The sequence below is a fragment of the Pogoniulus pusillus genome, unplaced genomic scaffold (assembly GCF_015220805.1).
Source record: "Pogoniulus pusillus isolate bPogPus1 unplaced genomic scaffold, bPogPus1.pri scaffold_70_arrow_ctg1, whole genome shotgun sequence".
Taxonomy (NCBI): domain Eukaryota; kingdom Metazoa; phylum Chordata; class Aves; order Piciformes; family Lybiidae; genus Pogoniulus; species Pogoniulus pusillus.
Genome location: NW_026974717.1, coordinates 308,359 through 380,076, shown reverse-complemented (window position 1 = coordinate 380,076; position 71,718 = coordinate 308,359). Strand labels below are relative to the sequence as shown.

General features: G+C 47.1%; 1 protein-coding gene across 1 annotated transcript; it reads left to right on the top strand.

Annotated features, from left to right (window-relative positions):
* Positions 1-41,989: 41,989 nt before the first annotated feature.
* LOC135174505 (uncharacterized) lies at positions 41,990-46,153 on the top strand. Its single transcript, XM_064141753.1, has one exon. It carries the CDS (start codon positions 42,461-42,463, stop codon positions 43,919-43,921), a length of 1,461 nt encoding a protein of 486 aa, XP_063997823.1. The 5' UTR covers positions 41,990-42,460; the 3' UTR covers positions 43,922-46,153.
* The last annotated feature ends 25,565 nt before the right edge of the window (positions 46,154-71,718 follow it).

The window sequence follows — 71,718 nt, the reverse complement described above, 5'->3', positions numbered from 1 at the left end:
CAGCCAGGAATGGCCTAGCCTGGAATCCCCTGCACCATTCTGCAGCTTTCCAGCTCCCTCACACACTGGCAAAAGAAACTTTCTCCTAGCTGCTTTCCTTTGAAGCAGAAACACGTTTACATCCTAGCCCCATTGAAGAACCATAGAAATCGTTTAAAAAAGCACCTTCTGCTTATAGACCCAGAAGGAATGGCCTAGCCTGGAATCCCCTGCACCATTCTGCAGCTTTCCAGCTCCCTCACACACTGGCAAAAGAAACTTTCTCCTAGCTGCTTTCCTTTGAAGCAGAAACACGTTTACATCCTAGCCCCATTGAATAACCATAGAAATTCCGGTTTACAAAAGCACTCATTCTGCTTATAGACCCAGCCAGGAATGGCCTAGCCTGGAATCCCCTGCACCATTCTGTAGCTTTCCAGCTCCCTCACACACTGGCAAAAGAAACTTTCTCCTAGCTGCTTTCCTTTGAAGCAGAAACACGTTTACATCCTAGCCCCATTGAAGAACCATAGAAATGCCGTTTAGAAAAAGCACTCCTTCTGCTTTTAGACCCAGCCAGGAATGGCCTAGCCTGGAATCCCCCTGCACCACTCTGCAGCTTTCCCAGCTCCGTCACACACTGGCAAAAGAAACTTTCTCCTAGATGCTTTCCTTTGAAGCAGAAACACGTTTACATCCTAGCCCCATTGAAGAACCATAGAAATGCCCTTTAGAAAAAAGCATTCCTTTGCTTATAGACCCAGCCAGGAATGGCCTAGCCGTGAATCCCCTACACCATTCTGTAGCTTTCCAGCTCCCTCACACACTGGCAAAAGAAACTTTCTCCTAGCTGCTTTCCTTTGAAGCAGAAACACGTTTACATCCTAGCCCCATTGAAGAACCATAGAAATGCGCTTTAGAAAAAGCACTCCTTCTGCTTATAGACCCAGCCAGGAATGGCCTAGCCTGGAATCCCCTGCACCATTCTGCAGCTTTCCAGCTCCCTCACACACTGGCAAAAGAAACTTTCTCCTAGCTGCTTTCCTTTGAAGCAGAAACACGTTTACATCCTAGCCCCATTGAAGACCATAGAAATTCCGGCTTTACAAAAAGCACTCCTTCTGCTTATAGACCCAGCCAGGAATGCCTAGCCTGGAATCCCCTACACCATTCTGCAGCTTTCCAGCTGCCCTCACACACTGGCAAAAGAAACTTTCTCCTAGCTGCTTTCCTTTGAAGCAGAAACACTGTTACATCCTAGCCCCATTGAAGAACCATAGAAATGCCGTTTAGAAAAAGCACTCCTTCTGCTTGTAGACCCAGCCAGGAATGGCCTAGCCTGGAATCCCCTGCACCATTCTGCAGCTTTCCAGCTCCCTCACACACTGGCAAAAGAAACTTTCTCCTAGCTGCTTTCCTTTGAAGCAGAAACACGTTTACATCCTAGCCCCATTGAAGAACCATAGAAATGGCCTTTAGAAAAAGCACTCCTTCTGCTTATAGACCCAGCCAGGAATGGCCTAGCCTGGAATCCCCTGCACCATTCTGTAGCTTTCCAGCTCCCTCACACACTGGCAAAAGAAACTTTCTCCTAGCTGCTTTCCTTTGAAGCAGAAACACGTTTACATCCTAGCCCCATTGAAGAACCATAGAAATGCCGTTTAGAAAAAGCACTCCTTCTGCGTGTAGACCCAGCCAGGAATGGCCTAGCCTGGAATCCCCTGCACCATTCTGCAGCTTTCCAGCTCCCTCACACACTGGCAAAAGAAACTTTCTCCTAGCTGCTTTCCTTTGAAGCAGAAACACGTTTACATCCTAGCCCCATTGAAGAACCATAGAAATGCCGTTTAGAAAAAGCACTCCTTCTGCTTATAGACCCAGCCAGGAATGGCCTAGCCTGGAATCCCCTGCACCATTCTGCTAGCTTTCCAGCTCCCTCACACACTGGCAAAAGAAACTTTCTCCTAGCTGCTTTCCTTTGAAGCAGAAACACGTTTACATCCTAGCCCCTTTGAAGAACCATAGAAATGCCGTTTAGAAAAAGCACTCCTTCTGCTTATAGACCCAGCCAGGAATGGCCTAGCCTGGAATCCCCTGCACCATTCTGTAGCTTTCCAGCTGCGTCACACACTGGCAAAAGAAACTTTCTCCTAGCTGCTTTCCTTTGAAGCAGAAACACGTTTACATCCTAGCCCCATTGAAGAACCATAGAAATTCCCTTTAGAAAAAGCACTCCTTCTGCTTATAGACCCAGCAGGAATGGCCTAGCCTGGAATCCCCTGCACCATTCTGTAGCTTTCCAGCTCCCTCACACACTGGCAAAAGAAACTTTCTCCTAGCTGCTTTCCTTTGAAGCAGAAACACGTTTACATCCTAGCCCCATTGAAGACCATAGAAATGCCGTTTAGAAAAAGCAATCCTTCTGCTTATAGACCCAGTCCAGGAATGGCCTAGCGTGGAATCCCCTGCACCATTCTGCAGCTTTCCAGCTCCCTCACACACTGGCAAAGAAACTTTCTCCTAGCTGCTTTCCTTTGAAGCAGAAACACGTTTACATCCTATCCCCATTGAAGAACCATAGAAATGCCGTTAGAAAAAGCACTCATTCTGCTTATAGACCCATCCAGGAATGGCCTAGCCTGGAATCCCCTACACCATTCTGCAGCTTTCCAGCTCCCTCACACACTGGCAAAAGAAACTTTCTCCTAGCTGCTTTCCTTTGAAGCAGAAACACGTTTACATCCTAGCCCCATTGAAGAACCATAGAAATTCGCTTTAGAAAAAGCACTCCTTCTGCTTATAGACCCAGCCAGGAATGGCCTAGCCTGGAATCCCCTGCACCATTCTGCAGCTTTCCAGCTGCCCTCACACACTGGCAAAAGAAACTTTCTCCTAGCTGCTTTCCTTTGAAGCAGAAACACGTTTACATCCTAGCCCCATTGAAGAACCATAGAAATGCCGTTTAGAAAAAGCACTCCTTCTGCGTATAGACCCAGCCAGGAATGGCCTAGCCTGGAATCCCCTGCACCATTCTGTAGCTTTCCAGCTCCCTCACACACTGGCAAAAGAAACTTTCTCCTAGCTGCTTTCCTTTGAAGCAGAAACACGTTTACATCCTAGCCCCATTGAAGAACCATAGAAATGCCGTTTAGAAAAAGCACTCCTTCTGCTTATAGACCCAGTCAGGAATGACCTAGCCTGGAATCCCCCTACACCATTCTGCAGCTTTCCAGCTGCGTCACACACTGGCAAAAGAAACTTTCTCCTAGCTGCTTTCCTTTGAAGCAGAAACACGTTTACATCCTAGCCCCATTGAAGAACCATAGAAATGCGCTTTAGAAAAAGCACTCATTCTGCTTATAGACCCGAGCCAGGAATGGCCTAGCCTGGAATCCCCTGCATCATTCTGCAGCTTTCCAGCTCCCTCACACACTGGCAAAAGAAACTTTCTCCTAGCTGCTTTCCTTTGAAGCAGAAACACGTTTACATCCTAGCCCCATTGAAGAACCATAGAAATTCGCTTTACAAAAAGCACTCCTTCTGCGTGTAGACCCAGCCAGGAATGGCCTAGCCTGGAATCCCTCTGCACCATTCTGCAGCTTTCCAGCTCCCTCACACACTGGCAAAAGAAACTTTCTCCTAGCTGCTTTCCTTTGAAGCAGAAACACGTTTACATCCTAGCCCCATTGAAGAACCATAGAAATTCCGGTTTACAAAAAGCACTCCTTCTGCTTATAGACCCAGGCCAGGAATGGCCTAGCCTGGAATCCCCTGCACCATTCTCTAGCTTTCCAGCTCCCTCACACACTGGCAAAAGAAACTTTCTCCTAGCTGCTTTCCTTTGAAGCAGAAACACGTTTACATCCTAGCCCCATTGAAGAACCATAGAAATGCCTTTAGAAAAAGCACTCCTTCTGCTTATAGACCCAGCCAGGAATGGCCTAGCCTGGAATTCCCCTGCACCATTCTGCAGCTTTCCAGCTGCCCGTAACACACTGGCAAAAGAAACTTTCTCCTAGCTGCTTTCCTTTGAAGGCAGAACACGTTTACATCCTAGCCCCATTGAAGAACCATAGAAATGCCGATTAGATAAAGCACTCCTTCTGCTTATAGACCCAGCCAGGAATGGCCTAGCCTGGAATCCCCTGCACCATCTGCAGCTATTCCAGCTCCCTCACACACTGGCAAAAGAAACTTTCTCCTAGCTGCTTTCCTTTGAAGGCAGAAAGCACGTTACATCCTAGGCCCCATTGAAAGAACCATAGAAATGCCGGTTTAGAAAAAGCACTTCCTTCTGCGTGATAGACCCAGCCCAGGATGGCCTAGCCTGGAATTCCCCTGCTCCATTCTGGAGCTTTCCAGCTGCGTCACACACTGGCAAAAGAAAACTTTCTCCTAGCTGCTTTCCTTTGAAGCAGAAACACGTTTACATCCTAGCCCCATTGAAGAACCATAGAAATCGCCTTTAGAAAAAGCACTCCTTCTGCGTAGTAGGCCCAGCCAGGAATGGCCTAGCCTGGAATCCCCTGCACACATTCTGCAGCTTTCCAGCTCCCTCACACACTGGCAAAAGAAACTTTCTCCTAGCTGCTTTCCTTTGAAGCAGAAACACGTTTACATCCTATCCCCATTGAAGAACCATAGAAATTCGCTTTACAAAAGCACTCCTTCTGCTTATAGACCCATCTAGGAATGGCCTAGCCTGGAATCCCCTGCACCATTCTTCAGCTTTCCAGCTCCCTCACACACTGGCAAAGAAACTTTCTCCTAGCTGCTTTCCTTTGAAGCAGAAAACCGTTTACATCCTAGCCCCACTGAAGAACCATAGAAATTCCGGTTTAGCAAAAAGCACTCTTCTGCTTATAGACCCAGCCAGGAATGGCCTAGCCTGGAATCCCCTGCACCATTCTGCTAGCTTTCCAGCTGCCTCACACACTGGCAAAAGAAACTTTCTCCTAGCTGCCTTTCCTTTGAAGCAGAAACACTTTACATCCTAGCCCCATTGAAGAACCATAGAAATGCCCGTTTAGAAAAAGCACTCCTTCTGCTTATAGACCCAGCCAGGAATGGCCTAGCCTGGAATCCCCAAGCGCCATTCTGTAGCTTTCCAGCTCCCTCACACACTGGCAAAAGAAACTTTCTCCTAGCTGCTTTCCTTTGAAGCAGAAACACGTTTACATCCTAGCCCCATTGAAGAACCATAGAAATGCCCTTTAGAAAAAGCACTCCTTCTGCTTATAGACCCAGCCAGGAATGGCCTAGCCTGGAATCCCCTGCACCATTCTGCAGATTTCCAGCTCCCTCACACACTGGCAAAAGAAACTTTCTCCTAGCTGCTTTCCTTTGAAGCAGAACAACGTTTACATCCTAGCCCCATTGAAGAACCATAGAAATGCGCTTTACAAAAAGCACTCCTTCTGCTTATAGACCCATCAGGAATGGCCTAGCCTGGAATCCCCTGCACCATTCTGCAGCTTTCCAGCTGCGTCACACACTGGCAAAAGAAACTTTCTCCTAGCTGCTTTCCTTTGAAGCAGAAACACGTTTACATCCTAGCCCCATTGAAGAACCATAGAAATGCCGTTTAGAAAAAGCACTCCTTCTGCTTATAGACCCAGTCAGGAATGACCTAGCCTGGAATCCCCTGCACCATTCTGCAGCTTTCCAGCTGCCGTCACACACTGGCAAAAGAAACTTTCTCCTAGCTGCTTTCCTTTGAAGCAGAAACACGTTTACATCCTAGCCCCATTGAAGAACCATAGAAATTCGCGTTTAGAAAAAGCACTCCTTCTGCGTTTAGACCCAGCAGGAATGACCTAGCCTGGAATCCCCTGCACCATTCTGCAGCTTTCCAGCTGCCGTCACACACTGGCAAGAAGAAACTTTCTCCTAGCTGCTTTCCTTTGAAGCAGAAACACGTTTACATCCTAGCCCCATTGAAGAACCATAGAAATGCCGTTTACGAAAAAGCACTCCTTCTGCGTGTAGACCCAGCCAGGAATGGCCTAGCCTGGAATCCCCTGCACCATTCTGCAGCTTTCCAGCTGCCTCACACACTGGCAAAAGAAACTTTCTCCTAGCTGCTTTCCTTTGAAGCAGAAACACGTTTACATCCTAGCCCCATTGAAGAACCATAGAAATGCCCGGTTTACAAAAAGCACTCCTTCTGCTTATAGACCCAGCCAGGAATGGCCTAGCCTGGAATCCCCTGCACCATTCTGTAGCTTTCCAGCTCCCTCACACACTGGCAAAAGAAACTTTCTCCTAGCTGCTTTCCTTTGAAGCAGAAACACGTTTACATCCTAGCCCCATTGAAGAACCATAGAAATGCCGGTTAGAAAAAGCACTCCTTCTGCTTATAGACCCAGCAGGAATGACCTAGCCTGGAATCCCCTAGCACCATTCTGCAGCTTTCCAGCTGCCGTCACACACTGGCAAAAGAAAACTTTCTCCTAGCTGCTTTCCTTTGAAGCAGAAACACGTTTACATCCTAGCCCCATTGAAGAACATAGAAATTGCCGTTTAGAAAAAGCACTCCTTCTGCGTGTAGACCCAGCCAGGAATGGCCTAGCCTGGAATCCCCTGCACCATTCTGCTGGCTTCCAGCTGCGTCATACACTGGCAAAAGAAACTTTCTCCTAGCTGCTTTCCTTTGAAGCAGAAACACGTTTACATCCTAGCCCCATTGAAGAACCATAGAAATGCCGTTTAGAAAAAGCACTCCTTCTGCTTATAGACCCAGCCAGGAATGGCCTAGCCTGGAATCCCCTGCACCATTCTGCAGCTTTCCAGCTCCCTCACACACTGGCAAAAGAAACTTTCTCCTAGCTGCTTTCCTTTGAAGCAGAAACACGTTTACATCCTAGCCCCATTGAAGAACCATAGAAATGCCGTTTAGAAAAAGCACTCCCTTCTGCTTTAGACCCAGTCAGGAATGGCCTAGCCTGGAATCCCCTACACCATTCTGCAGCTTTCCAGCTCCCTCACACACTGGCAAAAGAAACTTTCTCCTAGCTGCTTTCCTTTGAAGCAGAAACACGTTTACATCCTAGCCCCATTGAAGAACCATAGAAATGCCCCTTTAGAAAAAGCACTCCTTCTGCTTATAGACCCAGCAGGAATGGCCTAGCCTGGAATCCCCTGCACCATTCTGTAGCTTTCCAGCTCCCTCACACACTGGCAAAAGAAACTTTCTCCTAGCTGCTTTCCTTTGAAGCAGAAACACGTTTTACATCCTAGCCCCATTGAAGAACCATAGAAATTCGCTTTACAAAAAGCACTCCTTCTGCTTATAGACCAGTCAGGAATGACCTAGCCTGGATCCCCTACACCATTCTGCAGCTTTCCAGCTGCGTCACACACTGGCAAAAGAAACTTTCTCCTAGCTGCTTTCCTTTGAAGCAGAAACACGTTTACATCCTAGCCCCATTGAAGAACCATAGAAATTCCGCTTTAGAAAAAGCACTCATTCTGCTTATAGACCCAGCCAGGAATGGCCTAGCCTGGAATCCCCTGCACCATTCTGCAGCTTTCCAGCTCCCTCACACACTGGCAAAAGAAACTTTCTCCTAGCTGCTTTCCTTTGAAGCAGAAGCACGTTTACATCCTAGCCCCATTGAAGAACCATAGAAATGCCGTTAGAAAAAGCACTCCTTCTGCGTGTAGACCCAGCCAGGAATGGCCTAGCCTGGAATCCCCTGCACCAATCTGCAGCTTTCCAGCTCGCTCACACACTGGCAAAAGAAACTTTCTCCTAGCTGCTTTCCTTTGAAGCAGAAACACGTTTACATCCTAGCCCCATTGAAGAACCATAGAAATGCCGTTTAGAAAAAGCACTCCTTCTGCTTATAGACCCAGCCAGGAATGGCCTAGCCTGGAATCCCCTGCACCATTCTGCTAGCTTTCCAGCTCCCTCACACACTGGCAAAAGAAACTTTCTCCTAGCTGCTTTCCTTTGAAGCAGAAACACGTTTACATCCTAGCCCCATTGAAGAACCATAGAAATTCTGTTTAGAAAAAGCACTCCTTCTGCTATAGACCCAGTCAGGAATGGCCTAGCCTGGAATCCCCTGCACCATTCTGCAGCTTTCCAGCTGCGTCACACACTGTCAAAAGAAACTTTCTCCTAGCTGCTTTCCTTTGAAGCAGAAACACGTTTACATCCTAGCCCCATTGAAGAACCATAGAAATGCCGTTTAGAAAAAAGCACTCCTTCTGCGTGTATACCCAGCCAGGAATGGCCTAGCCTGGAATCCCCTGCACCATTCTGTAGCTTTCCAGCTGCCTCACACACTGGCAAAAGAAACTTTCTCCTAGCTGCTTTCCTTTGAAGCAGAAACACGTTTACATCCTAGCCCCATTGAAGAACCATAGAAATGCCGTTAGAAAAAGCACTCCTTCTGCTTATAGACCCAGTCAGGAATGACCTAGCCTGGAATCCCCTGCACCATTCTGCAGCTTTCCAGCTGCGTCACACACTGGCAAAAGAAACTTTCTCCTAGCTGCTTTCCTTTGAAGCAGAAACACGTTTACATCCTAGCCCCATTGAAGAACCATAGAAATGCCCTTTAGAAAAAGCACTCCTTCTGCTTATAGACCCAGCCAGGAATGGCCTAGCCTGGAATCCCCTGCACCATTCTGCTACCTTTCCAGCTCCCTCACACACTGGCAAAAGAAACTTTCTCCTAGCTGCTTTCCTTTGAAGCAGAAACACGTTTACATCCTAGCCCCATTGAAGAACCATAGAAATTCGCTTTACAAAAAGCACTCCTTCTGCTTATAGACCCATCAGGAATGGCCTAGCCTGGAATCCCCTGCACCATTCTGCAGCTTTCCAGCTCCCTCACACACTGGCAAAAGAAACTTTCTCCTAGCTGCTTTCCTTTGAAGCAGAAACACGTTTACATCCTAGCCCCATTGAAGAACCATAGAAATGCCGTTTAGAAAAAGCACTCCTTCTGCTTATAGACCCAGACAGGAATGGCCTAGCCTGGAATCCCCTGCACCATTCTGTAGCTTTCCAGCTCCCTCACACACTGGCAAAAGAAACTTTCTCCTAGCTGCTTTCCTTTGAAGCAGAAACACGTTTACATCCTAGCCCCATTGAAGAACCATAGAAATGCCGCTTTAGAAAAAGCACTCCTTCTGCTTATAGACCCAGCCAGGAATGGCCTAGCCTGGAATCCCCTGCACCATTCTGCAGCTTTCCAGCTCCCTCACACACTGGCAAAAGAAACTTTCTCCTAGCTGCTTTCCTTTGAAGCAGAAACACGTTTACATCCTAGCCCCATTGAAGAACCATAGAAATGCCGTTTACAAAAAGCACTCCTTCTGCGTGTAGACCCAGCCAGGAATGGCCTAGCCTGGAATCCCCTGCACCATTCTGCAGCTTTCCAGCTCCCTCACACACTGGCAAAAGAAACTTTCTCCTAGCTGCTTTCCTTTGAAGCAGAAACACGTTTACATCCTAGCCCCATTGAAGAACCATAGAAATTCGGCTTACAAAAAGCACTCCTTCTGCTTATAGACCCAGACAGGAATGGCCTAGCCTGGAATCCCCTGCACCATTCTGCTAGCTTTCCAGCTCCCTCACACACTGGCAAAAGAAACTTTCTCCTAGCTGCTTTCCTTTGAAGCAGAAACACGTTTACATCCTAGCCCCATTGAAGAACCATAGAAATGCCGTTTAGAAAAAGCACTCCTTCTGCGTGTAGACCCAGCCAGGAATGGCCTAGCCTGGAATCCCCTGCACCATTCTGCAGCTTTCCAGCTGCGTCACACACTGGCAAAAGAAACTTTCTCCTAGCTGCTTTCCTTTGAAGCAGAAACACGTTTACATCCTAGCCCCATTGAAGAACCATAGAAATGCCGTTAGAAAAAGCACTCCTTCTGCTTATAGACCCAGCCAGGAATGGCCTAGCCTGGAATCCCCTGCACCATTCTGCTAGCTTTCCAGCTCCCTCACACACTGGCAAAAGAAACTTTCTCCTAGCTGCTTTCCTTTGAAGCAGAAACACGTTTACATCCTAGCCCCATTGAAGAACCATAGAAATTCGCTTTAGAAAAAGCACTCCTTCTGCTTGTAGACCCAGCCAGGAATGGCCTAGCCTGGAATCCCCTGCACCATTCTGCAGCTTTCCAGCTCCCTCACACACTGGCAAAAGAAACTTTCTCCTAGCTGCTTTCCTTTGAAGCAGAAACACGTTTACATCCTAGCCCCATTGAAGAACCATAGAAATGCCGTTTAGAAAAAGCACTCCTTCTGCTTATAGACCCAGCCAGGAATGGCCTAGCCTGGAATCCCCTGCACCATTCTGTAGCTTTCCAGCTCCCTCACACACTGGCAAAAGAAACTTTCTCCTAGCTGCTTTCCTTTGAAGCAGAAACACGTTTACATCCTAGCCCCATTGAAGAACCATAGAAATGCCCTTTAGAAAAAGCACTCCTTCTGCTTATAGACCCAGCCAGGAATGGCCTAGCCTGGAATCCCCTGCACCATTCTGCAGCTTTCCAGCTCCCTCACACACTGGCAAAAGAAACTTTCTCCTAGCTGCTTTCCTTTGAAGCAGAAACACGTTTACATCCTAGCCCCATTGAAGAACCATAGAAATGCCGTTTAGAAAAAGCACTCCTTCTGCTTATAGACCCAGCCAGGAATGACCTAGCCTGGAATCCCCTACACCATTCTGCAGCTTTCCAGCTCCCTCACACACTGGCAAAAGAAACTTTCTCCTAGCTGCTTTCCTTTGAAGCAGAAACACGTTTACATCCTAGCCCCATTGAAGAACCATAGAAATGCCGTTTAGAAAAAGCACTCCTTCTGCTTATAGACCCAGTCAGGAATGGCCTAGCCTGGAATCCCCTGCACCATTCTGCAGCTTTCCAGCTCCCTCACACACTGGCAAAAGAAACTTTCTCCTAGCTGCTTTCCTTTGAAGCAGAAACACGTTTACATCCTAGCCCCATTGAAGAACCATAGAAATGCCGTTTAGAAAAAGCACTCCTTCTGCTTATAGACCCAGCCAGGAATGGCCTAGCCTGGAATCCCCTGCACCATTCTGCAGCTTTCCAGCTCCCTCACACACTGGCAAAAGAAACTTTCTCCTAGCTGCTTTCCTTTGAAGCAGAAACACGTTTACATCCTAGCCCCATTGAAGAACCATAGAAATGCCGTTTAGAAAAAGCACTCCTTCTGCTTATAGACCCAGCCAGGAATGGCCTAGCCTGGAATCCCCTGCACCATTCTGCAGCTTTCCAGCTCCCTCACACACTGGCAAAAGAAACTTTCTCCTAGCTGCTTTCCTTTGAAGCAGAAACACGTTTACATCCTAGCCCCATTGAAGAACCATAGAAATGCGCTTTAGAAAAAGCACTCCTTCTGCTTATAGACCCAGCCAGGAATGGCCTAGCCTGGAATCCCCTGCACCATTCTGCAGCTTTCCAGCTCCCTCACACACTGGCAAAAGAAACTTTCTCCTAGCTGCTTTCCTTTGAAGCAGAAACACGTTTACATCCTAGCCCCATTGAAGAACCATAGAAATTCGCTTTACAAAAAGCACTCCTTCTGCGTGTAGACCCAGCCAGGAATGGCCTAGCCTGGAATCCCCTGCACCATTCTGCAGCTTTCCAGCTCCCTCACACACTGGCAAAAGAAACTTTCTCCTAGCTGCTTTCCTTTGAAGCAGAAACACGTTTACATCCTAGCCCCATTGAAGAACCATAGAAATTCCGGTTTAGAAAAAGCACTCCTTCTGCTTATAGACCCAGCCAGGAATGGCCTAGCCTGGAATCCCCTGCACCATTCTGCAGCTTTCCAGCTCCCTCACACACTGGCAAAAGAAACTTTCTCCTAGCTGCTTTCCTTTGAAGCAGAAACACGTTTACATCCTAGCCCCATTGAAGAACCATAGAAATTCGCTTTACAAAAAGCACTCCATGTAATGTGTAGACCCAGTCAGGAATGGCCTAGCCTGGAATCCCCTGCACCATTCTGCAGCTTTCCAGCTGCGTCACACACTGGCAAAAGAAACTTTCTCCTAGCTGCTTTCCTTTGAAGCAGAAACACGTTTACATCCTAGCCCCATTGAAGAACCATAGAAATGCCCTTTAGAAAAAGCACTCCTTCTGCTTATAGACCCAGTCAGGAATGCCTAGCCTGGAATCCCCTGCACCATTCTGCAGCTTTCCAGCTGCCTCACACACTGGCAAAAGAAACTTTCTCCTAGCTGCTTTCCTTTGAAGCAGAAACACGTTTACATCCTAGCCCCATTGAAGAACCATAGAAATGCCGTTTAGAAAAAAGCACTCCTTCTGCTTATAGACCCAGCCAGGAATGGCCTAGCCTGGAATCCCCTGCACCATTCTGCAGCTTTCCAGCTCCTCACACACTGGCAAAAGAAACTTTCTCCTAGCTGCTTTCCTTTGAAGCAGAAACACGTTTACATCCTAGCCCCATTGAAGAACCATAGAAATTCCGTTTAGAAAAAGCACTCCTTCTGCTTATAGACCCAGCCAGGAATGGCCTAGCCTGGAATCCCCTGCACCATTCTGTAGCTTTCCAGCTCCCTCACACACTGGCAAAAGAAACTTTCTCCTAGCTGCTTTCCTTTGAAGCAGAAACACGTTTACATCCTAGCCCCATTGAAGAACCATAGAAATGCCGTTTAGAAAAAGCACTCCTTCTGCTTATAGACCCAGTCAGGAATGGCCTAGCCTGGAATCCCCTGCACCATTCTGCAGCTTTCCAGCTCCCTCACACACTGGCAAAAGAAACTTTCTCCTAGCTGCTTTCCTTTGAAGCAGAAACACGTTTACATCCTAGCCCCATTGAAGAACCATAGAAATGCCTTTAGAAAAAGCACTCCTTCTGCTTATAGACCCAGCCAGGAATGGCCTAGCCTGGAATCCCCTGCACCATTCTGCAACTTTCCAGCTGTGCCCTCACACACTGGCAAAAGAAACTTTCTCCTAGCTGTCTTTCCTTGGAAGCAGAAACACGTTTACATCCTATCCCTATTGAAGAACCATAGAAATTCGCTTTACAAAAAGCACTCCTTCTGCTTATAGACGCAGTGAGGAATGACCTAGCCTGGAATCCCCTACACCATTCCGCAGCTTTCCAGCTGCGTCACACACTGGCAAAAGAAACTTTCTCCTACCTGCTTTCCTTTGAAGCAGAAACACGTTTACATCCTAGCCCCATTGAAGAACCATAGAAATGCCGCTTTGAAAAAGCGCTCCTTCTGCGCGTAGACCCAGCCAGGAATGGCCTAGCCTGGAATCCCCTGCACCATTATGTAGCTTTCCAGCTGCGTCATACACTGTCAAAAGAAACTTTCTCCTACCTGCTTTCCTTTGAAGCAGAAACACGTTTACATCCTAGCCCCTTTGAAGAACCATAGAAATTCGGTTTAGAAAAAGCACTCCTTCTGCTTATAGACCCAGCCAGGAATGGCCTAGCCTGGAATCCCCTGCACCATTCTGTAGCTTTCCAGCTCCCTCACACACTGGTAAAAGAAACTTTCTCCTAGCTGCTTTCCTTTGAAGAAGAAACACGTTTACATCCTAGCCCCCATTGGAGAACCATAGAAATACGGTTTAGAAAAAGCACTCCTTCTGCTTATAGACCCAGTCAGGAATGACCTAGCCTGGAATCCTCTGCACCATTCTGCAGCTTTCCAGCTCCCTCACACACTGTCAAAAAAAACTTTCTCCTGGCTCCTTTCCTTTGAAGCAGAAACACGTTTACATCCTAGCCCCATTGAAGAACCATAGAAATACGCTTTACAAAAAGCACTCCTTCTGCGTGTAGACCCAGCCAGGAATGGCCTAGCCTGGAATCCTCTGCACCATTCTGCATCTTTCCAGCTCCCTCACACACTGGCAAAAGAAACTTTCGCCTAGCTGCTTTCCTTTGAAGCAGAAACACGTTTACATCCTAGCCCCATTGAAGAACTATAGAAATGCCGTTTACAAAAAGCAATTATTCTGCTTATAGACCCAGCCAGGAAAGGCCTAGCCTGGAATTCTCTGCACCATTCTGCAGCTTTCCAGCTCCCTCACACACTGGCAAAAGAAACTCTCTCCTAGCTCCTTTCCTTTGAAGCAGAAACACGTTTACATCCTATCCCTATTGAAGAACCATAGAAATTCGCTTTACAAAAAGCACTCATTCTGCTTATAGACCCAGTCAGGAATGACCTAGCCTGGAATCCCCTACACCATTCTGCAGCTTTCCAGCTGCGTCACACACTGTCAAAAGAAACTTTCTCCTAGCTGCTTTCCTTTGAAGTAGAAGCACGTTTACATCCTAGCCCCATTGAAGAACCATAGAAATGCCGTTTAGAAAAAGCACTCCTTCTGCGTGTAGACCCAGCCAGGAATGGCCTAGCCTGGAATCCCCTGCACCATTCTGTAGCTTTCCAGCTCCCTCACACACTGGCAAAAGAAACTTTCTCCTAGCTGCTTTCCTTTGAAGCAGAAACACGTTTACATCCCAGCCCCATTGAAGAACCATAGAAATGCCGTTTAGAAAAAGCACTCCTTCTGCTTATAGACCCAGCCAGGAATGGCCTAGCCTGGAATCCCTTCCATCATTCTGTAACTTTCCAGCTCCCTCACACACTGGCAAAAGAAACTTTCTCCTAGCTGCTTTCCTTGGAAGCAGAAACACGTTTACATCCTATCCCTATTGAAGAACCATAGAAATTCGCTTTACAAAAAGCACTCCTTCTGCTTATAGACCCAGTGAGGAATGACCTAGCCTGGAATCCCCTACACCATTCTGCAGCTTTCCAGCGGTGTCACACACTGGTAAAAGAAACTTTCTCCTAGCTGCTTTCCTTTCAAGCAGAAACACGTTTACATCCTAGCCCCATTGAAGAAACATAGAAATGCCGTTTAGAAAAAGCACTCCTTCTGCTTATAGACCCAGTCAGGAATGACCTAGCCTGGAATCCCCTGCACCATTCTGCAGCTTTCCAGCTCCCTCACACACTGGCAAAAGAAACTTTCTCCTAGGTGCTTTCCTTTGAAGCAGAAACACCTTTACATCCTAGCCCCATTGAAGAACCATAGAAATTCGCTTTACAAAAAGCACTCCTTCTGCTTATAGACCCAGTCAGGAATGACCTAGCCTGGAATCCCCTACACCATTCTGCAGCTTTCCAGCTGCGTCACACACTGTCAAAAGAAACTTTCTCCTAGCTGCTTTCCTTTGAAGCAGAAGCACGTTTACATCCTAGCCCCATTGAAGAACCATAGAAATGCCGTTTAGAAAAAGCACTCCTTCTGCGTGTAGACCCAGCCAGGAATGGCCTAGCCTGGAATCCCCTGCACCATTCTGTAGCTTTCCAGCTTCCTCACACACTGGAAAAAGAAACTTTCTCCTAGCTGCTTTCCTTTGAAGCAGAAACACGTTTACATCCTAGCCCCATTGAAGAACCATAGAAATGCCGTTTAGAAAAAGCACTCCTTCTGCTTATAGACCCAGTCAGGAATGACCTAGCCTGGAATCCCCTACACCATTCTGCAGCTTTCCAGCTGCGTCACACACTGGCAAAAGAAACTTTATCCTAGCTGCTTTCCTTTGAAGCAGAAACACGTTTACATCCTAGCCCCTTTCAAGAACCATAGAAATGCCCTTTAGAAAAAGCACTCATTCTGCTTATAGACCGAGCCAGGAATGGCCTAGCCTGGAATCCCCTGCATCATTCTGTAGCTTTCCAGCTCCCTCACACACTGGCAAAAGAAACTTTCTCCTAGCTGCTTTCCTTTGAAGCAGAAACACGTTTACATCCTAGCCCCATTGAAGAACCATAGAATTTCGCTTTACAAAAAGCACTCCTTCTGCATGTAGACCCAGCCAGGAATGGCCTAGACTGGAATCCTCTGCACCATTCTGCAGCTTTCCAGCTCCCTCACACACTGGCAAAAGAAACTTTCTCCTAGCTGCTTTCCTTTGAAGCAGAAACACGTTTACATCCAAGCCCCATTGAAGAACCATAGAAATTCGGTTTAAAAAAAGCACTCATTCTGCTTATAGACCCAGCCAGGAATGGCCTAGCCTGGAATCCCCTGCACCATTCTGTAGCTTTCCAGCTCCCTCACACACTGGCAAAAGAAACTTTCTCCTAGCTGCTTTCCTTTGAAGCAGAAACACGTTTACATCCTAGCCCCATTGGAGAACCATAGAAATACGGTTTAGAAAAAGCACTCCTTCTGCTTATAGACCCAGTCAGGAATGACCTAGCCTGGAATCCTCTGCACCATTCTGCAGCTTTCCAGCTCCCTCACACACTGGCAAAAAAACTTTCTCCTGGCTCCTTTCCTTTGAAGCAGAAACACATTTACATCCTAGCCCCATTGAAGAACCATAGAAATTCGCTTTACAAAAAGCACTCCTTCTGCGTGTAGACCCAGCCAGGAATGGCCTAGCCTGGAATCCTCTGCACCATTCTGCAGCTTTCCAGCTCCCTCACACACTGGCAAAAGAAACTTTCTCCTAGCTGCTTTCCTTTGAAGCAGAAACACGTTTACATCCTAGTCCCATTGAAGAACTATAGAAATGCCGTTTACAAAAAGCAATTATTCTGCTTATAGACCCAGCCAGGAATGGCCTAGCCTGGAATCCTCTGCACCATTCTGCAGCTTTCCAGCTCCCTCACACACTGGCAAAAGAAACTTTCTCCTAGCTGCTTTCCTTTGAAGCAGAAACACGTTTACATCCTAGCCCCATTGAATAACCATAGAAATTCGGTTTACAAAAAGCACTCATTCTGCTTATAGACCCAGCCAGGAATGGCCTAGCCTGGAATCCCCTGCACCATTCTGTAGCTTTCCAGCTCCCTCATACACTGGCAAAAGAAACTTTCTCCTACCTGCTTTCCTTTGAAGCAGAAGCATGTTTACATCCTAGCCCCATTGAAGAACCATAGAAATGCCGTTTAGAAAAAGCACTCCTTCTGCTTATAGACCCAGTCAGGAATGACCTAGCCTGGAATCCCCTGCACCATTCTGCAGCTTTCCAGCTCCCTCACACACTGGCAAAAGAAACTTTCTCCTAGGTTCTTTCCTTTGAAGCAGAAACACGTTTACATCCTAGCCCCATTGAAGAACCATAGAAATTCGCTTTACAAAAAGCACTCCTTCTGCTTATAGACCCAGTCAGGAATGACCTAGCCTGAAATCCCCTACACCATTCTGCAGCTTTCCAGCTGCGTCACACAGTGGCAAAAGAAACTTTCTCCTAGCTGCTTTCCTTTGAAGCAGAAACACGTTTACATCCTAGCCCCATTGAAGAAACATAGAAATGCCCTTTAGAAAAAGCACTCCTTCTGCTTATAGACCCAGCCAGGAATGGCCTAGCCTGGAATCCCCTGCATCATTCTGTAGCTTTCCAGCTTCCTCACACACTGGCAAAAGAAACTTTCTCCTAGCTGCTTTCTTTTGAAACAGAAACACTTTTACATCCTAGACCCATTGAAGAACCATAGAAATTCGGTTTACAAAAAGCACTCCTTCTGCTTATAGACCGAGCCAGGAATGGCCTAGCCTGGAATCCCCTGCATCATTCTGTAGCTTTCCAGCTCCCTCACACACTGGCAAAAGAAACTTTCTCCTAGCTGCTTTCCTTTGAAGCAGAAACACGTTTACATCCTAGCCCCATTGAAGAACCATAGAAATGCCGTTTAGAAAAAGCACTCCTTCTGCTTAGAGGCCCAGCCAGGAATGGCCTAGCCTGGAATCCCCTACACCATTCTGCAGCTTTCCAGACGCATAACACACTGGCAAAAGAAACTTTCTCCTAGCAGCTTTCCTTTGAAGCAGAAACACGTTTACATCCCAGCCCCATTGAAGAACCATAGAAATTCGCTTTACAAAAAGCAGTCCTTCTGCTTATAGACCCAGCCAGGAATGGCCTAGCCTGGAATCCCCTGCATCATTCTGTAGCTTTCCAGCTCCCTCACACACTGGTAAAAGAAACTTTCTCCTAGCTGCTTTCCTTTGAAGCAGAAACACGTTTACATCCTAGCCCCATTGGAGAACCATAGAAATACGGTTTAGAAAAAGCACTCCTTCTGCTTATAGACCCAGTCAGGAATGACCTAGCCTGGAATCCTCTGCACCATTCTGCAGCTTTCCAGCTCCCTCACACACTGGCAAAAAAAACTTTCCCCTGGCTCCTTTCCTTTGAAGCAGAAACACATTTACATCCTAGCCCCATTGAAGAACCATAGAAATTCGCTTTACAAAAAGCACTCCTTCTGCGTGTAGACCCAGGCAGGAATGGCCTAGCCTGGAATCCTCTGCACCATTCTGCAGCTTTCCAGCTGTGTCACACACTGGCAAAAGAAACTTTCTCCTATCTGCTTTCCTTTGAAGCAGAAACACGTTTACATCCTAGCCCCATTGAAGAACCATAGAAATGCCCTTTACAAAAAGCACTTCTTCTGCTTATAGACCCAGCCAGGAATGGCCTAGCCTGGAATCCTCTGCACCATTCTGCAGCTTTCCAGCTCCCTCACACACTGGCAAAAGAAACTTTCTCCTAGCTGCTTCTCCTAGCTGCTTTCCTATGAAGCAGAAACACGTTTACATCCTAGCCCCAATGAAGAACCATAGAAATTCGCTTTACAAAAAGCACTCATTCTGCTTATAGACCCAGCCAGGAATGACCTAGCCTGGAATCCCCTACACCATTCTGCAGCTTTCCAGCTCCATCACACACTGTCAAAAGAAACTTTCTCCTAGCTGCTTTCCTTTGAAGCAGAAACACGTTTACATCCTAGCCCCATTGAAGAACCATAGAAATGCCGTTTAGAAAAAGCACTCCTTCTGCGTGTAGACCCAGCCAGGAATGGCCTAGCCTGGAATCCCTGCACCATTCTGTAGCTTTCCAGCTTCCTCACACACTGGCAAAAGAAACGTTCTCCTAGCTGCTTTCCTTTGAAGCAGAAACACGTTTACATCCTAGCCCCATTGAAGAACCATAGAAATGCCGTTTAGAAAAAGCACTCCTTCTGCTTATAGACCCAGTCAGGAATGACCTAGCCTGGAATCCCCTACACCATTCTGCAGCTTTCCAGCTGCGTCACACACTGGCAAAAGAAACTTTCTCCTAGCTGCTTTCCTTTGAAGCAGAAACACAATACATCCTAGCCCCATTGAATAACCATAGAAATTCGGTTTACAAAAAGCACTCATTCTGCTTATAGACCCAGCCAGGAATGGCCTAGCCTGGAATCCCCTGCACCATTCTGTAGCTTTCCAGCTCCCTCACACTCTGGCAAAAGAAACTTTCTCCTACCTGCTTTCCTTTGAAGCAGAAGCATGTTTACATCCTAGCCCCATTGAAGAACCATAGAAATGCCGTTTAGAAAAAGCACTCCTTCTGCGTGTATGCCCAGCCAGGAATGGCCTAGCCTGGAATCCCCTGCACCACTCTGCAGCTTTCCAGCTCCCTCACACACTGGCAAAAGAAACTTTCTCCTAGCTGCTTTCCTTTGAAGCAGAAACACGTTTACATCCTAGCCCCATTGAAGAACCATAGAAATGCCGTTTAGAAAAAGCACTCCTTCTGCTTATAGACCCAGCCAGGAATGGCCTAGCCTGGAATCCCCTACACCATTCTGTAGCTTTCCAGCTCCCTCACACATTGGCAAAAGAAACTTTCTCCTAGCTGCTTTCCTTTGAAGCAGAAACACGTTTACATCCTAGCCCCATTGAAGAACCATAGAAATGCCCTTTAGAAAAAGCACTCCTTCTGCTTATAGACCCAGCCAGGAATGGCCTAGCCTGGAATCCCCTGCACCATTCTGTAGCTTTCCAGCTCCCTCACACACTGGCAAAAGAAACTTTCTCCTAGCTGCTTTCCTTTTGAAGCAGAAACACGTTTACATCCTAGCCCCATTGAAGAACCATAGAAATGCCGTTTAGAAAAAGCACTCCTTCTGCTTATAGACCCAGTCAGGAATGACCTAGCCTGGAATCCCCTACACCATTCTGCAGCTTTCCAGCTGCGTCACACACTGGCAAAAGAAACTCTCTCCTAGCTGCTTTCCTTTGAAGCAGAAACACGTTTACATCCAAGCCCCATTGAATAACCATAGAAATTCGGTTTACAAAAAGCACTCATTCTGCTTATAGACCGAGCCAGGAATGGCCTAGCCTGGAATCCCCTGCACCATTCTGTAGCTTTCCAGCTCCCTCACACACTGGCAAAAGAAACTTTCTCCTACCTGCTTTCCTTTGAAGCAGAAGCATGTTTACATCCTAGCCCCATTGAAGAACCATAGAAATGTCGTTTAGAAAAAGCACTCCTTCTGCTTATAGACCCAGTCAGGAATGACCTAGCCTGGAATCCCCTACACCATTCTGTAGCTTTCCAGCTCCCTCACACACTGGCAAAAGAAACGCTCTCCTAGCTCCTTTCCTTTGAAGCAGAAACACGTTTACATCCTATCCCTATTGAAGAACCATAGAAATTCGCTTTACAAAAAGCACTCATTCTGCTTATAGACCCAGTCAGGAATGACCTAGCCTGGAATCCCCTACACCATTCTGCAGCTTTCCAGCTGCGTTACACTGTCAAAAGAAACTTTCTCCTAGCTGCTTTCCTTTGAAGCAGAAGCACGTTTACATCCTAGCCCCATTGAAGAACCATAGAAATGCCGTTTAGAAAAAGCACTCCTTCTGCGTGTAGACCCAGCCAGGAATGGCCTAGCCTGGAATCCCCTGCACCATTCTGTAGCTTTCCAGCTTCCTCACACACTGGAAAAAGAAACTTTCTCCTAGCTGCTTTCCTTTGAAGCAGAAACACGTTTACATCCTAGCCCCATTGAAGAACCATAGAAATGCCGTTTAGAAAAAGCACTCCTTCTGCTTATAGACCCAGTCAGGAATGACCTAGCCTGGAATCCCCTGCACCATTCTGCAGCTTTCCAGCTGCGTCACACACTGGCAAAAGAAACTTTCTCCTAGCTGCTTTCCTTTGAAGCAGAAACACGTTTACATCCTAGCCCCATTGAAGAACCATAGAAATGCCGTTTAGAAAAAGCACTCATTCTGCTTATAGACCCGAGCCAGGAATGACCTAGCCTGGAATCCCCTGCACCATTCTGTAGCTTTCCAGCTCCCTCACACACTGGCAAAAAGAAACTTTCTCCTAGCTGCTTTCCTTTGAAGCAGAAACACATTTACATCCTAGCCCCATTGAAGAACCATAGAATTTCGCTTTACAAAAAGCACTCCTTCTGCGTGTAGACCCAGCCAGGAATGGCCTAGCCTGGAATCCTCTGCACCATTCTGCAGCTTTCCAGCTCCTCACACACTGGCAAAAGAAACTTTCTCCTAGCTGCTTTCCTTTGAAGCAGAAACACGTTTACATCCTAGCCCCATTGAAGAACCATAGAAATTCGGTTTACAAAAAGCACTCATTCTGCTTATAGACCCAGCCAGGAATGGCCTAGCCTGGAATCCCCTGCACCATTCTGTAGCTTTCCAGCTCCCTCACACACTGGCAAAAGAAACTTTCTCCTAGCTGCTTTCCTTTGAAGCAGAAACACGTTTACATCCTAGCCCCATTGAAGAACCATAGAAATGCGCTTTAGAAAAAGCACTCCTTCTGCTTATAGACCCAGCCAGGAAGGACCTAGCCTGGAATCCCCTGCACCATTCTGCAGCTTTCCAGCTGCGTCACACACTGGCAAAAGAAACTTTCTCCTAGCTGCTTTCCTTTGAAGCAGAAACACGTTTACATCCTAGCCCCATTGAAGAACCATAGAAATGCCGTTTAGAAAAAGCACTCCTTCTGCTTATAGACCCAGCCAGGAATGGCCTAGCCTGGAATCCCCTGCACCATTCTGTAGCTTTCCAGCTCCCTCACACACTGGCAAAAGAAACTTTCTCCTAGCTGCTTTCCTTTGAAGCAGAAACACGTTTACATCCTAGCCCCATTGAAGAACCATAGAAATGCCGTTTAGAAAAAGCACTCCTTCTGCTTATAGACCCAGCCAGGAATGGCCTAGCCTGGAATCCCCTGCACCATTCTGCAGCTTTCCAGCTCCCTCACACACTGGCAAAAGAAACTTTCTCCTAGCTGCTTTCCTTTGAAGCAGAAACACATTTACATCCTAGCCCCATTGAAGAACCATAGAAATTCGGTTTACAAAAAGCACTCCTTCTGCTTATAGACCCAGCCAGGAATGGCCTAGCCTGGAATCCCCTGCACCATTCTGCAGCTTTCCAGCTCCCTCACACACTGGCAAAAGAAACTTTCTCCTAGCTGCTTTCCTTTGAAGCAGAAGCACGTTTACATCCTAGCCCCATTGAAGAACCATAGAAATGCCGTTTAGAAAAAGCACTCCTTCTGCTTATAGACCCAGCCAGGAATGGCCTAGCCTGGAATCCCCTGCACCATTCTGCAGCTTTCCAGCTCCCTCACACACTGGCAAAAGAAACTTTCTCCTAGCTGCTTTCCTTTGAAGCAGAAACACGTTTACATCCTAGCCCCATTGAAGAACCATAGAAATGCCCTTTAGAAAAAGCACTCCTTCTGCTTATAGACCCAGCCAGGAATGGCCTAGCCTGGAATCCCCTACACCATTCTGTAGCTTTCCAGCTCCCTCACACACTGGCAAAAGAAACTTTCTCCTAGCTGCTTTCCTTTGAAGCAGAAACACGTTTACATCCTAGCCCCATTGAAGAACCATAGAAATGCCCTTTAGAAAAAGCACTCCTTCTGCTTATAGACCCAGCCAGGAATGGCCTAGCCTGGAATCCCCTGCATCATTCTGTAGCTTTCCAGCTCCCTCACACACTGGCAAAAGAAACTTTCTCCTAGCTGCTTTCCTTTGAAGCAGAAACACGTTTACATCCTAGCCCCATTGAAGAACCATAGAAATGCCGTTTAGAAAAAGCACTCCTTCTGCTTATAGACCCAGTCAGGAATGGCCTAGCCTGGAATCCCCTACACCATTCTGCAGCTTTCCAGCTGCGTCACACACTGGCAAAAGAAACTTTCTCCTAGCTGCTTTCCTTTGAAGCAGAAACACGTTTACATCCTAGCCCCATTGAAGAACCATAGAAATTCGCTTTACAAAAAGCACTCCTTCTGCTTAGAGGCCCAGCCAGGAATGGCCTAGCCTGGAATCCCCTACACCATTCTGCAGCTTTCCAGCCGCATAACACACTGGCAAAAGAAACTTTCTCCTAGCAGCTTTCCTTTGAAGCAGAAACACGTTTACATCCCAGCCCCATTGAAGAACCATAGAAATTCGCTTTACAAAAAGCACTCCTTCTGCTTATAGACCCAGCCAGGAATGGCCTAGCCTGGAATCCCCTGCATCATTCTGTAGATTTCCAGCTCCCTCACACACTGGTAAAAGAAACTTTCTCCTAGCTGCTTTCCTTTGAAGCAGAAACACGTTTACATCCTAGCCCCATTGGAGAACCATAGAAATACGGTTTAGAAAAAGCACTCCTTCTGCTTATAGACCCAGTCAGGAATGACCTAGCCTGGAATCCCCTGCACCATTCTGCAGCTTTCCAGCTCCCTCACACACTGGCAAAAAAAACTTTCCCCTGGCTCCTTTCCTTTGAAGCAGAAACACGTTTACATCCTAGCCCCATTGAAGAACCATAGAAATTCGCTTTACAAAAAGCACTCCTTCTGCGTGTAGACCCAGCCAGGAATGTCCTAGCCTGGAATCCTCTGCACCATTCTGCAGCTTTCCAGCTGCGTCACACACTGGCAAAAGAAACTTTCTCCTATCTGCTTTCCTTTGAAGCAGAAACAAGTTTACATCCTAGCCCCATTGAAGAACTATAGAAATGCCCTTTACAAAATGCAATTATTCTGCTTATAGACCCAGCCAGGAATGGCCTAGCCTGGAATCCTCTGCACCATTCTGCAGCTTTCCAGCTCCCTCACACACTGGCAAAAGAAACGCTCTCCTAGCTCCTTTCCTTTGAAGCACAAACACGTTTACATCCTATCCCTATTGAAGAACCATAGAAATTCGCTTTACAAAAAGCACTCATTCTGCTTATAGACCCAGTCAGGAATGACCTAGCCTGGAATCCCCTACACCATTCTGCAGTTTCCAGCTGCGTCACACACTGTCAAAAGAAACTTTCTCCTAGCTGCTTTCCTTTGAAGCAGAAGCACGTTTACATCCTAGCCCCATTGAAGAACCATAGAAATGCCGTTTAGAAAAAGCACTCCTTCTGCGTGTAGACCCAGCCAGGAATGGCCTAGCCTGGAATCCCCTGCACCATTCTGTAGCTTTCCAGCTTCCTCACACACTGGAAAAAGAAACTTTCTCCTAGCTGCTTTCCTTTGAAGCAGAAACACGTTTACATCCTAGCCCCATTGAAGAACCATAGAAATGCCGTTTAGAAAAAGCATTCCTTCTGCTTATAAACCCAGTCAGGAATGACCTAGCCTGGAATCCCCTACACCATTCCGCAGCTTTCCAGCTGCGTCACACACTGTCAAAAGAAACTTTCTCCTAGCTGCTTTCCTTTGAAGCAGAAACACAATACATCCTAGCCCCATTGAAGAACCATAGAATTTCGCTTTACAAAAAGCACTCCTTCTGCTTATAGACCCAGCCAGGAATGGCCTAGCCTGGAATCCTCTGCACCATTCTGTAGCTTTCCAGCTCCCTCACACACTGGCAAAAGAAACTTTCTCCTAGCTGCTTTCCTTTGAAGCAGAAACACGTTTACATCCTAGCCCCATTGAATAACCATAGAAATTCGGTTTACAAAAAGCACTCATTCTGCTTATAGACCCAGCCAGGAATGGCCTAGCCTGGAATCCCCTGCACCATCCTGTAGCTTTCCAGCTCCCTCACACTCTGGCAAAAGAAACTTTCTCCTACCTGCTTTCCTTTGAAGCAGAAGCATGTTTACATCCTAGCCCCATTGAAGAACCATAGAAATGCCGTTTAGAAAAAGCACTCCTTCTGCGTGTATACCCAGCCAGGAATGGCCTAGCCTGGAATCCCCTGCACCACTCTGCAGCTTTCCAGCTGCGTCACACACTGGCAAAAGAAACTTTCTCCTAGCTGCTTTCCTTTGAAGCAGAAACACGTTTACATCCTAGCCCCATTGAAGGACCATAGAAATGCCCTTTAGAAAAAGCACTCCTTCTGCTTATAGACCCAGCCAGGAATGGCCTAGCCTGGAATCCCCTACACCATTCTGTAGCTTTCCAGCTCCCTCACACACTGGCAAAAGAAACTTTCTCCTAGCTGCTTTCCTTTGAAGCAGAAAACGTTTACATCCTAGCCCCATTGAAGAACCATAGAAATGCCCTTTAGAAAAAGCACTCCTTCTGCTTATAGACCCAGCCAGGAATGGCCTAGCCTGGAATCCCCTACACCATTCTGTAGCTTTCCAGCTCCCTCACACACTGGCAAAAGAAACTTTCTCCTAGCTGCTTTCCTTTGAAGCAGAAAACGTTTACATCCTAGCCCCATTGAAGAACCATAGAAATGCCGTTTAGAAAAAGCACTCCTTCTGCTTTAGACCCAGTCAGGAATGACCTAGCCTGGAATCCCCTACACCATTCTGCAGCTTTCCAGCTGCGTCACACACTGGCAAAAGAAACTCTCTCCTAGCTGCTTTCCTTTCAAGCAGAAACACGTTTACATCCAAGCCCCATTGAATAACCATAGAAATTCGGTTTACAAAAAGCACTCATTCTGCTTATAGACCGAGCCAGGAATGGCCTAGCCTGGAATCCCCTGCACCATTCTGTAGCTTTCCAGCTCCCTCACACACTGGCAAAAGAAACTTTCTCCTACCTGCTTTCCTTTGAAGCAGAAGCATGTTTACATCCTAGCCCCATTGAAGAACCATAGAAATGTCGTTTAGAAAAAGCACTCCTTCTGCTTATAGACCCAGTCAGGAATGACCTAGCCTGGAATCCCCTACACCATTCTGTAGCTTTCCAGCTCCCTCACACACTGGCAAAAGAAACGCTCTCCTAGCTCCTTTCCTTTGAAGCAGAAACACGTTTACATCCTATCCCTATTGAAGAACCATAGAAATTCGCTTTACAAAAAGCACTCATTCTGCTTATAGACCCAGTCAGGAATGACCTAGCCTGGAATCCCCTACACCATTCTGCAGTTTCCAGCTGCGTTACACTGTCAAAAGAAACTTTCTCCTAGCTGCTTTCCTTTGAAGCAGAAGCACGTTTACATCCTAGCCCCATTGAAGAACCATAGAAATGCCGTTTAGAAAAAGCACTCCTTCTGCGTGTAGACCCAGCCAGGAATGGCCTAGCCTGGAATCCCCTGCACCATTCTGTAGCTTTCCAGCTTCCTCACACACTGGAAAAAGAAACTTTCTCCTAGCTGCTTTCCTTTGAAGCAGAAACACGTTTACATCCTAGCCCCATTGAAGAACCATAGAAATGCCGTTTAGAAAAAGCACTCCTTCTGCTTATAGACCCAGTCAGGAATGACCTAGCCGGGAATCCCCTACACCATTCTGCAGCTTTCCAGCTGCGTCACACACTGGCAAAAGAAACTTTATCCTAGCTGCTTTCCTTTGAAGCAGAAACACGTTTACATCCTAGCCCCATTGAAGAACCATAGAAATGCCCTTTAGAAAAAGCACTCATTCTGCTTATAGACCGAGCCAGGAATGGCCTAGCCTGGAATCCCCTGCATCATTCTGTAGCTTTCCAGCTCCCTCACACACTGGCAAAAGAAACTTTCTCCTAGCTGCTTTCCTTTGAAGCAGAAACACATTTACATTCTAGCCCCATTGAAGAACCATAGAATTTCGCTTTACAAAAAGCACTCCTTCTGCGTGTAGACCCAGCCAGGAATGGCCTAGCCTGGAATCCTCTGCACCATTCTGCAGCTTTCCAGCTCCCTCACACACTGGCAAAAGAAACTTTCTCCTAGCTGCTTTCCTTTGAAGCAGAAACACGTTTACATCCTAGCCCCATTGAATAACCATAGAAATTCGCTTTACAAAAAGCACTCATTCTGCTTATAGACCCAGCCAGGAATGGCCTAGCCAGGAATCCCCTGCACCATTCTGTAGCTTTCCAGCTCCCTCACACACTGGCAAAAGAAACTTTCTCCTACCTGCTTTCCTTTGAAGCAGAAGCATGTTTACATCCTAGCCCCATTGAAGAACCATAGAAATGCCGTTTAGAAAAAGCACTCCTTCTGCGTGTATACCCAGCCAGGAATGGCCTAGCCTGGAATCCCCTGCACCACTCTGCAGCTTTCCAGCTGCGTCACACACTGGCAAAAGAAACTTTCTCCTAGCTGCTTTCCTTTGAAGCAGAAACACGTTTACATCCTAGCCCCATTGAAGAACCATAGAAATGCCCTTTAGAAAAAGCACTCCTTCTGCTTATAGACCCAGCCAGGAATGGCCTAGCCTGGAATCCCCTACACCATTCTGTAGCTTTCCAGCTCCCTCACACACTGGCAAAAGAAACTTTCTCCTAGCTGCTTTCCTTTGAAGCAGAAACACGTTTACATCCTAGCCCCATTGAAGAACCATAGAAATGCCCTTTAGAAAAAGCACTCCTTCTGCTTATAGACCCAGTCAGGAATGACCTAGCCTGGAATCCCCTACACCATTCTGTAGCTTTCCAGCTCCCTCACACACTGGCAAAAGAAACGCTCTCCTAGCTCCTTTCCTTTGAAGCAGAAACACGTTTACATCCTATCCCTATTGAAGAACCATAGAAATTCGCTTTACAAAAAGCACTCATTCTGCTTATAGACCCAGTCAGGAATGACCTAGCCTGGAATCCCCTACACCATTCTGCAGTTTCCAGCTGCGTTACACTGTCAAAAGAAACTTTCTCCTAGCTGCTTTCCTTTGAAGCAGAAGCACGTTTACATCCTAGCCCCATTGAAGAACCATAGAAATGCCGTTTAGAAAAAGCACTCCTTCTGCGTGTAGACCCAGCCAGGAATGGCCTAGCCTGGAATCCCCTGCACCATTCTGTAGCTTTCCAGCTTCCTCACACACTGGAAAAAGAAACTTTCTCCTAGCTGCTTTCCTTTGAAGCAGAAACACGTTTACATCCTAGCCCCATTGAAGAACCATAGAAATGCCGTTTAGAAAAAGCACTCCTTCTGCTTATAGACCCAGTCAGGAATGACCTAGCCGGGAATCCCCTACACCATTCTGCAGCTTTCCAGCTGCGTCACACACTGGCAAAAGAAACTTTCTCCTAGCTGCTTTCCTTTGAAGCAGAAACACGTTTACATCCTAGCCCCATTGAAGAACCATAGAAATGCCCTTTAGAAAAAGCACTCATTCTGCTTATAGACCGAGCCAGGAATGGCCTAGCCTGGAATCCCCTGCATCATTCTGTAGCTTTCCAGCTCCCTCACACACTGGCAAAAGAAACTTTCTCCTAGCTGCTTTCCTTTGAAGCAGAAACACATTTACATTCTAGCCCCATTGAAGAACCATAGAAATTCGCTTTACAAAAAGCACTCCTTCTGCGTGTAGACCCAGCCAGGAATGGCCTAGCCTGGAATCCTCTGCACCATTCTGCAGCTTTCCAGCTCCCTCACACACTGGCAAAAGAAACTTTCTCCTAGCTGCTTTCCTTTGAAGCAGAAACACGTTTACATCCTAGCCCCATTGAATAACCATAGAAATTCGGTTTACAAAAAGCACTCATTCTGCTTATAGACCCAGCCAGGAATGGCCTAGCCAGGAATCCCCTGCACCATTCTGTAGCTTTCCAGCTCCCTCACACACTGGCAAAAGAAACTTTCTCCTACCTGCTTTCCTTTGAAGCAGAAGCATGTTTACATCCTAGCCCCATTGAAGAACCATAGAAATGCCGTTTAGAAAAAGCACTCCTTCTGCGTGTATACCCAGCCAGGAATGGCCTAGCCTGGAATCCCCTGCACCACTCTGCAGCTTTCCAGCTGCGTCACACACTGGCAAAAGAAACTTTCTCCTAGCTGCTTTCCTTTGAAGCAGAAACACGTTTACATCCTAGCCCCATTGAAGAACCATAGAAATGCCCTTTAGAAAAAGCACTCCTTCTGCTTATAGACCCAGCCAGGAATGGCCTAGCCTGGAATCCCCTACACCATTCTGTAGCTTTCCAGCTCCCTCACACACTGGCAAAAGAAACTTTCTCCTAGCTGCTTTCCTTTGAAGCAGAAACACGTTTACATCCTAGCCCCATTGAAGAACCATAGAAATGCCCTTTAGAAAAAGCACTCCTTCTGCTTATAGACCCAGCCAGGAATGGCCTAGCCTGGAATCCCCTGCACCATTCTGTAGCTTTCCAGCTCCCTCACACACTGGCAAAAGAAACTTTCTCCTAGCTGCTTTCCTTTGAAGCAGAAACACATTTACATCCTAGCCCCATTGAAGAACCATAGAATTTCGCTTTACAAAAAGCACTCCTTCTGCGTGTAGACCCAGCCAGGAATGGCCTAGCCTGGAATCCTCTGCACCATTCTGCAGCTTTCCAGCTGCGTCACACACTGGCAAAAGAAACTTTCTCCTAGCTGCTTTCCTTTGAAGCAGAAACACGTTTACATCCTAGCCCCATTGAATAACCATAGAAATTCGGTTTACAAAAAGCACTCATTCTGCTTATAGACCCAGCCAGGAATGGCCTACCCAGGAATCCCCTGCACCATTCTGTAGCTTTCCAGCTCCCTCACACACTGGCAAAAGAAACTTTCTCCTAGCTGCTTTCCTTTGAAGCAGAAACACGTTTACATCCTAGCCCCATTGAAGAACCATAGAAATGCCCTTTAGAAAAAGCACTCCTTCTGCTTATAGACCCAGCCAGGAATGGCCTAGCCTGGAATCCCCTGCATCATTCTGTAGCTTTCCAGCTTCCTCACACACTGGCAAAAGAAACTTTCTCCTAGCTGCTTTCTTTTGAAACAGAAACACTTTTACATCCTAGCCCCATTGAAGAACCATAGAAATTCGGTTTACAAAAAGCACTCATTCTGCTTATAGACCGATCCAGGAATGGCCTAGCCTGGAATCCCCTGCATCATTCTGTAGCTTTCCAGCTCCCTCACACACTGGCAAAAGAAACTTTCTCCTAGCTGCTTTCCTTTGAAGCAGAAACACGTTTACATCCTAGCCCCATTGAAGAACCATAGAAATGCCGGTTAGAAAAAGCACTCCTTCTGCTTAGAGGCCCAGCCAGGAATGGCCTAGCCTGGAATCCCCTACACCATTCTGCAGCTTTCCAGCCGCATAACACACTGGCAAAAGAAACTTTCTCCTAGCAGCTTTCCTTTGAAGCAGAAACACGTTTACATCCCAGCCCCATTGAAGAACCATAGAAATTCGCTTTACAAAAAGCACTCCTTCTGCTTATAGACCCAGCCAGGAATGGCCTAGCCTGGAATCCCCTGCATCATTCTGTAGCTTTCCAGCTCCCTCACACACTGGTAAAAGAAACTTTCTCCTAGCTGCTTTCCTTTGAAGCAGAAACACGTTTACATCCTAGCCCCATTGGAGAACCATAGAAATACGGTTTAGAAAAAGCACTCCTTCTGCTTATAGACCCAGTCAGGAATGACCTAGCCTGGAATCCTCTGCACCATTCTGCAGCTTTCCAGCTCCCTCACACACTGGCAAAAAAAACTCTCTCCTAGCTCCTTTCCTTTGAAGCAGAAACACGTTTACATCCTAGCCCCATTGAAGAACCATAGAAATTCGCTTTACAAAAAGCACTCCTTCTGCGTGTAGACCCAGCCAGGAATGGCCTAGCCTGGAATGCCCTGCACCATTCTGTAGCTTTCCAGCTCCCTCACACACTGGCAAAAGAAACTTTCTCCTAGCTGCTTTCCTTTGAAGCAGAAACACAATACATCCTAGCCCCATTGAAGAACCATAGAATTTCGCTTTACAAAAAGCACTCCTTCTGCGTGTAGACCCAGCCAGGAATGGCCTAGCCTGGAATCCTCTGCACCATTCTGTAGCTTTCCAGCTCCCTCACACACTGGCAAAAGAAACTTTCTCCTAGCTGCTTTCCTTTGAAGCAGAAACACGTTTACATCCTAGCCCCATTGAATAACCATAGAAATTCGGTTTACAAAAAGCACTCATTCTGCTTATAGACCCAGCCAGGAATGGCCTAGCCTGGAATCCCCTGCACCATCCTGTAGCTTTCCAGCTCCCTCACACTCTGGCAAAAGAAACTTTCTCCTACCTGCTTTCCTTTGAAGCAGAAGCATGTTTACATCCTAGCCCCATTGAAGAACCATAGAAATGCCGTTTAGAAAAAGCACTCCTTCTGCGTGTATACCCAGCCAGGAATGGCCTAGCCTGGAATCCCCTGCACCACTCTGCAGCTTTCCAGCTGCGTCACACACTGGCAAAAGAAACTTTCTCCTAGCTGCTTTCCTTTGAAGCAGAAACACGTTTACATCCTAGCCCCATTGAAGGACCATAGAAATTCGGTTTACAAAAAGCACTCATTCTGCTTATAGACCCAGCCAGGAATGGCCTAGCCTGGAATCCCCTACACCATTCTGTAGCTTTCCAGCTCCCTCACACACTGGCAAAAGAAACTTTCTCCTAGCTGCTTTCCTTTGAAGCAGAAAACGTTTACATCCTAGCCCCATTGAAGAACCATAGAATTTCGCTTTACAAAAAGCACTCCTTCTGCGTGTAGACCCAGCCAGGAATGGCCTAGCCTGGAATCCTCTGCACCATTCTGCAGCTTTCCAGCTCCCTCACACACTGGCAAAAGAAACTTTCTCCTAGCTGCTTTCCTTTGAAGCAGAAACACGTTTACATCCTAGCCCCATTGAATAACCATAGAAATTCGGTTTACAAAAAGCACTCATTCTGCTTATAGACCCAGCCAGGAATGGCCTACCCAGGAATCCCCTGCACCATTCTGTAGCTTTCCAGCTCCCTCACACACTGGCAAAAGAAACTTTCTCCTAGCTGCTTTCCTTTGAAGCAGAAACACGTTTACATCCTAGCCCCATTGAAGAACCATAGAAATGCCCTTTAGAAAAAGCACTCCTTCTGCTTATAGACCCAGCCAGGAATGGCCTAGCCTGGAATCCCCTGCATCATTCTGTAGCTTTCCAGCTTCCTCACACACTGGCAAAAGAAACTTTCTCCTAGCTGCTTTCTTTTGAAACAGAAACACTTTTACATCCTAGCCCCATTGAAGAACCATAGAAATTCGGTTTACAAAAAGCACTCATTCTGCTTATAGACCGATCCAGGAATGGCCTAGCCTGGAATCCCCTGCATCATTCTGTAGCTTTCCAGCTCCCTCACACACTGGCAAAAGAAACTTTCTCCTAGCTGCTTTCCTTTGAAGCAGAAACACGTTTACATCCTAGCCCCATTGAAGAACCATAGAAATGCCGTTTAGAAAAAGCACTCCTTCTGCTTAGAGGCCCAGCCAGGAATGGCCTAGCCTGGAATCCCCTACACCATTCTGCAGCTTTCCAGCCGCATAACACACTGGCAAAAGAAACTTTCTCCTAGCAGCTTTCCTTTGAAGCAGAAACACGTTTACATCCCAGCCCCATTGAAGAACCATAGAAATTCGCTTTACAAAAAGCACTCCTTCTGCTTATAGACCCAGCCAGGAATGGCCTAGCCTGGAATCCCCTGCATCATTCTGTAGATTTCCAGCTCCCTCACACACTGGTAAAAGAAACTTTCTCCTAGCTGCTTTCCTTTGAAGCAGAAACACGTTTACATCCTAGCCCCATTGGAGAACCATAGAAATACGGTTTAGAAAAAGCACTCCTTCTGCTTATAGACCCAGTCAGGAATGACCTAGCCTGGAATCCTCTGCACCATTCTGCAGCTTTCCAGCTCCCTCACACACTGGCAAAAAAAACTTTCTCCTGGCTCCTTTCCTTTGAAGCAGAAACACGTTTACATCCTAGCCCCATTGAAGAACCATAGAAATTCGCTTTACAAAAAGCACTCCTTCTGCGTGTAGACCCAGCCAGGAATGGCCTAGCCTGGAATGCCCTGCACCATTCTGTAGCTTTCCAGCTCCCTCACACACTGGCAAAAGAAACTTTCTCCTAGCTGCTTTCCTTTGAAGCAGAAACACAATACATCCTAGCCCCATTGAAGAACCATAGAAATTCGCTTTACAAAAAGCACTCCTTCTGCGTGTAGACCCAGCCAGGAATGGCCTAGCCTGGAATCCTCTGCACCATTCTGTAGCTTTCCAGCTCCCTCACACACTGGCAAAAGAAACTTTCTCCTAGCTGCTTTCCTTTGAAGCAGAAACACGTTTACATCCTAGCCCCATTGAATAACCATAGAAATTCGGTTTACAAAAAGCACTCATTCTGCTTATAGACCCAGCCAGGAATGGCCTAGCCTGGAATCCCCTGCACCATCCTGTAGCTTTCCAGCTCCCTCACACACTGGCAAAAGAAACTTTCTCCTACCTGCTTTCCTTTGAAGCAGAAGCATGTTTACATCCTAGCCCCATTGAAGAACCATAGAAATGCCGTTTAGAAAAAGCACTCCTTCTGCGTGTATACCCAGCCAGGAATGGCCTAGCCTGGAATCCCCTGCACCACTCTGCAGCTTTCCAGCTGCGTCACACACTGGCAAAAGAAACTTTCTCCTAGCTGCTTTCCTTTCAAGCAGAAACACGTTTACATCCAAGCCCCATTGAATAACCATAGAAATTCGGTTTACAAAAAGCACTCATTCTGCTTATAGACCGAGCCAGGAATGGCCTAGCCTGGAATCCCCTGCACCATTCTGTAGCTTTCCAGCTCCCTCACACACTGGCAAAAGAAACTTTCTCCTACCTGCTTTCCTTTGAAGCAGAAGCATGTTTACATCCTATCCCTATTGAAGAACCATAGAAATTCGCTTTACAAAAAGCACTCATTCTGCTTATAGACCCAGTCAGGAATGACCTAGCCTGGAATCCCCTACACCATTCTGCAGTTTCCAGCTGCGTTACACTGTCAAAAGAAACTTTCTCCTAGCTGCTTTCCTTTGAAGCAGAAGCACGTTTACATCCTAGCCCCATTGAAGAACCATAGAAATGCCGTTTAGAAAAAGCACTCCTTCTGCTTATAGACCCAGTCAGGAATGACCTAGCCGGGAATCCCCTACACCATTCTGCAGCTTTCCAGCTGCATCACACACTGGCAAAAGAAACTTTATCCTAGCTGCTTTCCTTTGAAGCAGAAACACGTTTACATCCTAGCCCCATTGAAGAACCATAGAAATGCCGTTTAGAAAAAGCACTCCTTCTGCGTGTATACCCAGCCAGGAATGGCCTAGCCTGGAATCCCCTGCACCACTCTGCAGCTTTCCAGCTGCGTCACACACTGGCAAAAGAAACTTTCTCCTAGCTGCTTTCCTTTGAAGCAGAAACACGTTTACATCCTAGCCCCATTGAAGAACCATAGAAATGCCCTTTAGAAAAAGCACTCCTTCTGCTTATAGACCCAGCCAGGAATGGCCTAGCCTGGAATCCCCTACACCATTCTGTAGCTTTCCAGCTCCCTCACACACTGGCAAAAGAAACTTTCTCCTAGCTGCTTTCCTTTGAAGCAGAAACACGTTTACATCCTAGCCCCATTGAAGAACCATAGAAATGCCCTTTAGAAAAAGCACTCCTTCTGCTTATAGACCCAGCCAGGAATGGCCTAGCCTGGAATCCCCTGCACCATTCTGTAGCTTTCCAGCTCCCTCACACACTGGCAAAAGAAACTTTCTCCTAGCTGCTTTCCTTTGAAGCAGAAACACATTTACATCCTAGCCCCATTGAAGAACCATAGAATTTCGCTTTACAAAAAGCACTCCTTCTGCGTGTAGACCCAGCCAGGAATGGCCTAGCCTGGAATCCTCTGCACCATTCTGCAGCTTTCCAGCTCCCTCACACACTGGCAAAAGAAACTTTCTCCTAGCTGCTTTCCTTTGAAGCAGAAACACGTTTACATCCTAGCCCCATTGAATAACCATAGAAATTCGGTTTACAAAAAGCACTCATTCTGCTTATAGACCCAGCCAGGAATGGCCTACCCAGGAATCCCCTGCACCATTCTGTAGCTTTCCAGCTCCCTCACACACTGGCAAACGAAACTTTCTCCTAGCTGCTTTCCTTTGAAGCAGAAGCATGTTTACATCCTAGCCCCATTGAAGAACCATAGAAATGCCGTTTAGAAAAAGCACTCCTTCTGCGTGTATACCCAGCCAGGAATGGCCTAGCCTGGAATCCCCTGCACCACTCTGCAGCTTTCCAGCTCCGTCACACACTGGCAAAAGAAACTTTCTCCTAGCTGCTTTCCTTTGAAGCAGAAACACGTTTACATCCTAGCCCCATTGAAGAACCATAGAAATGCCCTTTAGAAAAAGCACTCCTTCTGCTTATAGACCCAGCCAGGAATGGCCTAGCCTGGAATCCCCTACACCATTCTGTAGCTTTCCAGCTCCCTCACACACTGGCAAAAGAAACTTTCTCCTAGCTGCTTTCCTTTGAAGCCGAAAACGTTTACATCCTAGCCCCATTGAAGAACCATAGAAATGCCCTTTAGAAAAAGCACTCCTTCTGCTTATAGACCCAGCCAGGAATGGCCTAGCCTGGAATCCCCTGCACCATTCTGTAGCTTTCCAGCTCCCTCACACACTGGCAAAAGAAACTTTCTCCTAGCTGCTTTCCTTTGAAGCAGAAACACGTTTACATCCTAGCCCCATTGAAGAACCATAGAAATGCCGTTTAGAAAAAGCACTCCTTCTGCTTTAGACCCAGTCAGGAATGACCTAGCCTGGAATCCCCTACACCATTCTGCAGCTTTCCAGCTGCGTCACACACTGGCAAAAGAAACTTTCTCCTAGCTGCTTTCCTTTGAAGCAGAAACACGTTTACATCCTATCCCTATTGAAGAACCATAGAAATTCGCTTTACAAAAAGCACTCCTTCTGCTTATAGACCCAGTCAGGAATGACCTAGACGGGAATCCCCTACACCATTCTGCAGCTTTCCAGCTGCGTCACACACTGGCAAAAGAAACTTTATCCTAGCTGCTTTCCTTTGAAGCAGAAACACGTTTACATCCTAGCCCCATTGAAGAACCATAGAAATGCCCTTTAGAAAAAGCACTCATTCTGCTTATAGACCGAGCCAGGAATGGCCTAGCCTGGAATCCCCTGCATCATTCTGTAGCTTTCCAGCTCCCTCACACACTGGCAAAAGAAACTTTCTCCTAGCTGCTTTCCTTTGAAGCAGAAACACATTTACATTCTAGCCCCATTGAAGAACCATAGAATTTCGCTTTACAAAAAGCACTCCTTCTGCGTGTAGACCCAGCCAGGAATGGCCTAGCCTGGAATCCCCTGCACCACTCTGCAGCTTTCCAGCTGCGTCACACACTGGCAAAAGAAACTTTCTCCTAGCTGCTTTCCTTTGAAGCAGAAACACGTTTACATCCTAGCCCCATTGAAGAACCATAGAAAGGCCCTTTAGAAAAAGCACTCCTTCTGCTTATAGACCAAGCCAGGAATGGCCTAGCCTGGAATCCCCTACACCATTCTGTAGCTTTCCAGCTCCCTCACACACTGGCAAAAGAAACTTTCTCCTAGCTGCTTTCCTTTGAAGCAGAAACACGTTTACATCCTAGCCCCATTGAAGAACCATAGAAATGCCCTTTAGAAAAAGCACTCCTTCTGCTTATAGACCCAGCCAGGAATGGCCTAGCCTGGAATCCCCTGCACCATTCTGTAGCTTTCCAGCTCCCTCACACACTGGCAAAAGAAACTTTCTCCTAGCTGCTTTCCTTTGAAGCAGAAACACATTTACATCCTAGCCCCATTGAAGAACCATAGAATTTCGCTTTACAAAAAGCACTCCTTCTGCGTGTAGACCCAGCCAGGAATGGCCTAGCCTGGAATCCTCTGCACCATTCTGCAGCTTTCCAGCTCCCTCACACACTGGCAAAAGAAACTTTCTCCTAGCTGCTTTCCTTTGAAGCAGAAACACGTTTACATCCTAGCCCCATTGAAGAACCACAGAAATTCGGTTTACAAAAAGCACTCATTCTGCTTATAGACCCAGCCAGGAATGGCCTACCCAGGAATCCCCTGCACCATTCTGTAGCTTTCCAGCTCCCTCACACACTGGCAAAAGAAACTTTCTCCTAGCTGCTTTCCTTTGAAGCAGAAACATGTTTACATCCTAGCCCCATTGAAGAACCATAGAAATTCTGTTTAGAAAAAGCACTCCTTCTGCGTGTATACCCAGCCAGGAATGGCCTAGCCTGGAATCCCCTGCACCACTCTGCAGCTTTCCAGCTGCGTCACACACTGGCAAAAGAAACTTTCTCCTAGCTGCTTTCCTTTGAAGCAGAAACACGTTTACATCCTAGCCCCATTGAAGAACCATAGAAATGCCCTTTAGAAAAAGCACTCCTTCTGCTTATAGACCCAGCCAGGAATGGCCTAGCCTGGAATCCCCTACACCATTCTGTAGCTTTCCAGCTCCCTCACACACTGGCAAAAGAAACTTTCTCCTAGCTGCTTTCCTTTGAAGCAGAAAACGTTTACATCCTAGCCCCATTGAAGAACCATAGAAATGCCCTTTAGAAAAAGCACTCCTTCTGCTTATAGACCCAGCCAGGAATGGCCTAGCCTGGAATCCCCTGCACCATTCTGTAGCTTTCCAGCTCCCTCACACACTGGCAAAAGAAACTTTCTCCTAGCTGCTTTCCTTTGAAGCAGAAACACGTTTACATCCTAGCCCCATTGAAGAACCATAGAAATGCCGTTTAGAAAAAGCACTCCTTCTGCTTTAGACCCAGTCAGGAATGACCTAGCCTGGAATCCCCTACACCATTCTGCAGCTTTCCAGCTGCGTCACACACTGGCAAAAGAAACTTTCTCCTAGCTGCTTTCCTTTGAAGCAGAAACACGTTTACATCCTAGCCCATTTCAAGAACCATAGAAATGCCCTTTAGAAAAAGCACTCATTCTTCTTATAGACCCAGACAGGAATGGCCTTGCCTGGAATCCCCTGCATCATTCTGTAGCTTTCCAGCTCCCTCACACACTGGCAAAAGAAACTTTCTCCTAGCTGCTTTCCTTTGAAGCAGAAACACGTTTACATCCTATCCCTATTGAAGAACCATAGAAATTCGCTTTACAAAAAGCACTCCTTCTGCTTATAGACCCAGTCAGGAATGACCTAGCCTGGAATCCCCTACACCATTCTGCAGCTTTCCAGCGGTGTCACACACTGGTAAAAGAAACTTTCTCCTAGCTGCTTTCCTTTGAAGCAGAAACACGTTTACATCTTAGCCCCCTTGAAGAACCATAGAAATGCCCTTTAGAAAAAGCACTCCTTCTGCTTATAGACCCAGCCAGGAATGGCCTAGCCTGGAATCCCCTACACCATTCTGTAGCTTTCCAGCTCCCTCACACACTGGCAAAAGAAACTTTCTCCTAGCTGCTTTCCTTTGAAGCAGAAACACGTTTACATCCTAGCCCCATTGAAGAACCATAGAAATGCCCTTTAGAAAAAGCACTCCTTCTGCTTATAGACCCAGCCAGGAATGGCCTAGCCTGGAATCCCCTGCACCATTCTGTAGCTTTCCAGCTCCCTCACACACTGGCAAAAGAAACTTTCTCCTATCTGCTTTCCTTTGAAGCAGAAACACATTTACATCCTAGCCCCATTGAAGAACCATAGAATTTCGCTTTACAAAAAGCACTCCTTCTGCGTGTAGACCCAGCCAGGAATGGCCTAGCCTGGAATCCTCTGCACCATTCTGCAGCTTTCCAGCTCCCTCACACACTGGCAAAAGAAACTTTCTCCTAGCTGCTTTCCTTTGAAGCAGAAACACGTTTACATCCTAGCCCCATTGAATAACCATAGAAATTCGGTTTACAAAAAGCACTCATTCTGCTTATAGACCCAGCCAGGAATGGCCTACCCAGGAATCCCCTGCACCATTCTGTAGCTTTCCAGCTCCCTCACACACTGGCAAAAGAAACTTTCTCCTAGCTGCTTTCCTTTGAAGCAGAAGCATGTTTACATCCTAGCCCCATTGAAGAACCATAGAAATGCCGTTTAGAAAAAGCACTCCTTCTGCGTGTATACCCAGCCAGGAATGGCCTAGCCTGGAATCCCCTGCACCACTCTGCAGCTTTCCAGCTGCGTCACACACTGGCAAAAGAAACTTTCTCCTAGCTGCTTTCCTTTGAAGCAGAAACACGTTTACATCCTAGCCCCATTGAAGAACCATAGAAATGCCCTTTAGAAAAAGCACTCCTTCTGCTTATAGACCCAGCCAGGAATGGCCTAGCCTGGAATCCCCTACACCATTCTGTAGCTTTCCAGCTCCCTCACACACTGGCAAAAGAAACTTTCTCCTAGCTGCTTTCCTTTGAAGCAGAAAACGTTTACATCCTAGCCCCATTGAAGAACCATAGAAATGCCCTTTAGAAAAAGCACTCCTTCTGCTTATAGACCCAGCCAGGAATGGCCTAGCCTGGAATCCCCTGCACCATTCTGTAGCTTTCCAGCTCCCTCACACACTGGCAAAAGAAACTTTCTCCTAGCTGCTTTCCTTTGAAGCAGAAACACGTTTACATCCTAGCCCCATTGAAGAACCATAGAAATGCCGTTTAGAAAAAGCACTCCTTCTGCTTTAGACCCAGTCAGGAATGACCTAGCCTGGAATCCCCTACACCATTCTGCAGCTTTCCAGCTGCGTCACACACTGGCAAAAGAAACTTTCTCCTAGCTGCTTTCCTTTGAAGCAGAAACACGTTTACATCCTAGCCCATTTCAAGAACCATAGAAATGCCCTTTAGAAAAAGCACTCATTCTGCTTATAGACCCAGACAGGAATGGCCTTGCCTGGAATCCCCTGCATCATTCTGCAGCTTTCCAGCTCCCTCACACACTGGCAAAAGAAACTTTCTCCTAGCTGCTTTCCTTTGAAGCAGAAACACGTTTACATCCTATCCCTATTGAAGAACCATAGAAATTCGCTTTACAAAAAGCACTCCTTCTGCTTATAGACCCAGTCAGGAATGACCTAGCCTGGAATCCCCTACACCATTCTGCAGCTTTCCAGCGGTGTCACACACTGGTAAAAGAAACTTTCTCCTAGCTGCTTTCCTTTGAAGCAGAAACACGTTTACATCCTAGCCCCATTGAAGAACCATAGAAATGCCCTTTAGAAAAAGCACTCCTTCTGCTTATAGACCCAGCCAGGAATGGCCTAGCCTGGAATCCCCTACACCATTCTGTAGCTTTCCAGCTCCCTCACACACTGGCAAAAGAAACTTTCTCCTAGCTGCTTTCCTTTCAAGCAGAAACACGTTTACATCCTAGCCCCATTGAAGAACCATAGAAATGCCCTTTAGAAAAAGCACTCCTTCTGCTTATAGACCCAGCCAGGAATGGCCTAGCCTGGAATCCCCTGCACCATTCTGTAGCTTTCCAGCTCCCTCACACACTGGCAAAAGAAACTTTCTCCTAGCTGCTTTCCTTTGAAGCAGAAACACATTTACATCCTAGCCCCATTGAAGAACCATAGAATTTCGCTTTACAAAAAGCACTCATTCTGCTTATAGACCCAGCCAGGAATGGCCTAGCCTGGAATCCTTGTGAGAGTCTGATCCTCTCTCTTGTTAATCAACAAAGATAAAGATTGCATTGTCCCTCCTTAATCTTGTTACTTCTGGGACTCAGACTCAGACTCGGTGCTTGGCCCAAAAGCTCAGAGATGCAAATCAACAGACAATACCTTTGAAACTCCTAGACCTCACCCTGGCTGGACTGCCCAGGAAGCCTCCACCTTATCTCAGCTGCCCCCAAGGGCTGTGTATGCAGGGTGTGGACAGGTGTAGCTGAGAGAGGGCGGAGGCCCTCCCCCCGGCGACGCCAGACCCCTGCGAATGTGTGAGAATGCACAGGAAGATGCCCTGGGGGGGCTGCAGCTGGACACTGAGCAGAAAACTGTATAAAAAGGCAGGAGAAAGGCCTGCCAAAGTGTGGCATCCCCACCAGACCAAGCGTGGCATCCCCACCAGACCAAGCGTGGCATCCCCACCAGACCAAGCGTGGCATCCCCACCAGTGGTATTCCCATCGGACCACCAGTGACATCTCCACCCGTGGCATCCCCACCAGACCAAGGGTGGTATCCCCACCAGTGGCATTCCCAGCGGACCACCATTCCCACCGGACCAAGAGTGGCACCTCCATCGGACCACCAGTGACATCTCCACCGGACCACCGAGGGCAGACCATCACCAGACCACCAGAACTGCCCACCGCCTGAAGAACCTCTGACAAACTCCGCAGAAGATCATCCCTGGGCCACGCACCCGTCTCTCTCTCTCCCCTTCATCGGCGGCTGAGGGTAATATGATCACAGCCTTTTCCCCTTCCCTGCTCCTTCTTTTCCTCTCCCTCTGTTCTGATCTTTCTCTCTCCCCCTTCTCCCCTCTCTCCCTCAGTTTTGCCCAACCTTATCCTTTAATAAACAGTTTCATGGTGACATATGGTCTCGTTTGCACCTTAATTTCACAACACAGAATCCATAAGAACTGGTCTAGCTCCTCTGGACAGAGATACTGTTAATCTCTGCTCCTCCGGACCTTGACATTTTTTGGCGTCACGGACAGGATTCTGTGTAGTGAAAGTATCATCAGGAAACTGTTGCATTTCTGAGAACCCCAAAGTGTGCACGAGTGTGTCTGAGATGTACTCTGAGAGCAAAATGAATGCTTGTGGAGCAGAGTGTGGGGATTCTTCCAATGCCTAAATGTGTCTGCGTTCCCGGGAAAGAATATTTTGGGGTACAAGTGTTGATTTTATAGTGTGACCTTCCCGAGAATTCTTAGTACCCTGCGGTAAATAGGAAATATTGTGTAAAGTGTGTCCTCTTGGGGAGAGCTACCTCCACAAGAAGTCTAGTAAAATTGAGAATATTGAGAAAGTGTGTCCCCTTGGGGAAAGGTTCACAAGAAGTCTAGGAAACTTATTGTGTAAAGTGTGTCCTGGGGGAAAGAATTTCCCCCGAGAAGCCTCTCTGTTGGTAAAGTGTGTCCTCTCGGGGTGACTGTGGCTGTCCTCTCCGAGAAGCTAGATCTCTGCGTTCCCGGGAAAGAATATTTTAGGGTACAAGTGTTGATTTTAGTGTGGCCTTCCCGAGAATTCTTACTACCCTGCGGTAAATAGGATTGTGTAAAGTGTGTCCTGGGGGAAAGAATTTCCCCCGAGAAGTCTAGTGAACCCAAACGGAACAGCTTCTCTGTTGGTATAGTGTGTCCTCTCGGGGTGACTGTGGCTGTCCTCTCCGAGAAGCTAGATCTTGGTGTGATCTCCCTGGAGGAATTTATTGTGTGTTTGTCTGGGGAACAGTGTTTGTGAGTGAGCTTTCTCTGAGCAGTTTTTGTAGGGAAGATTTTTGAGGTATAAGGTCTTTGTGTTGTTGTGACCTCCCCGTGGAGCTCTTACCTTAAAGGCAATGGCCACGGTGGAGAGGCTTTTCTGTCTGTTGGAAGCTCACGGTGCCCGCCCGTCCGTGGAAGGGCTGGATTGGGCCCGTGAGAACTGGAGTAACTGTCAGAGTGTGGCGGATCGGATTGTGGCCCTGCAGAAGGAGGCACGGGCCAAGTCGGGAAAGGGCAAAGCCTTCATCTGTGCAGTTTTGGGTGCGTGTTTGGCTGCTTCAATAGATGAAAAGCAAAGCCAAAACGGACGAGAGAATAAACTCATTTCCTCCTTGCAGGAGCTGGTAGATTCCCTGCAAGGGCATATTGTAACTTTAAAAGATGAAGTGGCAGATCTTAAGGATAGATTAAAAACAGAACAGAAGCGGCAAAAGTGGTTTTTGAAGGAGGAAGAGTTAAAGCAGACAGAGCCTGCCTCCATATACCCCCAGGCAGAACTGGCAGCAGCAGAGGAAGCTGCTGCTCACATGCGTCCTCTCATTAAAACTGAGATGCTGTATGAGGATGAGGATGGCACCCCTGCCATCACAACGAAAGAGATACCCTTTTCTTCCACTGAGCTGGCCAAACTGCGTAAAGAGTTTGCACGTTCGGCTAGAGAGTCTGAGGTGGAATATGTATGGCGTGTCTCTAGAACTGGAGGTGATCAAATTAGGTTGACAGAGGCTGAAGCTACAGGCTATTGGGGTGCTAATGTGTTCCTAACTACGGGCAATAGGAGTGGTCCCTGGAGCCTTACTCAGCGAGCAGCTTTTTGGGCTGGGGGCTTTGATTCAAAGGAGAGAGGAGAGCCTCTAGTTCTGAGGGGAGGCATGAATCAGATAATGGAAAATGTGCAGAAGGCAGCTTGTTTGCAAATGGTCTATGATCGAGAACTGAAACATCATTTTGAATCGCCCCTTTCTCTCTTGGTGGACCCGAAGCGAATGACCCCCCTGGTGAGGGGACTTCCTGACTCCCTCAAGATGAAAGGCATTCAGCTCCAAAAGGAGATAGCTGACACCCCACTTACCTCCCGAATACAAGCTGCTCTGAGGGAGAACTTAACACCCGGGAGGAACCAGCCCGATGGCAGACAATGGACGTGGGAGGAGGTGGCTAGAGAGCTATTAGATTATGCCAGGCAGTATGGGGTGCCTGAGGAAGTTCATAAGCCTGAGCCTAGAGGCTTGAGGCATGTGAAAATTAATCACCCACTGCCAAGTGCAGATCCCCAGAGCCAGATGCTTCGAATCCCCAAACGACACTCGACTGGGGGGAGGGAGCATCCGAACACTAGACAGTATTGGTGGGGGCTTGGCCGAAAGAAAGGTATCCCAAAAGAAGTGATTGATGGGTTATCTTCAGTGCAGTTGGAAATCGTTGTAAAAAACTGGCCAGAGTCTAGCCAGAAACCCGAGCCCACTGCACCCCCCTTGATAGACTTATCTGATGTGGGGAAAGGCGTGCCCCCTTCTCAGCCTCAGAGGAGCTGAGAGCTTCACCCCTCTGTGGTGAGTGGGGGAGGTGAAGCCTAGAGATCTGTGAGCTCACCAATCAATTGCAAATTGTACAGGGTCTGGGAGGTGGATTTGGTTTGTGCCTAGCTTGGCTTCAAGCTGAAACAATCAAAGGCACTTACCGGCCCATTCAAAGCAATTAGCTTCACCTGGGCAGGCTCAGGGAGCCTCTCTTTGGGTGGAGGTGCCTTGCACTGATACCTTATCAGTATCTGAGGGAGTTGACTAAAGATTCCTTGAGATATTGTCAGAAGGATTTGTTTTGTTGCCATACTAATGACTTCTCAAGTTTTGCAGGCTACAAGTTCTCCCCGCAGCATCACTACAACAGAGGACTGCCCTTTCCTCACAGCCCGGCAGTGTCATCAGATACACGGGGAAGCTTTACCTAAGCTTCAATGGACTCCCACCTGAAGGATTGACGGGGTGGGGGGTTATGGAACTAATGTATTCTGTCCTGGTTTGTAAAGCAATTCAGCATTGTTCTTTTGTCCAAAATATGTCTTTGGTGTATTGTCTTAGTAAGAAATCATTTGGGTGCTTGGTATTTTAGTATGAAGAGTCGTGCACATCCTGAGGGGAGATGGAACAATGTCCTTTTCCCTAACACATTGGCAGGGACAAATTCTATAAAAGGGTTACCACCTAATTGGACTGGGGTATGCTATATTGGACTGATTCACCCACGTTTTTTCTTACTCCCAGGTGGAGAAGGAAAGGGTCTGGGAATCAAAGTATATGATAATTTGGGAAGAAAGAGAAGGTCCATCTCCACTCATTTGGCACAAGGTAGTGGTCAAAAGTGGGGAAAAAGGTGACTGGACCTCCCCAACAGACTTTTAAATACTATGGTCCTGCTACCTGGAAACTCTGTGAATGGTTCTTGATTATCTGTTAGCAGAAGAAGGAGGGGTTGTGGAAAATTAAATTATTCCAACCGTTGTCTACAGATTGATGACAATGGGAAAGCAGTGAGACAAATATCTTCTGGGATTCGAAAATTAGCTCATGTACCTGTCCAGACCTGGGAAGGATGGAATATGGACTGGCTCTCCTGGCTTCCAGGGGGACCTTGGGTTAAACAGATGTTGTTTTATTTGTTATGTGTTTTGGCATTGTTACTTTTCTTGCCATGTATCATTCCCTGTTTTATACAACTGATTCAACATGTAGTATCCAATATGCAATTTGTATCCACTGATGGTGTGAGACACGTTCGGGCCATTACCCGATCAAAACCCATGTCTATTGTGAAAATTGTATAAAACTTCCCCATTTTTCCCCTAAACCTTTCCTTTTCCTTTCTCTCTCTTCCCCCCCCCTATCCTTTTTCCCTCTTTTATCTTTGTTGACGGGGTGATGTGAGAGTCTGATCCTCTCTCTTGTTAATCAACAAAGATAAAGATTGCATTGTCCCTCCTTAATCTTGTTACTTCTGGGACTCAGACTCAGACTCGGTGCTTGGCCCAAAAGCTCAGAGATGCAAATCAACAGACAATACCTTTGAAACTCCTAGACCTCACCCTGGCTGGACTGCCCAGGAAGCCTCCACCTTATCTCAGCTGCCCCCAAGGGCTGTGTATGCAGGGTGTGGACAGGTGTAGCTGAGAGAGGGCGGAGGCCCTCCCCCCGGCGACGCCAGACCCCTGCGAATGTGTGAGAATGCACAGGAAGATGCCCTGGGGGGGCTGCAGCTGGACACTGAGCAGAAAACTGTATAAAAAGGCAGGAGAAAGGCCTGCCAAAGTGTGGCATCCCCACCAGACCAAGCGTGGCATCCCCACCAGACCAAGCGTGGCATCCCCACCAGACCAAGCGTGGCATCCCCACCAGTGGTATTCCCATCGGACCACCAGTGACATCTCCACCCGTGGCATCCCCACCAGACCAAGGGTGGTATCCCCACCAGTGGCATTCCCAGCGGACCACCATTCCCACCGGACCAAGAGTGGCACCTCCATCGGACCACCAGTGACATCTCCACCGGACCACCGAGGGCAGACCATCACCAGACCACCAGAACTGCCCACCGCCTGAAGAACCTCTGACAAACTCCGCAGAAGATCATCCCTGGGCCACGCACCCGTCTCTCTCTCTCCCCTTCATCGGCGGCTGAGGGTAATATGATCACAGCCTTTTCCCCTTCCCTGCTCCTTCTTTTCCTCTCCCTCTGTTCTGATCTTTCTCTCTCCCCCTTCTCCCCTCTCTCCCTCCGTTTTGCCCAATCTTATCCTTTAATAAACAGTTTCATGATGATATTTGGTCTCGTTTGCACCTTAATTTCACAACACGGAATCCATAAGAACTGGTCTAGCTCCTCTGGACAGAGATACTGTTAATCTCTGCTCCTCCGGACCTTGACAATCCTCTGCACCATTCTGCAGCTTTCCAGCTCCCTCACACACTGGCAAAAGAAACTTTCTCCTAGCTGCTTTCCTTTGAAGCAGAAACACGTTTACATCCTAGCCCCATTGAATAACCATAGAAATTCGGTTTACAAAAAGCATTCATTCTGCTTATAGACCCAGCCAGGAATGGCCTACCCAGGAATCCCCTGCACCATTCTGTAGCTTTCCAGCTCCCTCACACACTGGCAAAAGAAACTTTCTCCTAGCTGCTTTCCTTTGAAGCAGAAGCATGTTTACATCCTAGCCCCATTGAAGAACCATAGAAATGCCCTTTAGAAAAAGCACTCCTTCTGCGTGTATACCCAGCCAGGAATGGCCTAGCCTGGAATCCCCTGCACCACTCTGCAGCTTTCCAGCTGCGTCACACACTGGCAAAAGAAACTTTCTCCTAGCTGCTTTCCTTTGAAGCAGAAACACGTTTACATCCTAGCCCCATTGAAGAACCATAGAAATGCCCTTTAGAAAAAGCACTCCTTCTGCTTATAGACCCAGCCAGGAATGGCCTAGCCTGGAATCCCCTGCACCATTCTGTAGCTTTCCAGCTCCCTCACACACTGGCAAAAGAAACTTTCTCCTAGCTGCTTTCCTTTGAAGCAGAAACACATTTACATCCTAGCCCCATTGAAGAACCATAGAATTTCGCTTTACAAAAAGCACTCCTTCTGCGTGTAGACCCAGCCAGGAATGGCCTAGCCTGGAATCCTCTGCACCATTCTGCAGCTTTCCAGCTCCCTCACACACTGGCAAAAGAAACTTTCTCCTAGCTGCTTTCCTTTGAAGCAGAAACACGTTTACATCCTAGCCCCATTGAATAACCATAGAAATTCGGTTTACAAAAAGCACTCATTCTGCTTATAGACCCAGCCAGGAATGGCCTACCCAGAAATCCCCTGCACCATTCTGTAGCTTTCCAGCTCCCTCACACACTGGCAAAAGAAACTTTCTCCTAGCTGCTTTCCTTTGAAGCAGAAGCATGTTTACATCCTAGCCCCATTGAAGAACCATAGAAATGCCGTTTAGAAAAAGCACTCCTTCTGCGTGTATACCCAGCCAGGAATGGCCTAGCCTGGAATCCCCTGCACCACTCTGCAGCTTTCCAGCTGCGTCACACACTGGCAAAAGAAACTTTCTCCTAGCTGCTTTCCTTTGAAGCAGAAACACGTTTACATCCTAGCCCCATTGAAGAACCATAGAAATGCCCTTTAGAAAAAGCACTCCTTCTGCTTATAGACCCAGCCAGGAATGGCCTAGCCTGGAATCCCCTGCACCATTCTGTAGCTTTCCAGCTCCCTCACACACTGGCAAAAGAAACTTTCTCCTAGCTGCTTTCCTTTGAAGCAGAAACACATTTACATCCTAGCCCCATTGAAGAACCATAGAATTTCGCTTTACAAAAAGCACTCCTTCTGCGTGTAGACCCAGCCAGGAATGGCCTAGCCTGGAATCCTCTGCACCATTCTGCAGCTTTCCAGCTCCCTCACACACTGGCAAAAGAAACTTTCTCCTAGCTGCTTTCCTTTGAAGCAGAAACACGTTTACATCCTAGCCCCATTGAATAACCATAGAAATTCGGTTTACAAAAAGCACTCATTCTGCTTATAGACCCAGCCAGGAATGGCCTACCCAGGAATCCCCTGCACCATTCTGTAGCTTTCCAGCTCCCTCACACACTGGCAAAAGAAACTTTCTCCTAGCTGCTTTCCTTTGAAGCAGAAGCATGTTTACATCCTAGCCCCATTGAAGAACCACAGAAATTCGGTTTACAAAAAGCACTCATTCTGCTTATAGACCCAGCCAGGAATGGCCTAGCCTGGAATCCCCTGCACCACTCTGCAGCTTTCCAGCTGCGTCACACACTGGCAAAAGAAACTTTCTCCTAGCTGCTTTCCTTTGAAGCAGAAACACGTTTACATCCTAGCCCATTTCAAGAACCATAGAAATGCCCTTTAGAAAAAGCACTCATTCTGCTTATAGACCCAGACAGGAATGGCCTTGCCTGGAATCCCCTGCATCATTCTGTAGCTTTCCAGCTCCCTCACACACTGGCAAAAGAAACTTTCTCCTAGCTGCTTTCCTTTGAAGCAGAAACACGTTTACATCCTATCCCTATTGAAGAACCATAGAAATTCGCTTTACAAAAAGCACTCCTTCTGCTTATAGACCCAGTCAGGAATGACCTAGCCTGGAATCCCCTACACCATTCTGCAGCTTTCCAGCGGTGTCACACACTGGTAAAAGAAACTTTCTCCTAGCTGCTTTCCTTTCAAGCAGAAACACGTTTACATCCTAGCCCCATTGAAGAAACATAGAAATGCCGTTTAGAAAAAGCACTCCTTCTGCTTATAGACCCAGCCAGGAATGGCCTCGCCTGGAATCCCCTGCATCATTCTGTAGCTTTCCAGCTTCCTCACACACTGGCAAAAGAAACTTTCTCCTAGCTGCTTTCTTTTGAAACAGAAACACTTTTACATCCTAGCCCCATTGAAGAACCATAGAAATTCGGTTTACAAAAAGCACTCCTTCTGCTTATAGACCCAGCCAGGAATGGCCTAGCCTGGAATCCCCTGCACCATTCTGTAGCTTTCCAGCTCCCTCACACACTGGCAAAAGAAACTTTCTCCTAGCTGCTTTCCTTTGAAGCAGAAACACGTTTACATCCTAGCCCCATTGAAGAACCATAGAAATGCCCTTTAGAAAAAGCACTCCTTCTGCTTATAGACCCAGCCAGGAATGGCCTAGCCTGGAATCCCCTACACCATTCTGTAGCTTTCCAGCTCCCTCACACACTGGCAAAAGAAACTTTCTCCTAGCTGCTTTCCTTTGAAGCAGAAACACGTTTACATCCTAGCCCCATTGAAGAACCATAGAAATGCCGTTTAGAAAAAGCACTCCTTCTGCTTTAGACCCAGTCAGGAATGACCTAGCCTGGAATCCCCTACACCATTCTGCAGCTTTCCAGCTGCGTCACACACTGGCAAAAGAAACTTTCTCCTAGCTGCTTTCCTTTGAAGCAGAAACACGTTTACATCCTATCCCTATTGAAGAACCATAGAAATTCGCTTTACAAAAAGCACTCCTTCTGCTTATAGACCCAGTCAGGAATGACCTAGCCGGGAATCCCCTACACCATTCTGCAGCTTTCCAGCTGCGTCACACACTGGCAAAAGAAACTTTATCCTGGCTGCTTTCCTTTGAAGCAGAAACACGTTTACATCCTAGCCCCATTGAAGAACCATAGAAATGCCCTTTAGAAAAAGCACTCATTCTGCTTATAGACCGAGCCAGGAATGGCCTAGCCTGGAATCCCCTGCATCATTCTGTAGCTTTCCAGCTCCCTCACACACTGGCAAAAGAAACTTTCTCCTAGCTGCTTTCCTTTGAAGCAGAAACACATTTACATTCTAGCCCCATTGAAGAACCATAGAATTTCGCTTTACAAAAAGCACTCCTTCTGCGTGTAGACCCAGCCAGGAATGGCCTAGCCTGGAATCCTCTGCACCATTCTGCAGCTTTCCAGCTCCCTCACACACTGGCAAAAGAAACTTTCTCCTAGCTGCTTTCCTTTGAAGCAGAAACACGTTTACATCCTAGCCCCATTGAATAACCATAGAAATTCGGTTTACAAAAAGCACTAATTCTGCTTATAGACCCAGCCAGGAATGGCCTACCCAGGAATCCCCTGCACCATTCTGTAGCTTTCCAGCTCCCTCACACACTGGCAAAAGAAACTTTCTCCTAGCTGCTTTCCTTTGAAGCAGAAACACGTTTACATCCTAGCCCCATTGAAGAACCATAGAAATGCCGTTTAGAAAAAGCACTCCTTCTGCGTGTATACCCAGCCAGGAATGGCCTAGCCTGGAATCCCCTGCACCACTCTGCAGCTTTCCAGCTGCGTCACACACTGGCAAAAGAAACTTTCTCCTAGCTGCTTTCCTTTGAAGCAGAAACACGTTTACATCCTAGCCCCATTGAAGAACCATAGAAAGGCCCTTTAGAAAAAGCACTCCTTCTGCTTATAGACCCAGCCAGGAATGGCCTAGCCTGGAATCCCCTACACCATTCTGTAGCTTTCCAGCTCCCTCACACACTGGCAAAAGAAACTTTCTCCTAGCTGCTTTCCTTTGAAGCAGAAACACGTTTACATCCTAGCCCCATTGAAGAACCATAGAAATGCCCTTTAGAAAAAGCACTCCTTCTGCTTATAGACCCAGCCAGGAATGGCCTAGCCTGGAATCCCCTGCACCATTCTGTAGCTTTCCAGCTCCCTCACACACTGGCAAAAGAAACTTTCTCCTAGCTGCTTTCCTTTGAAGCAGAAACACATTTACATCCTAGCCCCATTGAAGAACCATAGAATTTCGCTTTACAAAAAGCACTCCTTCTGCGTGTAGACCCAGCCAGGAATGGCCTAGCCTGGAATCCCCTGCACCATTCTGCAGCTTTCCAGCTCCCTCACACACTGGCAAAAGAAACTTTCTCCTAGCTGCTTTCCTTTGAAGCAGAAACACGTTTACATCCTAGCCCCATTGAAGAACCACAGAAATTCGGTTTACAAAAAGCACTCATTCTGCTTATAGACCCAGCCAGGAATGGCCTAGCCTGGAATCCCCTGCACCATTCTGTAGCTTTCCAGCTCCCTCACACACTGGCAAAAGAAACTTTCTCCTAGCTGCTTTCCTTTGAAGCAGAAGCATGTTTACATCCTAGCCCCATTGAAGAACCATAGAAATGCCGTTTAGAAAAAGCACTCCTTCTGCGTGTATACCCAGCCAGGAATGGCCTAGCCTGGAATCCCCTGCACCACTCTGCAGCTTTCCAGCTGCGTCACACACTGGCAAAAGAAACTTTCTCCTAGCTGCTTTCCTTTGAAGCAGAAACACGTTTACATCCTAGCCCCATTGAAGAACCATAGAAATGCCCTTTAGAAAAAGCACTCCTTCTGCTTATAGACCCAGCCAGGAATGGCCTAGCCTGGAATCCCCTACACCATTCTGTAGCTTTCCAGCTCCCTCACACACTGGCAAAAGAAACTTTCTCCTAGCTGCTTTCCTTTGAAGCAGAAACACGTTTACATCCTAGCCCCATTGAAGAACCATAGAAATGCCCTTTAGAAAAAGCACTCCTTCTGCTTATAGACCCAGCCAGGAATGGCCTAGCCTGGAATCCCCTGCACCATTCTGTAGCTTTCCAGCTCCCTCACACACTGGCAAAAGAAACGCTCTCCTAGCTGCTTTCCTTTGAAGCAGAAACACGTTTACATCCTAGCCCCATTGAAGAACCATAGAAATGCCGTTTAGAAAAAGCACTCCTTCTGCTTTAGACCCAGTCAGGAATGACCTAGCCTGGAATCCCCTACACCATTCTGCAGCTTTCCAGCTGCGTCACACACTGGCAAAAGAAACTTTCTCCTAGCTGCTTTCCTTTGAAGCAGAAACACGTTTACATCCTAGCCCATTTCAAGAACCATAGAAATGCCCTTTAGAAAAAGCACTCATTCTGCTTATAGACCCAGACAGGAATGGCCTTGCCTGGAATCCCCTGCATCATTCTGTAGCTTTCCAGCTCCCTCACACACTGGCAAAAGAAACTTTCTCCTAGCTGCTTTCCTTTGAAGCAGAAACACGTTTACATCCTATCCCTATTGAAGAACCATAGAAATTCGCTTTACAAAAAGCACTCCTTCTGCTTATAGACCCAGTCAGGAATGACCTAGCCTGGAATCCCCTACACCATTCTGCAGCTTTCCAGCGGTGTCACACACTGGTAAAAGAAACTTTCTCCTAGCTGCTTTCCTTTGAAGCAGAAACACGTTTACATCCTAGCCCCATTGAAGAACCATAGAAATGCCCTTTAGAAAAAGCACTCCTTCTGCTTATAGACCCAGCCAGGAATGGCCTAGCCTGGAATCCCCTACACCATTCTGTAGCTTTCCAGCTCCCTCACACACTGGCAAAAGAAACTTTCTCCTAGCTGCTTTCCTTTGAAGCAGAAACACGTTTACATCCTAGCCCCATTGAAGAACCATAGAAATGCCCTTTAGAAAAAGCACTCCTTCTGCTTATAGACCCAGCCAGGAATGGCCTAGCCTGGAATCCCCTGCACCATTCTGTAGCTTTCCAGCTCCCTCACACACTGGCAAAAGAAACTTTCTCCTATCTGCTTTCCTTTGAAGCAGAAACACATTTACATCCTAGCCCCATTGAAGAACCATAGAAATTCGCTTTACAAAAAGCACTCCTTCTGCGTGTAGACCCAGCCAGGAATGGCCTAGCCTGGAATCCTCTGCACCATTCTGCAGCTTTCCAGCTCCCTCACACACTGGCAAAAGAAACTTTCTCCTAGCTGCTTTCCTTTGAAGCAGAAACACGTTTACATCCTAGCCCCATTGAATAACCATAGAAATTCGGTTTACAAAAAGCACTCATTCTGCTTATAGACCCAGCCAGGAATGGCCTACCCAGGAATCCCCTGCACCATTCTGTAGCTTTCCAGCTCCCTCACACACTGGCAAAAGAAACTTTCTCCTAGCTGCTTTCCTTTGAAGCAGAAGCATGTTTACATCCTAGCCCCATTGAAGAACCATAGAAATTCTGTTTAGAAAAAGCACTCCTTCTGCGTGTATACCCAGCCAGGAATGGCCTAGCCTGGAATCCCCTGCACCATTCTGCAGCTTTCCAGCTGCGTCACACACTGGCAAAAGAAACTTTCTCCTAGCTGCTTTCCTTTGAAGCAGAAACACGTTTACATCCTAGCCCCATTGAAGAACCATAGAAATGCCCTTTAGAAAAAGCACTCCTTCTGCTTATAGACCCAGCCAGGAATGGCCTAGCCTGGAATCCCCTACACCATTCTGCAGCTTTCCAGCTCCCTCACACACTGGCAAAAGAAACTTTCTCCTAGCTGCTTTCCTTTGAAGCAGAAAACGTTTACATCCTAGCCCCATTGAAGAACCATAGAAATGCCCTTTAGAAAAAGCACTCCTTCTGCTTATAGACCCAGCCAGGAATGGCCTAGCCTGGAATCCCCTGCACCATTCTGTAGCTTTCCAGCTCCCTCACACACTGGCAAAAGAAACTTTCTCCTAGCTGCTTTCCTTTGAAGCAGAAACACGTTTACATCCTAGCCCCATTGAAGAACCATAGAAATGCCGTTTAGAAAAAGCACTCCTTCTGCTTTAGACCCAGTCAGGAATGACCTAGCCTGGAATCCCCTACACCATTCTGCAGCTTTCCAGCTGCGTCACACACTGGCAAAAGAAACTTTCTCCTAGCTGCTTTCCTTTGAAGCAGAAACACGTTTACATCCTAGCCCATTTCAAGAACCATAGAAATGCCCTTTAGAAAAAGCACTCATTCTGCTTATAGACCCAGACAGGAATGGCCTAGCCTGGAATCCCCTGCATCATTCTGCAGCTTTCCAGCTCCCTCACACACTGGCAAAAGAAACTTTCTCCTAGCTGCTTTCCTTTGAAGCAGAAACACGTTTACATCCTATCCCTATTGAAGAACCATAGAAATTCGCTTTACAAAAAGCACTCCTTCTGCTTATAGACCCAGTCAGGAATGACCTAGCCTGGAATCCCCTACACCATTCTGCAGCTTTCCAGCGGTGTCACACACTGGTAAAAGAAACTTTCTCCTAGCTGCTTTCCTTTGAAGCAGAAACACGTTTACATCCTAGCCCCATTGAAGAACCATAGAAATGCCCTTTAGAAAAAGCACTCCTTCTGCTTATAGACCCAGCCAGGAATGGCCTAGCCTGGAATCCCCTACACCATTCTGTAGCTTTCCAGCTCCCTCACACACTGGCAAAAGAAACTTTCTCCTAGCTGCTTTCCTTTGAAGCAGAAACACGTTTACATCCTAGCCCCATTGAAGAACCATAGAAATGCCCTTTAGAAAAAGCACTCCTTCTGCTTATAGACCCAGCCAGGAATGGCCTAGCCTGGAATCCCCTGCACCATTCTGTAGCTTTCCAGCTCCCTCACACACTGGCAAAAGAAACTTTCTCCTAGCTGCTTTCCTTTGAAGCAGAAACACGTTTACATCCTAGCCCCATTGAAGAACCATAGAAATTCGCTTTACAAAAAGCACTCCTTCTGCGTGTAGACCCAGCCAGGAATGGCCTAGCCTGGAATCCTCTGCACCATTCTGCAGCTTTCCAGCTCCCTCACACACTGGCAAAAGAAACTTTCTCCTAGCTGCTTTCCTTTGAAGCAGAAACACGTTTACATCCTAGCCCCATTGAAGAACCATAGAAATTCGGTTTACAAAAAGCACTCATTCTGCTTATAGACCCAGCCAGGAATGGCCTAGCCTGGAATCCCCTGCACCATTCTGTAGCTTTCCAGCTCCCTCACACACTGGCAAAAGAAACTTTCTCCTAGCTGCTTTCCTTTGAAGCAGAAGCACGTTTACATCCTAGCCCCATTGAAGAACCATAGAAATGCCCTTTAGAAAAAGCACTCCTTCTGCGTGTAGACCCAGCCAGGAATGGCCTAGCCTGGAATCCCCTGCACCATTCTGCAGCTTTCCAGCTGCGTCACACACTGGCAAAAGAAACTTTCTCCTAGCTGCTTTCCTTTGAAGCAGAAACACGTTTACATCCTAGCCCCATTGAAGAACCATAGAAATGCCCTTTAGAAAAAGCACTCCTTCTGCTTATAGACCCAGCCAGGAATGGCCTAGCCTGGAATCCCCTACACCATTCTGTAGCTTTCCAGCTCCCTCACACACTGGCAAAAGAAACTTTCTCCTAGCTGCTTTCCTTTGAAGCAGAAACACGTTTACATCCTAGCCCCATTGAAGAACCATAGAAATGCCCTTTAGAAAAAGCACTCCTTCTGCTTATAGACCCAGCCAGGAATGGCCTAGCCTGGAATCCCCTGCACCATTCTGTAGCTTTCCAGCTCCCTCACACACTGGCAAAAGAAACTTTCTCCTAGCTGCTTTCCTTTGAAGCAGAAACACGTTTACATCCTAGCCCCATTGAAGAACCATAGAATTTCGCTTTACAAAAAGCACTCCTTCTGCGTGTAGACCCAGCCAGGAATGGCCTAGCCTGGAATCCTCTGCACCATTCTGCAGCTTTCCAGCTCCCTCACACACTGGCAAAAGAAACTTTCTCCTAGCTGCTTTCCTTTGAAGCAGAAACACGTTTACATCCTAGCCCCATTGAATAACCATAGAAATTCGGTTTACAAAAAGCACTCATTCTGCTTATAGACCCAGCCAGGAATGGCCTACCCAGGAATCCCCTGCACCATTCTGCAGCTTTCCAGCTCCCTCACACACTGGCAAAAGAAACTTTCTCCTAGCTGCTTTCCTTTGAAGCAGAAGCATGTTTACATCCTAGCCCCATTGAAGAACCATAGAAATGCCGTTTAGAAAAAGCACTCCTTCTGCGTGTATACCCAGCCAGGAATGGCCTAGCCTGGAATCCCCTGCACCACTCTGCAGCTTTCCAGCTGCGTCACACACTGGCAAAAGAAACTTTCTCCTAGCTGCTTTCCTTTGAAGCAGAAACACGTTTACATCCTAGCCCCATTGAAGAACCATAGAAATGCCCTTTAGAAAAAGCACTCCTTCTGCTTATAGACCCAGCCAGGAATGGCCTAGCCTGGAATCCCCTACACCATTCTGTAGCTTTCCAGCTCCCTCACACACTGGCAAAAGAAACTTTCTCCTAGCTGCTTTCCTTTGAAGCAGAAAACGTTTACATCCTAGCCCCATTGAAGAACCATAGAAATGCCCTTTAGAAAAAGCACTCCTTCTGCTTATAGACCCAGCCAGGAATGGCCTAGCCTGGAATCCCCTGCACCATTCTGTAGCTTTCCAGCTCCCTCACACACTGGCAAAAGAAACTTTCTCCTAGCTGCTTTCCTTTGAAGCAGAAACACGTTTACATCCTAGCCCCATTGAAGAACCATAGAAATGCCGTTTAGAAAAAGCACTCCTTCTGCTTTAGACCCAGTCAGGAATGACCTAGCCTGGAATCCCCTACACCATTCTGCAGCTTTCCAGCTGCGTCACACACTGGCAAAAGAAACTTTCTCCTAGCTGCTTTCCTTTGAAGCAGAAACACGTTTACATCCTAGCCCATTTCAAGAACCATAGAAATGCCCTTTAGAAAAAGCACTCATTCTGCTTATAGACCCAGACAGGAATGGCCTTGCCTGGAATCCCCTGCATCATTCTGTAGCTTTCCAGCTCCCTCACACACTGGCAAAAGAAACTTTCTCCTAGCTGCTTTCCTTTGAAGCAGAAACACGTTTACATCCTATCCCTATTGAAGAACCATAGAAATTCGCTTTACAAAAAGCACTCCTTCTGCTTATAGACCCAGTCAGGAATGACCTAGCCTGGAATCCCCTACACCATTCTGCAGCTTTCCAGCGGTGTCACACACTGGTAAAAGAAACTTTCTCCTAGCTGCTTTCCTTTGAAGCAGAAACACGTTTACATCCTAGCCCCATTGAAGAACCATAGAAATGCCCTTTAGAAAAAGCACTCCTTCTGCTTATAGACCCAGCCAGGAATGGCCTAGCCTGGAATCCCCTACACCATTCTGTAGCTTTCCAGCTCCCTCACACACTGGCAAAAGAAACTTTCTCCTAGCTGCTTTCCTTTGAAGCAGAAACACGTTTACATCCTAGCCCCATTGAAGAACCATAGAAATGCCCTTTAGAAAAAGCACTCCTTCTGCTTATAGACCCAGCCAGGAATGGCCTAGCCTGGAATCCCCTGCACCATTCTGTAGCTTTCCAGCTCCCTCACACACTGGCAAAAGAAACTTTCTCCTAGCTGCTTTCCTTTGAAGCAGAAACACATTTACATCCTAGCCCCATTGAAGAACCATAGAATTTCGCTTTACAAAAAGCACTCCTTCTGCGTGTAGACCCAGCCAGGAATGGCCTAGCCTGGAATCCTCTGCACCATTCTGCAGCTTTCCAGCTCCCTCACACACTGGCAAAAGAAACTTTCTCCTAGCTGCTTTCCTTTGAAGCAGAAACACGTTTACATCCTAGCCCCATTGAATAACCATAGAAATTCGGTTTACAAAAAGCACTCATTCTGCTTATAGACCCAGCCAGGAATGGCCTACCCAGGAATCCCCTGCACCATTCTGTAGCTTTCCAGCTCCCTCACACACTGGCAAAAGAAACTTTCTCCTAGCTGCTTTCCTTTGAAGCAGAAGCATGTTTACATCCTAGCCCCATTGAAGAACCATAGAAATGCCCTTTAGAAAAAGCACTCCTTCTGCGTGTATACCCAGCCAGGAATGGCCTAGCCTGGAATCCCCTGCACCACTCTGCAGCTTTCCAGCTGCGTCACACACTGGCAAAAGAAACTTTCTCCTAGCTGCTTTCCTTTGAAGCAGAAACACGTTTACATCCTAGCCCCATTGAAGAACCATAGAAATGCCCTTTAGAAAAAGCACTCCTTCTGCTTATAGACCCAGCCAGGAATGGCCTAGCCTGGAATCCCCTACACCATTCTGTAGCTTTCCAGCTCCCTCACACACTGGCAAAAGAAACTTTCTCCTAGCTGCTTTCCTTTGAAACAGAAACACGTTTACATCCTAGCCCCATTGAAGAACCATAGAAATTCGGTTTACAAAAAGCACTCCTTCTGCTTAGAGACCCAGCCAGGAATGACCTAGCCTGGAATCCCCTGCACCATTCTGTAGCTTTCCAGCTCCCTCACACACTGGCAAAAGAAACTTTCTCCTAGCTGCTTTCCTTTGAAGCAGAAACACGTTTACATCCTAGCCCCATTGAAGAACCATAGAAATGCCGTTTAGAAAAAGCACTCCTTCTGCTTTAGACCCAGTCAGGAATGACCTAGCCTGGAATCCCCTACACCATTCTGCAGCTTTCCAGCTGCGTCACACACTGGCAAAAGAAACTTTCTCCTAGCTGCTTTCCTTTGAAGCAGAAACACGTTTACATCCTAGCCCATTTCAAGAACCATAGAAATGCCCTTTAGAAAAAGCACTCATTCTGCTTATAGACCCAGACAGGAATGGCCTTGCCTGGAATCCCCTGCATCATTCTGTAGCTTTCCAGCTCCCTCACACACTGGCAAAAGAAACTTTCTCCTAGCTGCTTTCCTTTGAAGCAGAAACACGTTTACATCCTATCCCTATTGAAGAACCATAGAAATTCGCTTTACAAAAAGCACTCCTTCTGCTTATAGACCCAGTCAGGAATGACCTAGCCTGGAATCCCCTACACCATTCTGCAGCTTTCCAGCGGTGTCACACACTGGTAAAAGAAACTTTCTCCTAGCTGCTTTCCTTTGAAGCAGAAACACGTTTACATCCTAGCCCCATTGAAGAAACATAGAAATGCCGTTTAGAAAAAGCACTCCTTCTGCTTATAGACCCAGTCAGGAATGACCTAGCCTGGAATCCCCTGCACCATTCTGCAGCTTTCCAGCTCCCTCACACACTGGCAAAAGAAACTTTCTCCTAGCTGCTTTCCTTTGAAGCAGAAACACGTTTACATCCTAGCCCCATTGAAGAACCATAGAAATTCGCTTTACAAAAAGCACTCATTCTGCTTATAGACCCAGCCAGGAATGACCTAGCCTGAAATCCCCTACACCATTCTGCAGCTTTCCAGCTGCGTCACACAGTGGCAAAAGAAACTTTCTCCTAGCTGCTTTCCTTTGAAGCAGAAACACGTTTACATCCTAGCCCCATTGAAGAAACATAGAAATGCCGTTTAGAAAAAGCACTCCTTCTGCTTATAGACCCAGCCAGGAATGGCCTCGCCTGGAATCCCCTGCATCATTCTGTAGCTTTCCAGCTTCCTCACACACTGGCAAAAGAAACTTTCTCCTAGCTGCTTTCTTTTGAAACAGAAACACTTTTACATCCTAGCCCCATTGAAGAACCATAGAAATTCGGTTTACAAAAAGCACTCCTTCTGCTTATAGACCCAGCCAGGAATGGCCTAGCCTGGAATCCCCTGCACCATTCTGTAGCTTTCCAGCTCCCTCACACAATGGCAAAAGAAACTTTCTCCTAGCTGCTTTCCTTTGAAGCAGAAACACGTTTACATCCCAGCCCCATTGAAGAACCATAGAAATGCCGTTTAGAAAAAGCACTCCTTCTGCTTATAGACCCAGTCAGGAATGACCTAGCCTGGAATCCCCTGCACCATTCTGCAGCTTTCCAGCTCCCTCACACACTGGCCAAAGAAACTTTCTCCCAGCTGCTTTCCTTTGAAGCAGAAACACGTTTACATCCTAGCCCCATTGAAGAACCGTAGAAATGCCCTTTAGAAAAAGCACTCCTTCTGCTTATAGACCCAGTCAGGAATGACCTAGCCTGGAATCCCCTGCAACATTCTGCAGCTTTCCAGCTGCGTAAAGCACAGGCAAAAGAAACTTTCTCCTAGCTGCTTTCCTTTGAAGCAGAAACACGTTTACATCCTAGTCCCATTGAAGAAACATAGAAATGCCCTTTAAAAAAAGCACTCCTTCTGCTTAGAGACCCAGCCAGGAATGACCTAGCCTGGAATCCCCTACACCATTCTGCAGCTTTCCAGCCGCATCACACACTGGCAAAAGAAACTTTCTCCTATCTGCTTTCCTTTGAAGCAGAAACACGTTTACATCCTAGCCCCATTGAAGAACCATAGAAATGCCCTTTAGAAAAAGCACTCCTTCTGCTTATAGACCGAGCCAGGAATGGCCTAGCCTGGAATCCCCTACACCATTCTGCAGCTTTCCAGCTGCGTCACACACTGGCAAAAGAAACTTTCTCCTAGCTGCTTTCCTTTGAAGCAGAAACACGTTTACATCCTAGCCCCATTGAAGAACCATAGAAATGCCCTTTAGAAAAAGCACTCCTTCTGCGTGGAGATCCAGCCAGGAATGGCCTAGCCTGGAATCCCCTGCATCATTCTGCAGCTTTCCAGCTGCGTCACACACTGGCAAAAGAAACTTTCTCCTAGCTGCTTTCCTTTGAAGCAGAAACACGTTTACATCCAATCCCTATTGAAGAACCATAGAAATTCGCTTTACAAAATGCACTCCTTCTGCTTATAGACCCAGTCAGGAATGACCTAGCCTGGAATCCCCTACACCATTCTGCAGCTTTCCAGCTGTGTCACACACTGGCAAAAGAAACTTTCTCCTAGCTGCTTTCCTTTGAAGCAGAAACACGTTTACATCCTAGCCCCATTGAAGAACCATAGAAATGCCGTTTAGAAAAAGCACTCCTTCTGCTTAGAGACCCAGTCAGGAATGACCTAGCCTGGAGTCCCCTACACCATTCTGCAGCTTTCCAGCTGCGTCACACACTGGCAAAAGAAACTTTCTCCTAGCTGCTTTCCTTTGAAGCAGAAACACGATTACATCCTAGCCCCATTGAAGAACCATAGAAATGCCGTTTAGAAAAAGCACTCCTTCTGCTTATAGACCCAGTCAGGAATGACCTAGCCTGGAATCCCCTGCACCATTCTGCAGCTTTCCAGCTCCCTCACACACGGGCAAAAGAAACTTTCTCCTAGCTGCTTTCCTTTGAAGCAGAAACACGTTTACATCCTAGCCCCATTGAAGAACTATAGAAATGCCCTTTAGAAAAAGCACTCCTTGTGCTTATAGACCCAGCCAGGAATGGCCTAGCCTGGAATCCCCAGCACCATTCTGTAGTTTTCCAGCTCCCTCACACACTGGCAAAAGAAACTTTCTCCTAGCTGCTTTCCTTTGAAGCAGAAACACGTTTACATCCTATCCCTATTGAAGAACCATAGAAATTCGCTTTACAAAATGCACTCCTTCTCCTTATAGACCCAGTCAGGAATGACCTAGCCTGGAATCCCCTACACCATTCTGCAGCTTTCCAGCTGCGTCACACACTGGCAAAAGAAACTTTCTCCTAGCTGCTTTCCTTTGAAGCAGAAACACGTTTACATCCTAGCCCCATTGAAGAACCATAGAAATGCCGTTTAGAAAAAGCACTCCTTCTGCTTATAGACCCAGTCAGGAATGACCTAGCCTGGAATCCTCTGCACCATTCTGCAGCTTTCCAGCTCCCTCACACACTGGCAAAAAAAACTTTCTCCTGGCTCCTTTCCTTTGAAGCAGAAACACATTTACATCCTAGCCCCATTGAAGAACCATAGAAATTCGCTTTACAAAAAGCACTCCTTCTGCGTGTAGACCCAGCCAGGAATGGCCTAGCCTGGAATCCTCTGCACCATTCTGCAGCTTTCCAGCTCCCTCACACACTGGCAAAAGAAACTTTCTCCTATCTGCTTTCCTTTGAAGCAGAAACACGTTTACATCCTAGTCCCATTGAAGAACTATAGAAATGCCGTTTACAAAAAGCAATTATTCTGCTTATAGACCCAGCCAGGAATGGCCTAGCCTGGAATCCTCTGCACCATTCTGCAGCTTTCCAGCTCCCTCACACACTGGCAAAAGAAACTCTCTCCTAGCTCCTTTCCTTTGAAGCAGAAACACGTTTACATCCTATCCCTATTGAAGAACCATAGAAATTCGCTTTACAAAAAGCACTCATTCTGCTTATAGACCCAGTCAGGAATGACCTAGCCTGGAATCCCCTACACCATTCTGCAGCTTTCCAGCTGCGTCACACACTGGCAAAAGAAACTTTCTCCTAGCTGCTTTCCTTTGAAGCAGAAGCACGTTTACATCCTAGCCCCATTGAAGAACCATAGAAATGCCGTTTAGAAAAAGCACTCCTTCTGCGTGTAGACCCAGCCAGGAATGGCCTAGCCTGGAATCCCCTGCACCATTCTGTAGCTTTCCAGCTTCCTCACACACTGGAAAAAGAAACTTTCTCCTAGCTGCTTTCCTTTGAAGCAGAAACACGTTTACATCCTAGCCCCATTGAAGAACCATAGAAATGCCGTTTAGAAAAAGCACTCCTTCTGCTTATAGACCCAGTCAGGAATGACCTAGCCTGGAATCCCCTACACCATTCTGCAGCTTTCCAGCTGCGTCACACACTGGCAAAAGAAACTTTCTCCTAGCTGCTTTCCTTTGAAGCAGAAACACGTTTACATCCTAGCCCCTTTCAAGAACCATAGAAATGCCCTTTAGAAAAAGCACTCATTCTGCTTATAGACCGAGCCAGGAATGGCCTAGCCTGGAATCCCCTGCATCATTCTGTAGCTTTCCAGCTCCCTCACACACTGGCAAAAGAAACTTTCTCCTAGCTGCTTTCCTTTGAAGCAGAAACACGTTTACATCCTAGCCCCATTGAAGAACCATAGAATTTCGCTTTACAAAAAGCACTCGTTCTGCGTGTAGACCCAGCCAGGAATGGCCTAGCCTGGAATCCTCTGCACCATTCTGTAGCTTTCCAGCTCCCTCATACACTGGCAAAAGAAACTTTCTCCTACCTGCTTTCCTTTGAAGCAGAAACACGTTTACATCCTAGCCCCATTGAAGAACCATAGAAATGCCGTTTAGAAAAAGCACTCCTTCTGCTTATAGACCCAGTCAGGAATGGCCTAGCCTGGAATCCCCTGCACCATTCTGCAGCTTTCCAGCTCCCTCACACACTGGCAAAAGAAACTTTCTCCTAGCTGCTTTCCTTTGAAGCAGAAACACGTTTACATCCTAGCCCCATTGAAGAACCATAGAAATTCGCTTTACAAAAAGCACTCCTTCTGCTTATAGACCCAGCCAGGAATGACCTAGCCTGGAATCCCCTGCACCATTCTGCAGCTTTCCAGCTGCGTCACACACTGGCAAAAGAAACTTTCTCCTAGCTGCTTTCCTTTGAAGCAGAAACACGTTTACATCCTAGCCCCATTGAAGAACCATAGAAATGCCCTTTAGAAAAAGCACTCCTTCTGCTTATAGACCCAGCCAGGAATGGCCTAGCCTGGAATCCCCTGCACCATTCTGTAGCTTTCCAGCTCCTCACACACTGGCAAAAGAAACTTTCTCCTAGCTGCTTTCCTTTGAAGCAGAAACACGTTTACATCCTAGCCCCATTGAAGAACCATAGAAATGCCGTTTAGAAAAAGCACTCCTTCTGCTTATAGACCCAGCCAGGAATGGCCTAGCCTGGAATCCCCTGCACCATTCTGTAGCTTTCCAGCTCCCTCACACACTGGCAAAAGAAACTTTCTCCTAGCTGCTTTCCTTTGAAGCAGAAACACGTTTACATCCTAGCCCCATTGAAGAACCATAGAAATGCCGTTTAGAAAAAGCACTCCTTCTGCTTTGAGACCCAGCCAGGAATGACCTAGCCTGGAATCCCCTACACCATTCTGCAGCTTTCCAGCTGCGTCACACACTGGCAAAAGAAACTTTCTCCTAGCTGCTTTCCTTTGAAGCAGAAACACGTTTACATCCTAGCCCCATTGAAGAACCATAGAAATGCCTTTAGAAAAAGCACTCCTTCTGCTTATAGACCCAGCAGGAATGGCCTAGCCTGGAATCCCCTGCATCATTCTGTAGCTTTCCAGCTCCCTCACACACTGGCAAAAGAAACTTTCTCCTAGCTGCTTTCCTTTGAAGCAGAAACACGTTTACATCCTAGCCCCATTGAAGAACCATAGAAATTCGCTTTAGAAAAAGCACTCCTTCTGCTTATAGACCCAGTCAGGAATGACCTAGCCTGGAATCCCCTACACCATTCTGCAGCTTTCCAGCTCCCTCACACACTGGCAAAAGAAACTTTCTCCTAGCTGCTTTCCTTTGAAGCAGAAACACGTTTACATCCTAGCCCCATTGAAGAACCATAGAAATGCCCTTTAGAAAAAGCACTCCTTCTGCTTATAGACCCAGCCAGGAATGGCCTAGCCTGGAATCCCCTACACCATTCTGTAGCTTTCCAGCTCCCTCACACACTGGCAAAAGAAACTTTCTCCTAGCTGCTTTCCTTTGAAGCAGAAACACGTTTACATCCTAGCCCCATTGAAGAACCATAGAAATGCCCTTTAGAAAAAGCACTCCTTCTGCTTATAGACCCAGCCAGGAATGGCCTAGCCTGGAATCCCCTGCACCATTCTGTAGCTTTCCAGCTCCCTCACACACTGGCAAAAGAAACTTTCTCCTAGCTGCTTTCCTTTGAAGCAGAAACACGTTTACATCCTAGCCCCATTGAAGAACCATAGAAATTCGCTTTACAAAAAGCACTCCTTCTGCTTATAGACCCAGCCAGGAATGGCCTAGCCTGGAATCCCCTGCACCATTCTGCAGCTTTCCAGCTCCCTCACACACTGGCAAAAGAAACTTTCTCCTAGCTGCTTTCCTTTGAAGCAGAAACACGTTTACATCCTAGCCCCATTGAAGAACCATAGAAATGCCGTTTACAAAAAGCACTCCTTCTGCTTATAGACCCAGCCAGGAATGGCCTAGCCTGGAATCCCCTGCACCATTCTGTAGCTTTCCAGCTCCGTCACACACTGGCAAAAGAAACTTTCTCCTAGCTGCTTTCCTTTGAAGCAGAAACACGTTTACATCCTAGCCCCATTGAAGAACCATAGAAATGCCCTTTAGAAAAAGCACTCCTTCTGCTTATAGACCCAGCCAGGAATGGCCTAGCCTGGAATCCCCTGCACCATTCTGCAGCTTTCCAGCTGCCTCACACACTGGCAAAAGAAACTTTCTCCTAGCTGCTTTCCTTTGAAGCAGAAACACGTTTACATCCTAGCCCCATTGAAGAACCATAGAAATTCGCTTTAGAAAAAGCACTCCTTCTGCTTATAGACCCAGCCAGGAATGGCCTAGCCTGGAATCCCCTGCACCATTCTGTAGCTTTCCAGCTCCCTCACACACTGGCAAAAGAAACTTTCTCCTAGCTGCTTTCCTTTGAAGCAGAAACACGTTTACATCCTAGCCCCATTGAAGAACCATAGAAATTCGGTTTACAAAAAGCACTCCTTCTGCTTATAGACCCAGCCAGGAATGGCCTAGCCTGGAATCCCCTGCACCATTCTGTAGCTTTCCAGCTCCCTCACACACTGGCAAAAGAAACTTTCTCCTAGCTGCTTTCCTTTGAAGCAGAAACACGTTTACATCCTAGCCCCATTGAAGAACCATAGAAATGCCGTTTAGAAAAAGCACTCCTTCTGCTTTAGACCCAGCCAGGAATGGCCTAGCCTGGAATCCCCTGCACCATTCTGTAGCTTTCCAGCTGCGTCACACACTGGCAAAAGAAACTTTCTCCTAGCTGCTTTCCTTTGAAGCAGAAACACGTTTACATCCTAGCCCATTTCAAGAACCATAGAAATGCCCTTTAGAAAAAGCACTCATTCTGCTTATAGACCCAGACAGGAATGGCCTTGCCTGGAATCCCCTGCATCATTCTGTAGCTTTCCAGCTCCCTCACACACTGGCAAAAGAAACTTTCTCCTAGCTGCTTTCCTTTGAAGCAGAAACACGTTTACATCCTAGCCCCATTGAAGAACCATAGAAATTCGCTTTACAAAAAGCACTCCTTCTGCTTATAGACCCAGTCAGGAATGACCTAGCCTGGAATCCCCTACACCATTCTGCAGCTTTCCAGCTGTGTCACACACTGGCAAAAGAAACTTTCTCCTAGCTGCTTTCCTTTCAAGCAGAAACACGTTTACATCCTAGCCCCATTGAAGAACCATAGAAATGCCTTTACAAAAAGCACTCCTTCTGCTTATAGACCCAGCCAGGAATGGCCTAGCCTGGAATCCCCTGCACCATTCTGTAGCTTTCCAGCTCCCTCACACACTGGCAAAAGAAACTTTCTCCTAGCTGCTTTCCTTTGAAGCAGAAACACGTTTACATCCTAGCCCCATTGAAGAACCATAGAAATGCCGCTTTAGAAAAAGCACTCCTTCTGCTTATAGACCCAGCCAGGAATGGCCTAGCCTGGAATCCCCTGCACCATTCTGTAGCTTTCCAGCTGCACTCACACACTGGCAAAAGAAACTTTCTCCTAGCTGCTTTCCTTTGAAGCAGAAACACGTTTACATCCTAGCCCCATTGAAGAACCATAGAAATGCCGTTTAGAAAAAGCACTCCTTCTGCTTATAGACCCAGCCAGGAATGGCCTAGCCTGGAATCCCCTGCACCATTCTGCAGCTTTCCAGCTCCCTCACACACTGGCAAAAGAAACTTTCTCCTAGCTGCTTTCCTTTGAAGCAGAAACACGTTTACATCCCAGCCCCATTGAAGAACCATAGAAATTCGGTTTAGAAAAAGCACTCCTTCTGCTTATAGACCCAGTCAGGAATGACCTAGCCTGGAATCCCCTGCACCATTCTGCAGCTTTCCAGCTGCGTCACACACTGGCAAAAGAAACTTTCTCCTAGCTGCTTTCCTTTGAAGCAGAAACACGTTTACATCCTAGCCCCATTGAAGAACCATAGAAATGCCGTTTAGAAAAAGCACTCCTTCTGCTTATAGACCCAGTCAGGAATGACCTAGCCTGGAATCCCCTGCACCATTCTGCAGCTTTCCAGCTGCGTCACAGCACTGGCAAAAGAAACTTTCTCCTAGCTGCTTTCCTTTGAAGCAGAAACACGTTTACATCCTAGCCCCTTTCAAGAACCATAGAAATGCCCTTTAGAAAAAGCACTCATTCTGCTTATAGACCGAGCCAGGAATGGCCTAGCCTGGAATCCCCTGCATCATTCTGTAGCTTTCCAGCTCCCTCACACACTGGCAAAAGAAACTTTCTCCTAGCTGCTTTCCTTTGAAGCAGAAACACGTTTACATCCTAGCCCCATTGAAGAACCATAGAAATTCGCTTTACAAAAAGCACTCCTTCTGCTTAGAGACCCAGCCAGGAATGGCCTAGCCTGGAATCCCCCGCACCATTCTGCAGCTTTCCAGCTCCCTCACACACTGGCAAAAGAAACTTTCTCCTAGCTGCTTTCCTTTGAAGCAGAAACACGTTTACATCCTAGCCCCATTGAAGAACCATAGAAATTCCGTTTACAAAAAGCACTCGTTCTGCGTGTAGACCCAGCCAGGAATGGCCTAGCCTGGAATCCCCTGCACCATTCTGTAGCTTTCCAGCTGCGTCACACACTGGCAAAAGAAACTTTCTCCTAGCTGCTTTCCTTTGAAGCAGAAACACGTTTACATCCAATCCCTATTGAAGAACCATAGAAATTCGCTTTACAAAATGCACTCCTTCTGCTTATAGACCCAGTCAGGAATGACCTAGCCTGGAATCCCCTACACCATTCTGCAGCTTTCCAGCTGTGTCACACACTGGCAAAAGAAACTTTCTCCTAGCTGCTTTCCTTTGAAGCAGAAACACGTTTACATCCTAGCTCCATTGAAGAACCATAGAAATGCCGTTTAGAAAAAGCACTCCTTCTGCTTAGAGACCCAGTCAGGAATGACCTAGCCTGGAGTCCCCTACACCATTCTGCAGCTTTCCAGCTGCGTCACACACTGGCAAAAGAAACTTTCTCCTAGCTGCTTTCCTTTGAAGCAGAAACACGATTACATCCTAGCCCCATTGAAGAACCATAGAAATGCCGTTTAGAAAAAGCACTCCTTCTGCTTATAGACCCAGTCAGGAATGACCTAGCCTGGAATCCCCTGCACCATTCTGCAGCTTTCCAGCTCCCTCACACACGGGCAAAAGAAACTTTCTCCTAGCTGCTTTCCTTTGAAGCAGAAACACGTTTACATCCTAGCCCCATTGAAGAACTATAGAAATGCCCTTTAGAAAAAGCACTCCTTGTGCTTATAGACCCAGCCAGGAATGGCCTAGCCTGGAATCCCCAGCACCATTCTGTAGTTTTCCAGCTCCCTCACACACTGGCAAAAGAAACTTTATCCTAGCTGCTTTCCTTTGAAGCAGAAACACGTTTACATCCTAGCCCCATTGAAGAACCATAGAAATGCCGTTTAGAAAAAGCACTCCTTCTGCTTATAGACCCAGCCAGGAATGGCCTAGCCTGGAATCCCCTGCACCATTCTGCAGCTTTCAGCTCCCTCACACACTGGCAAAGAAACTTTCTCCTAGCTGCTTTCCTTTGAAGCAGAAACACGTTTACATCCTAGCCCATTGAAGAACCATAGAAATGCCGTTTAGAAAAAGCACTCCTTCTGCTTATAGACCCAGCCAGGAATGGCCTAGCCTGGAATCCCCTGCACCATTCTGCAGCTTTCCAGCTCCCTCACACACTGGCAAAAGAAACTTTCTCCTAGCTGCTTTCCTTTGAAGCAGAAACACGTTTACATCCTAGCCCCATTGAAGAACCATAGAAATTGCCTTTAGAAAAAGCACTCCTTCTGCGTGTAGACCCAGCCAGGAATGGCCTAGCCTGGAATCCCCTGCACCATTCTGCAGCTTTCCAGCTCCCTCACACACTGGCAAAAGAAACTTTCTCCTAGCTGCTTTCCTTTGAAGCAGAAACACGTTTACATCCTAGCCCCATTGAAGAACCATAGAAATGCCGTTTAGAAAAAGCACTCCTTCTGCTTATAGACCCAGCCAGGAATGGCCTAGCCTGGAATCCCCTAGCCCCATTCTGCAGCTTTTCCAGCTCCCTCACACACTGGCAAAAGAAACTTTCTCCTAGCTGCTTTCCTTTGAAGCTGAAACACGTTTACATTCTAGCCCATTGAAGAACCATAGAATGCCGCTTTACAAAAAGCACTGCTTCTGCTTATAGACCCAGCCAGGAATGGCCTCTAGCCTGGAATCCCCTGCACCATTCTGTAGCTTTCCAGCTCCCTCACACACTGGCAAAAGAAACTTTCTCCTAGCTGCTTTCCTTTGAAGCAAAAACACGTTTACATCCTAGCCCCATTGAAGAACCATAGAAATGCCGTTTAGAAAAAGCACTCCTTCTGCGTGTAGACCCAGCCAGGAATGGCCTAGCCTGGAATCCCCTGCACATTCTGTAGCTTTCCAGCTCCCTCACACACTGCAAAAGAAACTTTCTCCTAGCTGCTTTCCTTTGAAGCAGAAACACGTTTACATCCTAGCCCCATTGAAGAACCATAGAAATTCCGTTTAGAAAAAGCACTCCTTCTGCTTATAGACCCAGTCAGGAATGGCCTAGCCTGGAATCCCCTACACCATTCTGCAGCTTTCCATCTCCATCACACACTGGCAAAAGAAACTTTCTCCTAGCTGCTTTCTTTGAAGCAGAAACACGTTTACATCCTAGCCCCATTGAAGAACCATAGAAATGCCGTTTAGAAAAAGCACTCCTTCTGCTTATAGACCCAGCCAGGAATGGCCTAGCCTGGAATCCCCTGCACCATTCTGCTAGCTTTCCAGCTCCCTCACACACTGGCAAAAGAAACTTTCTCCTAGCTGCTTTCCTTTGAAGCAGAAACACGTTTACATCCTAGCCCCATTGAAGAACCATAGAAATTCGCTTTACAAAAAGCACTCCTTCTGCTTATAGACCCAGCCAGGAATGGCCTAGCCCGGAATCCCCTGCACCATTCTGTAGCTTTCCAGCTCCCTCACACACTGGCAAAAGAAACTTTCTCCTAGCTGCTTTCCTTTGAAGCAGAACACGTTTACATCCTAGCCCCATTGAAGAACCATAGAAATGCCGGTTAGCAAAAAGCACTCCTTCTGCTTATAGACCCAGCCAGGATGGCCTAGCCTGGAATCCCCTGCACCAATCTGCAGCTTTCCAGCTCCCTCACACACTGGCAAAAGAAACTTTCTCCTAGCTGCTTTCCTTTGAAGCAGAAACACGTTTACATCCTAGCCCCATTGAAGAACCATAGAAATGCGGTTTAGAAAAAGCATTCCTTCTGCTTATAGACCCAGCCAGGAATGGCCTAGCCTGGAATCCCCTAGCACCATTCTGCAGCTTTCCAGCTCCCTCACACACTGGCAAAAGAAACTTTCTCCTAGCTGCTTTCCTTTGAAGCAGAAACACGTTTACATCCTAGCCCCACTGAAGAACCATAGAAATGCCTGTTAGAAAAAGCACTCCTTCTGCGTGTAGACCCAGCCAGGAATGGCCTAGCCTGGAATCCCCTGCACCATTCTGCAGCTTTCCAGCTCCCTCACACACTGGCAAAAGAAACTTTCTCCTAGCTGCTTTCCTTTGAAGCAGAAACACGTTTACATCCTAGCCCCATTGAAGAACCATAGAAATGCGGTTTAGAAAAAGCACTCCTTCTGCTTATAGACCCAGCCAGGAATGGCCTAGCCTGGAATCCCCTGCACCATTCTGCTAGCTTTCCAGCTCCCTCACACACTGCAAAAGAAACTTTCTCCTAGCTGCTTTCCTTTGAAGCAGAAACACGTTTACATCCTAGCCCCATTGAAGAACCATAGAAATGCGGTTAGAAAAAGCACTACTTCTGCTTATAGACCCAGCCAGGAATGGCCTAGCCTGGAATCCCCTGCACCATTCTGCAGCTTTCCAGCTCCCTCACACACTGGCAAAAGAAACTTTCTCCTAGCTGCTTTCCTTTGAAGCAGAAACACGTTTACATCCTAGCCCCATTGAAGAACCATAGAATGCGGTTAGAAAAAGCACTCCTTCTGCTGTATAGACCCAGCCAGGAATGGCCTAGCCTGGAATCCCCTGCACCATTCTGCAGCTTTCCAGCTCCCTCACACACTGGCAAAAGAAACTTTCTCCTAGCTGCTTTCCTTTGAAGCAGAAACACGTTTACATCCTAGCCCCATTGAAGAACCATAGAAATGCCGTTTAGAAAAAGCACTCCTTCTGCTAGTAGACCCAGCCAGGAATGGCCTAGCCTGGAATCCCCTGCACCATTCTGCAGCTTTCCAGCTCCCTCACACACTGGCAAAAGAAACTTTCTCCTAGCTGCTTTCCTTTGAAGCAGAAACACGTTTACATCCTAGCCCATTGAAGAACCATAGAAATTCGCTTTACAAAAAGCACTCCTTCTGCTTATAGACCCAGCCAGGAATGGCCTAGCCTGGAATCCCCTACACCATTCTGCAGCTTTCCAGCTGCGTCACACACTGGCAAAAGAAACTTTCTCCTAGCTGCTTTCCTTTGAAGCAGAAGCACGTTTACATCCTAGCCCCATTGAAGACCATAGAAATGCCCGTTAGAAAAAGCACTCCTTCTGCGTGTAGACCCAGCCAGGAATGGCCTAGCCTGGAATCCCCTGCACCATTCTGTAGCTTTCCAGCTGCGTCACACACTGGCAAAAGAAACTTTCTCCTAGCTGCTTTCCTTTGAAGCAGAAACACGTTTACATCCTAGCCCCATTGAAGAACCATAGAAATGCCGGTTAGAAAAAAGCACTCCTTCTGCGTGTAGACCCCAGCCAGGAATGGCCTAGCCTGGAATCCCCTGCACCATTCTGCAGCTTTCCAGCTCCCTCACACACTGGCAAAAAGAAACTTTCTCCTAGCTGCTTTCCTTTGAAGCAGAAACACGTTTACATCCTAGCCCCATTGAAGAACCATAGAAAT

Bases quoted from the DNA above. Each gene is read 5' to 3' on its own strand.
- LOC135174505 (XM_064141753.1), top strand. From the start codon at position 42,461: ATGGCCACGGTGGAGAGGCTTTTCTGTCTGTTGGAAGCTCACGGTGCC.